The sequence below is a fragment of the Monodon monoceros genome, unplaced genomic scaffold, assembly GCF_005190385.1.
Source record: "Monodon monoceros isolate NGI ecotype Baffin Bay Population unplaced genomic scaffold, NGI_Narwhal_1 Super_Scaffold_15, whole genome shotgun sequence".
Lineage (NCBI taxonomy): Eukaryota > Metazoa > Chordata > Mammalia > Artiodactyla > Monodontidae > Monodon > Monodon monoceros.
The window spans coordinates 73,354,845-73,426,933 of NW_021703771.1; the positions used below are offsets into that span (position 1 = coordinate 73,354,845).

Here is a 72,089-nt window from a genome sequence, read left to right on the forward strand (position 1 = left end):
TTCCTATTCTTTTCCGTTATGTTTTATCCCAGGATATTGAATATAGTTCCCTGTGCTATACAGTAGAACTTCGTCTTTTATCCATTCTTTATATAATAGTTCGCATCTGCTAATCCCAAACTCCCAACCCAACCCTCCCCCCTGCCCTTGGCAACTGCAAGTCTGTTCTCTATGCCTGGGAGTCTGTTTCTGTTTCATAGAATAGTTCATTTGTGTCATATTTTAGATTCCACATATAAATGATATCGTGTGCTATTTGTCTTTCTCTTTCTGACTTACTTCGCTTAGTATGACCATCTCTAGGTCCATCCAGGCTGCTACAAATGGCATTATTTCATTCTCTTTTTATGGCTGAGTAATATTTTATCCATTCGTCTGTCAGTGGGCACTTAGGTTGTTTCCATGTCTTGGCGATTGTAAATAGTGCTGCTATGAACGTAGGGGTGCATGTATCTTTTCAAATTATAGTTTTGTCTGGATATATGCCCAGGAGTGGGGTTGCTGGGTCATATGGTAGTTCTATTTTTAGTTTTTTGAGGAACTTCCTTATTGTTCTCCATAGTGACTGCACCAATTTACATTCCCACCATCAGTGTATCTCCCAGGTTTTTCTATTGCATTTGCCGTCTCCTTGATCAAAGACCAGGAGACGTGGCAGCGGAGGTGGAAGCCCAGCACGGCCCCAGCACTGCTGCTGCGTCGAGGAGGAGGCCCGGCAGAGGTCCCACGCTGAGGCCTCAGCGGTCACCATCCCCTTCGTGTGACTGAATGAGGGGGCTTCTTTCTGTGCTGTCTGGGTCATCCCCGGGTTTATCAGGATGCATTTCACACTGCAGATTTAACTCTGTTCTTAAAAATATTTTCTTAATTGCATTTTTAAAATAAATTTATTTTTTAATTTATTTGTTTATTTTTGGCTGCGTTGGGTCTCTGTTGCTGTGTGCGGGCTTCCTCTAGTTGCGGCGAGCGGGGGCTACTCTTTGCTGCAGTGCAAGGGCTTCTCATTGCAGTGGCTTCTCTTGTTGCAGAGCATGGGCTCTAGGAGTGCAGGTTCCAGTAGTTGTGGCTCGCGGGCTCTAGAGCACAGACTCAGCAGTTGTGGTGCATGGGCTTAGTCGCTCCGCGGCATGTTCCTGGACCAGGGCTCGAACCCGTGTTCCCTGCATTGGCAGGCGGATTCCTAACCACTGCGCTACCAGGGAAGCCCCCTCTTAATTTCATTTTAAGAATTAGTAAAATAGTACCTATTTGTATTCCTCCCTCCCCCTGAGAGGAAACTATTGGTAAAAGAGTGTAAGTTCCTTCCCATCATCACTCCTGCTCTGTCTTCACCCTGTACGTGATTCTGTTGAAGATGAAAATATCATTATTTGAAACAAATCCATTCCGCGTCTGGAGCTGCCTCTTCTCCATTTCAGGTCACTGACATTGCGGATCTCCCCAGGAGCTGCTCAGGACCTGCTGTATGTTTATTTTCCTTCAAGCCTTTCAGAAGGACCAGAAGATGCCTGGCTCTGAGGAAGAACCGAGAATGTGGAGGTGACTGACCCAGGGATCCAGGTGACCCGTGGATCTGCCCCAGGGCCTGGCACTGCTTCTCAACTTCTCTAAGCTTCAGTTTCCTCATCTGTGAAATGGGGGTGATGAAGGTGCCCACCTCACGGGGTTATTGACCTCACACACACAGCACTAAGCCCAGAGTCTGGCATGTGAAATCTCCTTAAACATAATGGTACAAAGATAATGGTTAATCAACTCATTGATCTCAAACACAGACAAAGCAGAAAGCAGAGACTAAGAAACGCTAGTATATTAGCCGATGTAATGCTTTCTATGACTGCCTCTAAGCCTAAACCCAGCCACCATCACAGAACAACAGAGCAGGTAGCCTCCCCAGGCTGCCGTCAGCCAGGTTCCCTCTCACAGTGAACCTGAGCTTTCGTAGGCTCTAGGGTTCTGCTGATGCTTTATGTGCTGTCCTGAGGTCTTGGGTGTAATCGTCCCTTTGCATCATCTCCAGACCTCGGCTGTCTCTGGCCAGGGCTGCCTGGCGGAGAACCAGGCTGAATACAGTCAGCTCCACAATAAATCTCAAGCCAATGCATGACTAACAGTGAGAGTGGACCAGTCTCTTCCATATCTTGGGTTCCTTCAAATGGATCTCCTTTTACCCAGCCATGGGGACCCTCTGAATGTAAATGGGGAACGAGGCTTCTCGGTGATGTTCCTAACAGTGTGTAAGTTGTGTTCCCATGGGGAGCCATCTATATGGTACAATGAAGACACTCAAAACAAAAGGATCAGAGACAGACCGGAGGGAAGCATGCTGGCTGGTGAAAGGAGCGGGACAAAATGGGGAAGAGAGGAGCAGACAGGCCGGGAGCCCCTCAGAGCCACACTGAGCCCACCAGTCCGCCTGCTTCAGCTGCAGGCACAGCCTCTGCCCAAGCCCCGTGGCCTCACGATGGCGGATCTGCTGAGAGGACAAGCCAATGACGAGATGAAGGCCACACTCAGACTTTCCCATTAGCACCTGCATGATGCTTTGCTTGTTGGCTTTTCTCTGAGATTGCGCAGACTGGAAACACCCTGCCTTGCCCAGCCTCTGTTTTAAGGACACCCTCACTGCTAGATTATTTCTTTTCACATTTTAAGTGTCCAGAGGATCAGAGAGCCGCAGCCCCCTTTAACACACCTAACTTACTGCACATCATATAGCTTAGCCGCGCCCACCTTAAATGTGCTCAGAACACTTACATTAGCCTACAGTCGGGCAGAGCTATCTAACACAAAGCCTACTTCATAGTAAAGTGTTGATTCTCTCATGTAATTTGCTAAATACTCTATCAAAAGTGAAAAACAGGGCTTCCCTGGTGGCGCAGTGGTTGGGAGTCCGCCTGCCGATGCAGGGGACATGGGTTCGTGCCCCGGTCCGGGAAGATCCCACATGCCGCGGAGCGGCTGGGCCCGTGAGCCATGGCCGCTGAGCCTGCGCGTCCGGAGCCTGTGCTCCACAACGGGAGGGGCCACAACAGTGAGAGGCCCGCGTACCGCAAAAAAAAAAAAAAGTGAAAAACAAAATGGTTGTGTGGGTATAGAATGGATCTAAGCCAATTGGTTGTTGACCCTCGTGACGGCCTGGCTGACAGCTGTGGCTGCCACTGCCCAGCATCACGAGACAATCACTAGCCCGGGAAGAGACCCAAATTCAAAGTTCAAAGTACGGTTTCTACTGAATGCGTATCGCTTTTGCACTGTCATAAATTTGAAAAATCCTAAGTGGAAACATCGCAAGTCAGGGACCGTCTGTATAATAACTTCAGCCTGTATTTTTGTGTGGAGTCCAAGAGGAAAAAAAACAAAAAATCTTTGTGGCTTCCTCTGGTTTGTCTCCACCTGCCATATATGGAATTCAGATATTCAGATGACCCTGGAAGTTATTTTCTTGGAAGCTTGGATCAGGAGTTTGAACTTAAGGTAACTCAGGCATCCCGACCCGGTGAGCGGCCACTGGCAGCTGACGGGAAGTAGTTACTAAGTAGTTACTGGAGAAAAGCTGCAGTTGAACCAAAAGTCTTAGTTCAGCCCTGGTCTCGCCACTCATGGATGCCATGACCTCTGACAAGTCACTTCACAGTTTAGTTTTTGGAGCTGTGAAATGAGGCTAAGAGTGCAGTCGACCCTCATTACTCACAGACTCCATATTTATGAGTTTGCCTACTTGCTAAAATTTATTTGTATCCCTCAAATCATCACCTGTGGCGCTTTTGCAGTCACATAATGGCAGTGAAAAGTTTGAGCCCCTTGATGCACACATCGCTGAATGTTGTCAGGCAAGGCATGCTCTGCCTTCCTGTTCCTTCTCTCATGCTATGAAATATTTTCACAATATCTACTTAGCGCTAAGTGTTTTGAATTTGGGGAGTTTTTTGGTGATTTTGCCGTTTAAGATGGCCCCGAGCCTGGTGCTGAGTGCTGCCTGGTGTTTCTGAGTGCAAGAAGGCTGCAAGGTGCATGACGGTGAAAATACGTATCTTAGATAAGCTTCATCTGGGCATAAGTTATGGTGATGCTGGACATGAGTTCCATGTTAACAAATCAACAACACGCATTAAATAAGATGTCTTTAAGCAAAAGCAAACTTAAAACACGTTTATATAATGATTGGTAGATGAAAATGATGTGACCAGAGGCTCACGGGTATCTGAGCCAGTATTTCCTTTAAGAACAGGGGTTCAGTATCTGCTAATTTGGTGTCTGTGGCGACCTGATAGAACACAGCTCCCACAAATAACAAGAATCGACTATACTTGTTCTGCCCAACTCAGAAGATTGGTGTAAAGATCAAGTGAGATGTTAAAAGCAAAACTGCTTTCTCAACTACAAGTGCTAAATGCTGAGAGGTGGTCACACTTGTTCAGCAGCTGACATTGTACCGAGAACTTGGACGTTCACCATCTCACAACCCTGTGACGTAGGGTTTGCTGTGCTTGTTGCTGTTCATGCTCCAAATCTAAGGAAATAGAGCCCAGAGAAGTGAGGGTCCTACCAGCGGTGACGTGTTAAGTGCAGTAGCATTTATCTACTATGTGTGAGGCTCTGTGTGAGCCCCAATAAAATGATGAATATGTGTGTCTCCACCTGCACGCCATCTAACGCACTGGGAGGATTAGGCCTGTGAAGCAGGGAGCTTTCCATGTGTGTCTCCTGATTTCCCCTCTCTGAGCTCTGGCCAAGGTGAAAATAGTTTGGATGAGTTAAGGAGGCTGGGAAAGTCAGGTGATCTTGCCCTCTGACTCATCTGGGAGCCTGGGAGAGACTGACTTTCAGGTCACCCCTATACCCAGCAGGGGGAAGCCAAAGAGAGTTAGGTGTCGTCAGGGGGATGGTGGCTCCCAGAAATAATTTTACCAAGGTGGCCTGAGGTTCTGGTGACCTAGGCAAGATCCACACGTAGCTGAGAGTCACCTGTAGGTCCTGCCAGAGGAGGTTCTAAAGCTGGGGCAAGGGGACCAGTGTCAGGGCTGAGGAGTGGCCATAAACTGGGCCAAGCGGGAGTCTTGCTGGGTCCTGAGCGTCTGTTGTACTGTGATGTGGGATGAGGCCTGGTAGGACAGGGCCCCCTGTGAGAGACCTCATACCTGAAGATGCCCATGGCCGAATGCCCCCAGGGTAAAGGGAGAGAGGCAGGGGAGGGGACTACCTAAGAGGCCAGCATTTTTACCTAGGAGAGGCTGAACACTGTCCCCAGAAGGCCTATGTCAGTGTCTCTCAAAAGTGAACATGCTGAGGGTGTCCTGGGGATCTTATGGAATGCGGACTCTGCTTCTTTGGCCCTGGGTGGGACCTGCGACTGAATACGCTCTCAGCTGAGGCCAGTGTCCCTGGGCTCAGACCACACTCAGACCAAACTCTGAGTAGCAAGGCTCTGTGCCAATGCACCAGATTATACTTGGACTGAGCTGGAGTTTCAGTGGTTTCTTCCTCCAAGTAAATAGTTCTGGAGATCTGGAGAGCAATAGTCATGGGCTAAATACAGAAAACAGTAACATTTCCTTCTGTGTGTCTAAGTTGCGGGAGTAGATTTTCAGAATGAAAGCCAGGGAGGTACAGACACAGCCCCTGCCTCTGCCTGCACCCACGTCACACACCTAAGGAGCCCAGCGCAGGTCTTCTGACTGCCAAGTTCATAGGCTTCTCATTCCCCTAAGGCTCCCAGGGGCAGCTTCCAAAGCCTGGAGGGGACCCCCCACTCCAGTCAGTCCAGAAAGACACTGCTCCAAGGGATGGACCCAGGAGAGAAGTTGGATGGGTTGGACATGACCAAGTCAGGATTTTATGGCTACGACGTGGTCCCTCTTGATGATGAAGACCTCAGCTCAACAAGCATTTACCAAGTACCTTTCAGGGCAGGCAAAGTCATTTCAGTGCCATCGATGCCACTGGGGACACAAGGATGACAAGAGGTGGTCCTGCCTCGGGATTTCCTCTCTAGCTGGGAGGATAGGAGTACAATCACACTTCCAAGTTCATATTACACTTGATCTTGTGTAACACTTTGGGATAGGAACTGTCATTGTTTAGGTAGCATCTACTAAAACCATGTAGGGGTCAACTGTCTTCAAAGGAGGTTCTATAGTGGGAAATGAAAAGTGCGTTTCAGCATTTCGTGGAAGATTTGTGGCAGCCTTGCCTTGGTCCTGACTAGTCCCCTCGGCCCACTTAGTGGCTATTTACCTGAATTGCAGGATCAGTGCTTCTTGCGAACTGTATCTACAAATCTAAGGCCATCATGAAAAGTTACTAAAGGTCTCAGAGAATTATCTCTTCGCTGTCAAATGGAAAATCTTTCCCACTTTGGAACCCTGGCAACTTATTACTAGTATTATTTCCACAGCTGTTTTAGAATCTGTGGACAATATTACTGTTTGTCTTCAGAGGTTTTAGTGAGTTGATTTCTAAAGTGGAGAGGAGAGTCTTTTAGAAATGTTTTTCAGTCATGTTTTGGTACACCAGAATAATGGTAGAGGGAGGGAGATTAAACCTAATAAAATATGAACTGTCAAAAGATAACTATTTCTGAAAGCATGAAATCTGAAATGGCACAAAAGTAACATGTATGGCTCCAATATGCGTGAAAAAAGATGCATATAGACCCCATTGTGAAACCTTTGTATATTACTATATATCGTCACAATCAAGATATATTTCCTGAGCACCTTTGGTTTCCGGTGCTAGGCACTGTAGAGTGAGTTAAAGAGATTGTCTTAACTCTGAAGGTTCAAGGTAGCAATGGCATTATCAACAGTTACCGCTATTCTGGGAGGGTGGCGGGTAGCAGGACAGAAAAAAATCAGTAGTTTGTTTTCACGGATAAGTAGAGACAACAAGAAGTCAAAGCCCATTGGTGCCAAGAGCTGGGGAATGGGGGGGGGGCCGTAGCCGTCCCCGTCACATCCTCATCAACCCACTTCCCCGTTGTGCGATGTACACAGCTGATGAGCTGATGTTTTCAGTGCAAAAGCAGCATCAAGCCTTGTCTTCCAACTGGATTGCTTCCCCGAACTCTCTCCTGTATAAATTTTGGGGTCACCACCTCTCCTTTAAATATCCAGCCTAACATCACTTCTAGAAGTTATCCAAAGGTCTCTTAAATTCTAGTTCATTAATGTAATTTTGGTCTCTGAGAGGTATTGATGTTTATGGATCAGATAACTGGTTGGAGGACTGGAGAACTTCCTGATAGGTGGCTGCAGACAAGGTGCACATCAGCTGGGTGAGTGAACTAGTTCATTGCACTAGTGTGACTCCCAGGCTCGCCAGTCATTCAACCAAGCTGGTCATTCACTGTGTTTAACCTCCGGAGCTGCAAGACTCGATGCAAAAGTTAGTTTCCTTTAGCTGAAAATTGCATGCAATTCAGATTTCTCATTCCCATGACCCTTAAGGCTACAGGATAAAGCAAGGTCAAAAAGTATTCAAGATATTAGATGTGGATGCATAATTCACTCTTAAAATCAAAGCTTAAGAAAAGAAAAGAAGGAAATTATTTGAAAGGGGTTGGCTAACTGTAGCACCCATGAGTGAATGCAATAGTGAATCCAACATTTAGCAAGAAGCCCCTGAGCATGACCACTTTAGGGTAGCTAAGATGGGAAGCTTAAAGAAATGTGATATAGAAGGTTATAATACCACTTAGTGGAAAATATGTATCTCACTGATAGATGATAAAGATAAAAGCTAAATTGTACGGGTTCACAGAGAGAAGAGCAGAGACCTGAGGATAAAGGAGGCAGTATAGCTCGTTCATTCATTCATTCATTCAGTATTTATTTATTGATTTGATTTGTTGAATTCCTTCCTAAATTTACTTATTCATTCAGTTCAGCATTTATTTGAGTGCCAGATTCATTCAGTTCAGCATTTATTTGAGTGCCAGATTTGACTGCTAGGCAAGAGTGATACTAAAGCCAGATGGTCTCAGGGTTTATGGACCTTACAGCCTAGAGGGGGAAGTAGGTACATGATTATTAAGTATCAAGGACAATGACTTCCAGGAGGGGTACACTGTGCCATGAAAGACTTTAAAAAGGGACAAATAGGCCCAGAAAGGCTGCCGAGGAAGTGACACTCGCACTGAAAGGGATTAGTTACTAGAGAAGAGGTTAAGAGTCTTCCAGATAAAGTAAACAGCATGTGCAAAGGCCCTGTGGAACGAGCGGTCCAGTTAGTACAAAGGACAGTGGAAGGACCAGTGTGGCTGCAGTGCAAGGAGCGGGCAGGTGGTGCAGGCCTGTGGAGTGGGGTGGAAGCTGGAGGATGAGGGCTCTGCAGACCGTACTGAGGAGTGAATGGATAATACGCTATGCTCCTCTGCCCCCTTTCAAGTGACTAGATCTCTCCTCAGCCTTCAGGAGAGGAATGTGACAAGGCAGAAAGCAAAAAATAACAGGCAATATCCTAAAAAAGTGTTTTTAGAAAGTTAGTACGAGCCGATTGTTGTTACAATAACAGCATCTTTTGCAACATTGATTAGAATTTATTGCTTTACACACTTATATTGTACATGTTTTCTTACTCTTCTGAGTCAAAGAGGAAGTGCTTGTGTCTCAAGAATTCTATTGCATTTATAATTACCTGGAGAGCCTAGTCAGTGACAGGCAAGTAAGGCAGGTAACTGTTGGGCTAGTTCTCATGGCAACTCCCTTTGACACCTTATGTTATTGAGTGTGCCTGGAGAACGTAAGCGTTGATGACCCAAGAGGGAGTGGACAGATGTAAGAATAATTAAACTGACTTTCCTTAAAAAAAAAGAGAAAATAACAGACAAGTCTCCTTCTGGCTTTTGTTTCCCTAAAAATGTTTGAGGAATTCAAGGGACTCTGAGCTCAGGAAAAATGCTTGGAGAAATCTGTGACAAAGCAAGTCTCCTTCCCTCAAACTAGAAAAGAATTCCTTGGGGCCGAGGAAGGAAGAGGGAGATGAGGGAAGGGGACAGGATGGTGGGTGTTGAGGGTTCTGTCTAGAGGGATCTGATCTCCCTGCAGAACCCAGAGGTGGGAGAGAGAGACTGATCCAGGCAGGTAGGGCCTTGGACAGTCTCGCAGCGAGGCCGGGGAGCAGTAGAAACGGCCGCGGAGGCTGCAGATTACGTCGTCCCCTGTGAATAAGATGAGGGACAGCTCAGCGGTGACCTGGGTGGACCAACAGCTGGATCAGTGGTCCAGCGTCTGTCCGGACCCCTCCCCAAATGCACTGTGGGAGGCCCCCGGCCACTAGACCCAGTTCCAGGGAAGGCAGAGTGTGTGAAATCTGCAGATTAACTGGGAATCAGTTGCTGCAAATGCTACCAAAATAAAATAGAGGAAAAGAGGTGGGGGAGGGGGGAACTTTATATTTACATGCTTAGAGAATTATAGAATGCCTCTGGGACACTGGGCAGAACTGGTTGGCTATGGTTGTCTTGGAGGAGGGGACATTTTCACTTGACCCTTTTTCCTTTTGAATTTTGTGTCACATGCATCTTTCACCTATTTTCAAAAATGTGATGAATGTGTAAAACTCTACCTCTAGATAGAAACGACTTGGTATATTTTTGTAGGCTTTTCTACTTGGTTTAGCAGTTAAGAAAACTCACAAACCAGTATTTTTATCAAGGGGCACCGACTTGCCTCATTCTGGGAATTGCAAGTATTGAATATATATTACTTTAAGTACAATCTGCTTTTTTTCTGTGTTTAATATCTTGTTTCTCTGTACTTATATTGTTCTGGACATTGTCTCAAATTCTTTCAGCGGAGCGTGTGCTACAAATTTTAATGAATAAGAAGATTAATTTAAAAAAAAAGAAGATTAATTAAACTTTTTATTTAAAAAATTCAATAAGAAAGAGTTCCTGAATCATTCCAGATAAGTGAATACATTTATATTCCTGGTGATGCTGGGAAAGTTGGAGGATTTTATTAGCTTGCATATAATTCCTACTCCAGTTACAGTGGTGTTTTCTCATTCAATGTCAGAGTTTGCCTCAACTCAGAAAGCGGTAGAGAATTCTCATTTATATTTATTCTTTCTCATTTATGAATCAAAACCCCTATATCTATGGTGTATACAATATGTTTTATTTTTATTATCACTTAATTATACAGTTTTCAAATTTTCCATTTGAAGTAGAATTCAAGAAAGGGAACACTGGTGGAATGCCAATAAACATCTGTGGCATAAAGAGCAGAATTTTGTGACATTGACCTTTAAAGAGGGTTCTGGAACTTTGGAGCCACATTCTGAGAGGGACATTTTACTTGCTCGGGAATTAGCAACTGTGATGTTGGAATGGCCCAATAGGCAGTTACTGACTGACCGATGGATGACGCCTTATGATAAGGTTAGTAAGAATGACTGCTCTTGGGCTTCCCTGGTGGCGCAGTGGTTGAGAGTCCGTCTGCCGATGCAGGGGACGCGGGTTCGTGCCCCGGTGCGGGAAGATCCCACAAGCCGCGGAGCGGCTGGGCCCGTGAGTCATGGCCGCTGAGCCTGCGCGTCCGGAGCCTGTGCTCCGCAACGGGAGAGGCCGTGGCAGTGAGAGGCCTGCAAAAAAAAAAAAAAGACGACTGCCCTTGAATGGGGTCTCAGATGATTAAAAAAAAAAAAAAAATACAGTGGACCTTTATCTCAGATGTAACCTCCGGAGTTAAAATTATTTGCACGTGATCTGGAAAGCCTATGATATGTAGCAACTTTTAGATTGACTGAGGCTAGGACTCGAGGGTGCTTTAAAGCTGGCGTGTAGGAACAAACCTCTTAGTTACTGAGTGAGCTTAGCCGACTGCCAGCAGCTCCATTTCTACTGAACTCAACTCTTCTCTCTTTACGACCTCATTTGCAACAGCTGTCTGGAAGGGTCCAAAGAGATTATGTTGTTCTTTTCCATTAAATTAACATACTTTGTCAAGAAAATCATAGTCTGTAGTGGAATTTGGAATTTGTAATTCCTTTAAATGTCCAGGGTTGACTGCTGTGGCTTTGAGTGAGACATGGATAAGGGGCCCTGTAAATTCCCTTCCAGAAAAAAAGAGATTATTGCATAGCTCCTTGCAGTAAATAGCATAAGAATGTGTTTCAGCTTCCTACTCAGACACAAAAAATATACAAATATTTTCATCCATATTAAGAAGCTGTACCCAAGTCTCCTGGCTGCATTAGGAACCCATAGGAAAAACAGGGTTGCTTCTTGTTTAGATCAATACGTATTGCAGAATATTAGTAAAACTGGGCACAGGATGGCGCCCTTTTGCTTTTTGGTTTTTCTGACAATCACGTCCACTAACAAGCTCAACTAAATGAAATGACTTCAAGGAATGTTAAACAGAACATAGAATTTGTGCGTAATTATGTGGTAATTATTATGAGGGAATTTAGAGTCTAATTTGATGAAAATGTCTGAAGTATAAACAAAATAATATTATTCTTTGAACAAATCCAATTGACAATTTTTCCTTAAAATTAGGCGTCTCCTTATGGAGGAAATGTCAAAATATAAGAATAAAAATGTTAATGATTCTATCAATATAAAGTTCTATAGCTGTGGTTTTCTACCTGTTCTTGAGCTCCTGGGAAGGGCCTTGGAATTTCTGCAAGGAAATGAAAGAAGCTGAATCAGCTGTGCAAGATATTGGAGTTTCAACTAAAATTTTTAAAAATAAATGGTTTCACTACTACATTTTTTTCTCATTGATTTTTTTAATTTAAGTATAGTTGGTATAAAATATTAAATAAGTTATAGGTGTGTGATATAGTGATTCACAATTTTTAAAGGTTATACTCCATTTATAGTTATTATAGTTATTTATAGTTTTATAAAATATTGGCTATATTCTCCATGTTGTAAAATATACCCTTGTAGCTTATTTTATACCTAGTAGTTTGTATCTTTTACTCCCCTACCCTATATGGCCCCTCCCTCCTTCCCTCTGCCCACTGGTAACCACTAGTTTGTTCTCTATATCTGAGTCCACTTTTTTTTGTATTCACTAGTGTGCTGTATTTTTTAGATTCCACATATAAGTGATTTTATACAGTATTTGTCTTTCTCTTTCTAACTTATTTCACTTAGCATAATGCCCTCCAAGTCCATCATGTTGCTGCAAATGGCAAAATTTTATTCTTTTTTATGGCTAAGTAGTATTCCATTGTATAATATAACCACATCTTTTTTATCCATTCATCTGTTGATGGGCACTTAGGTTGCTTCCATATCTTGGCAATTGTAAATAATGCTGCTATGAACATTAGGGTGCATGTATTTTTCAAGTTAGTGTTTTTGTTTCTTTTGGATATATGCCCAGGAGTGGAATTGCTGGGTCATATGGTAGTTCCATTTTAAGTTTTTTGAGAAACCTCCTTACTGTTTTCCACAGTGGCTGTACTGATTTACATTTCCACCAACAGTGCAAGAGGGTCCCCTTTTCTCCACATCCTCGCCAACATTTGTTTATGTGTTCTTTTTGATGATGGCCATTCTGACAGGGATGAGGTGATAGCTCACTGTGGGTTTTTTTTTTTTTTTTTTTTTTTTTTTGCAGTACGCGGGCCTCTCACTATTGCGGCCTCTCCCGTTGAGGAGCACAGGCTCTGGACACGCAGGCTCAGCGGCCATGGCTCACGGGCCCAGCCGCTCCGCGGCATGTGGGATCTTCCCGGACCGGGGCACGAACCCGTGTCCCCTGCATCGGCAGGCAGACTCTCAACCACTGCACCACCAGGGAAGTCTCATTGTGGTTTTGATTTGCATTTCCCTGATGATTAGGGATGTTGAGCATCTTTTCATGTGCCTGTTGGCCATCTCTATTTCCTCTTTGGGAAAATGTCTATTCAGTTCTTCTGCCCATTTTTTAATTGGGTTGTTTGTTTTTTTGATGTTGAGGTGTATGAGCAGTTTATATATGTTGGATATTAACCCCTTATTGGTCATATATTTGCAAATATTTTCTCCCCTTCAGTAGGTTGTCTTTTCATTTTGTTGGTTTCCTTTGCTGTGCAAAAGCTTTTAAGTTTAATTAGGTCCCATTTGTTTATTTTGGCTTTTATTTCTTTTGCTTTAGGAGAGAGATCCAAAAAAATATTCCTATGATTCATGTCAAAGAGTGTTCTACCTGTGTTTTCCGTAGAAGTTTTATGGTATCTGGTCTCATATTTAGGTCTTTAATGCATTTTGAGTTTATTTTTGCTGTCATACTAAATATTTTAAAAGTCATAAATATTATCCATTCATTTATTCCTTCAATAAATATTTTTTGATTGCCTATTACGGTAGGCCTTGTGGTAGATGACCACCACACCCCCTACCCCCCGTTTTTAAGTACATTTAATCTTGACTCAGCCATTGGAGTAAAAGATGACACAAATAATAATGCTTCCTCATTATTTCACAACATGTTTTGAAAATGGAAACTACTATTGGAACTATTTTACAGAGAGGAAACTGAAATAGAAGGAAGGTAGTTAATATCTTACAGAACTGTCATTGCTCTTTCATTTTAGGTTAACATGCAAGTCTGGCTAAAAGAATAAGCAATGGGAATAATGGTGCAGGAGATGCTCTTATGTGCTCCTGGTACTTTCTCTTTTACCCTTTGGTAGGTGCTGGTGAGTGGTCGGGCCTGACCGGAAGAGCCCGGGGAGCTTGAAGGAAGTGGGAAAGGGGAAGTGGTGCCGTGTTTCTTTCCAGAGGGTTTGACAATAAATCTGCTGGAACTTATTCTGGTGCGTCTGCTCTCCTGGCAGTCTGATATTCCTAACCCATGTCAAACTCTGCACATTAAGTATTTAAAAAAATATTAAAGGCCCAAGGTTGTGGTATGTTTTTGTTAGCATCTTCCTGACAGGGACTCAAGGGCCCTGGGGGCTGCCATCCTGTCATTCATGTCAGCAGAAGAAGTCCCACCCACAGAGGGGAAGCCCTATAATATCTTCCCTTTGCAAATATGTCTGCCAATTAGGAGCACTTTTTTTTACATATTTCACTTGAGCTTCACAACCACCTGTGAGGCAGAAAGAAAATGGTTTGTGGTTCTCATTTGATAGATAAGGAAAAGGGGATTGGAGAGGTTTAAGTGACTTGTCCAAGGTCAAACACTCTGTAAGTGGTTGAGCAGGAATTTAACCCCAGGCTCATGGGGAGAACATTCAGGACATCTGGTTAATGTTTTAGATCTGCAGGTAACTAGTGGTGCAACCCTTGTGAGCCACGTGTTAATGGGAAAGCTAGAGGCTGGGGTTACCCAGGGGATCCCTGAGGTTTCGTGACTCTGGCTGGTGGGAAGTGGGGCTATCCACCTTTCCCTCCCACTGACCTCCATGAAGGCATTCTCCGACCTTCATGGAAATGAGGAATACAGGATAATACTTTCCAGGGAGATTTCATTTCTTTCCTATAAATACAGATAGGCTGAAAAATCGCTGGAGAATCAGCAAAATCTCTCAGTAGCTCCAAACCTCTTTAAGCAATTTGTGCTGTCTAAATGCAGAATTAAACTCCGGCTCAGCTGCGAGCTGCTGGCAAGCGGCCTAATTACAATACGGCCGGAAGCTCTGTTATATCCTGTGGAACCACGACTATTGACTCAACCTGTAATTCTGTCTTAGGAAACCTGTCATTTTAGAGTGTGAGCGGTGAGAGGGTGTCACAGAGTCCGAATTCCGGATGTTGCGGTTACTGTGGATTTTATGTTACTCTCTGAAGTCGTCTCCACGTTTTTCCTGCCAGTATTTTTGACCCTAAAAACACACCTTTCCCTGTCAGTAATGAGATTCAGCTTTCTGCACAGTGTCTTGAGTTCTGTGGTAACTATGGTAACACACCCCCCCCCCCCGCACGCCCCTCCCCCGTCCCCCACCAAGGAGAAAAGAGGAAATAAGTTCACATCATACCAGCTCCATCTCAAGTCCGTGTGAGGAAATGGCTTTGTTTGGGTGAGGCAGCCACCACCATCCCCCCCCACAGGAGCCCCTGGTACTACACTTCTGCTCAGCAATGCTCTCCTCCTCTCCTGGGGCCATCATGCTTTTAGCATCGCTCTGTTATTCCTTGTTTTACTGCAGAGCAGTGGTAATTGATGTCGATGCTCTATTAAACAGATGGAGGGATGAGCCGGAAGCGTCTTAGTTAAAAGACAGTTTGATTCTATCAGTCTTGTTGAAACACTTTACCCTCTGATTTAATTTTATTCCACTGGGATTGAGGGTTACGGCTTCTTGTTCTCATTCTGTTGTCATTCACAAGGATACACTCTCTGGAAAAGAGACAAGCCTTCTTTCCTGCCCTTCTTCCCACCCAGATTCAGGGTGTGAGGTGAAAACACAAGTAGCATCCACTGAGGGCCTTCTCTTGTGAGTTCTTTTGTGCCAACAGGCAGATGGGGTGGGCAGCCTCTCTGGCAGGCGACAAAGGAGAAGGGAGGAAATCATTACTGTCAAATGAAACTTGAAATGGTGAGGAAGCTTGGTCTGATGCTGTGAACGCAAACCCCTGAGATTTCTGGAGTTTTCTCTGAAATTTGATCTGAGTGTTTAACCTCTTCCTTTCTGGTCAGACACGTGAATGTGGAATGACATAAATGATACAGCAAATAAAGTATCCAGACTAAAAGGAAGATAAAGATTGGAATTAGAACATATTTTTCTTAGAATAGTGTCTTTTAAGTGATATTCTAGGTTACTGTGTCTCAAACCGTGGATGTCTTAGGCCTTCAGGTTGCCTTACATACATTGTGACCCTGGAGGGGTATATTCCTTTCTGAAAGGTACTGGTGGCTTAGCATTTAAGGAGATGCCTGGTGTACTAGTTTCTTAGGGCTGTTGTAACAAAGTACCACAAACTAGGTGGCTTAAGACAATGGAAATTTCTGGTCTGCAGTGAAAAGGCAAGAAATCTGAAATCAAGATGGGGGCAGAGCTGTGCTTCCTCTGAAACATATACGGGAGAGTCCCTCCTGTGTCTTCCAGTTTCTGGTGTTTGCTCCTTGGCTTGTAGACACATCACTCTAATCTCTGCCTGCATCATCACATGGCTGTCTCCCTGTGTATCTATGTTTCTAAGTCTCCCTCCCTTTCATAAGGACATCAGCCACATTGGATTTGGAGGCAACCCTACTCCAGAATGACTTCATCTGAATTTACTTAATTACATCTGCCATGATCCTATTTCAAAATCTGGTCACATCCTGAGGCACTGGGGTTAGGACTTCAGCAAACCTCTTGGGGGGGGGGGACACAATTTAACTCATACGAAGAGAGGATACAACATTTCCCCAACTTAAGTGTCCAGAGAACGTTTTGATTGAAGAGGATACTGTGGAATTCATCACCTGCGGAACATACTTGTGAAATGATGCCCTCAGCCCTGTGGAAGCCTGGCTCGTGGAGTTCTCCAGTTTATCTTGAGTATTGCCCTCAACACAGCTCTCGTGCCTTTCAGGCTCTGACACCATTGTTCCTCCATTTCAGTTGCCCGGAGACCATGGAAACTGCTGCCCAGGAGAGGAAGTGCTTCTGCATTTTGAGGAGGCTGCGTAGGGGGCGTAGCCCTGCCGAGCCCTGGCATTGCTGTCAGCTGAAGCTGAGACCCTCTCTAAGTGCATGCCTGCCATCTTGTGGTTGGTTCTGCCTTCCCCCAACAGCAGGGTTTTTATCAAGTAAAACAAGAACCTTTTGCCTCGGCTGTGATTGAAGCTGCCTCAAAGTCCAAACCCTCAGAGGCAGCCACGCCCTTAGCTGCTCTCTACCTCTGGGACCAAACTAGCCATGCTCTGGTCTTTATATGGTCACTATAGTGCTGTATGTCAGTTATATCTCAATAAAACTGGAAGGAAAAATATGCTTACTCTTGGGGTTTGAGTGTGATAATTAATCACCTCTCTCTCTGCTGCTTGGAGTTCAGAGATAGACTCAGGAGTTAGATAAATGGGAACAAAACTATTAGTTTTATTATTGGTAAAATTCAATTGGAGAATGTGGCACCCATGTTTTGATGATCTAGAGAGTCTATTAACATGTTTCATTCTTAATATCTTGACCAGAGTTTCCAGAACAAGAATGCTCTAGAGTGAGCTCTCTTTTTCCTTCTTTTTTTTTTAATGTTGATTTCTGATTTTAATGATATTGCCTCTGGTGTTTATTATTAGGAATATTGTTGATTCAGTTTAAGGTGGAATTTTTAGACCATGTTAAAGAAATATTTTAGGACATCTAAAGAAGTTCCTAAAAATCAGGTTGGGTATTAAGTAATATCAGATAGCTTTTGGAAATCTTGGAAGACTATTACATAATTTTGAAATTTGACCAATTTTTGTAATAGAACATATTTAGACATCTTCATATTTAATTATTCTGCATCACTTGGATAAATCTTATTTGACTGTATTTAGTGAAGATATATTTAAAATATATTGATTAATTTGATTGATTTTTTTTTTTGGTCTGCTATCTTTGTTGAGCTTTGTTAGTAGAATTATTACTACTTTTGCTCAATAAATTGAACAGATTTTCATGCTTACATATACTCTGAGACTTTTTATTTAGCCTGGGTAATATTGTTCTTTAAGTGTTTGAAAAGGTCACCATCTGAGGTAGGATACATCTTTTTTTAAACATAGCAGTCTTTGACAATGTTTTTAATTTTTTATCACAGTCACTGATATTTTTAGTCAGCTTTAGAATCTTGCTTGTTTTTTCCCCAGAAATTGACCATTTTCTCAAGTTTAAAAATGTATCCACACCGAATCATATAAAGCTTGAAGTAATATTTTTAAACATCTTTATGGGAGTATAATTGCTTTACAATGTTGGGTTAGTTTCCACTGTATAACAAAGTGAATCAACTATATGTATACATATATCCCCATATCCCCTCCCTCTTGCTTCTCCCTCCCACTGTCCCTATCCCACCCCTCTACATGGTCACAAAGCACAAAGCTTGAAGTAATTTTAAATGTCCTTTTGTAATTGTTTTAGATATGAACTTAGTTCTTATTTTGTTAAATTGTGTTTTTCTTATTCACATTTGCTAGTGTACGTTGTATTCTTTTTTCTGTAAAGAATCATTGCCACTATTTATTTAATAAATAAATTTATTTGTTTTTTAGAGAAACATTTAAAATGAAAATACAAGAATTTAAGAGTAATTGTAATGCTAACTAGGGGGAAAAAAAAACAAGTTTCAGAAAAATTAGCTACTTGTATTATACAATGTTTCATTAAAAAATCAGCCCCCGGGACTTCCCTGGTGGCACAGCAGTTAAGAATCTGCCTGTCAATGCAGGGAACATGGGTTTGAGCCCTGGTCTGGAAGATCCCTCATGCTGCAGAGCAACTAAGCCCGTGCGCCACAACTACTGAGCCTGCGAGCCACAGCTACTGAGCCCACGTGCCACAGCTACTGAAGCTCACGCGCCTAGAGCCCGTGCTCCGCAACAAGAGAAGCCACCGCAAGGAGAAGCCTGCGCACCGCAACAAAGAGTAGCCCCCGCTCGCCTCAACTAGAGGAAGCCTGCGTGCAGCAACAAAGACCCCACACAGCCAAAAATAAATAAATAAACAAATAAATAAATAAATTTATTTTTTTTAAATGTGAACGTCCTTAACAGCACTGAACTGTATGCTTCAAAATGGTTAAAATGGTAAATGTTGTGTATATTTTACCACAGTTTTTAAAAAAGAATATTATGCAGTCTGCTTTAGGCTTAGTTTAATTATTCATAAACCAAGAGTACCATAACTCTCTTAATCTATTAATGAGTAGAGAAACAGCCCACACTGAGGCTTAGCATGCAGAATTAAAGAGATTTTAAATCATTATTTTGCAGAAAAGCTTTGAATGCCTTTCTTTGCCTGCAGAAATATTCTTTTATGCTTGAAATATTAAAATAGGGTGATTATCCTGGATTATTGGGTGGATCCAATGTAATCAGAAGGAGAGATCCTGTCCTCTCTCCCCGTGGTTCTCCCAGTGGAAAAAGGGGTAGAGGTGGAAGTCAGAGTAATGTGATGGGAGAAAGAGTGGACCAGCAGCTGTTGGTAGTTACAGTAATTAACATTACTATCTAATAAAAAAATTAAATATAAGGAAAATTAAAATATATAACCTTTGGACCTCTGGCCTTTCCAGAGTCCAAGGTTAGATCTAGACATACAAAAAAAAAAAAAAAAAAAAAGGTTCTTGTCTTCCAACATCTGTATTGAGCAATCTCAGTGTCCCAGCTGGACAGGTGAGTCATTGACGAGCCTTCATCCCCAACAGGAAACTGATCACAGACGGAGTGGCTGAGGGAACACCTTTGCCTTCAAGGAGAGAGAGAAATGAATGCAGTTTCTCCTGCTCTGCCCACTTCACAATCAGAAAGACTAAAACCCTGGAGACTCACTGTGATTTGATTCATATATCACAGTTAACTGGTGATACTCACAGGAAACAGGTGAAAGTATCTTCACTTCCATTTTATCAGGTGTTATGGGTTGAACTGGGTCCCCAGAGATATGTTCACGTCCACCTGGAACGTGCAAATGTGACTTTATTTGGAAATACATAAATTTCGGGCCATTAGGGTGGGCCCACATCTAAAATGATTGGTGTCCTTTTAAGAAGAGGAGAAACACACAGACAGAGACCCTCGGGGGAGGAGGAGGTGAAGACACACAGAGAGAATGCCGTGTGTTGGCCTCTACCAGGAGTGAAGAGAAAGGCCTGGAACGGATTCTTCCTTAGAGCCTTCAGTGGGAGCCTGGCCCTGCTGACACCTTGCTTTCAGACTTCTGGCATCCAGAACTGTGAGACAATACAGTTTTGTTGTTTTAAGCCACCCAGTTTGTGGGACTTTGTTACAGCAGACCTTGAAAATGAACACACCAGGCATCCCCTTAAATGCCTTTCTTAAGAACCACCTTGTTTTGTCAAAATTCTGCCTTGTAATTTATTCTTAGAGGAAAAATAATACTGAGAAACCACCACTGGTTCAGATGATAATTTTTTTAAGGTGTGGAAAAGCAATAATGAATCTTATAGGAAGCAAATACAGTATTGATAAATGCTGAATAACGTTGCTCTGGAACATGGCATTTTTCTATTAAAAATGTTTCTGACTAATATCACCACAGTGTTTTTGTCTTCTTGTCTAGAATGGATGCCATTTTCTTTGTGGCTAAGCTCATTCATAAAAAGGCTTTATTTTCCAAAGATAATATAATACAGTCGTTGGAGAATTCCTGTAATTTTTCTTCTGTGGGCCCCAATCCATGACTGAGCAGTGCTGTTTGGATATTGCTTGGGTGAGGAAAAGAAACACTCAGGAAATCCCCCAGTCACAGGAGTCATGTTTTGATAGGGGCAGAGACAGTCTCACTTGATGAATCACGCTGCGGAACAATCCCCAGCTTTGTGAGACCCGTATTTTCTTTTCAGCTTTTTTCCTGAGAGCTCTTTCTAGAAGAGTCTCTCCCTCCAGTCTCTCCTCTTAAATGCTCATTGGGTTAAATAACACGAACCCCGTGAAATCCCAAACTCTTTTCCCCAGAGAAAGTAAAGAGTGAAACAAAATACAGATTGGAATATGCTTGGAGAAGGAGGGATGTAATTTTTGATTCCCGCTCTAGAAACCCCCATGCCTGGACCTTGTCACTTCCACCACCTCCAACCTTTATGCCACCATTTCCTCTTCCCAGTCCCACAGTTTTCTCCCCTGATGAGCCCTCAGTTAACTCTCATCTGAACGGCTGCAATGGTTCTTCTTCTTTTTTTTCAATTGAAGTATAGTTGATTTACAATGTTGTATTAGTTTCAGGTGTACAGCAAAATGATTCATATATATCACATATACACACATATATATATTTCTTTTTCAGATTCTTTTTCCATGTAGGTTATTGCAAAATATTGAGTACAGTTCCCTGTGCTATACAGTAGGTCCCTGTTGGTTATCTATTTTATGTAGAGTAGTGTGTGTATGTTACTCCCAAATTTCTAATTTATCCCACACTATCTTTCCCCTTTGTTAACCATAAGTTGGTTTTCTATGTCTGTGAGTCTGTTTTTTTTTTTTTATAAATAAGTTCATTTGTATCCTTTTTCTAGATTCCACATTTAAGTGATATCATATGGTATTTGTCTTTTTCTGTCTGACTTATTTCACTTAGTATGATAATCTCTAGGTCCATCCATGTTGCTGCAAATGGCATTATTTCATTCTTTTTATGGCTGAGTAATATTCCATTCTATATATATACCATATCTTCTTTGACTGAGCTTCCTGGTCACAGCCTTTATTGACAACTGAGTTTGTGACCAGATTAATCGTCCTTAATATAGTTTTTAAAACATCACCTCCATTCTTAAAACTTTGAATTTATATTTATTGGGAGTTTATTATATGCAGCATTCTGTGCTTTATTGAGACACCATGTAGGAAAACGTTTCAATAAACATTTGATGTTTACAATACTTTGCTCTTTTGGATGGGGAGAGGACTTGAGCGTAGAGAATCTAAATTTGGGGTAAAGTAGGGAGTGTGAAGAGAGAGCATTTCTTGAGGCCAGTGGTTCTCAGACTTCGGCAAGTGTCAGAGTCACCTGGAGAGTTTCTTGAAACACAGAGTGCTGGGCCCACCCCCAGAGTTTCTGATTCAGTGGGTCAGGGGTAGGGCCCGAGAATCTGCATTTCTAACAAATCACCCGGGGATGCTGATGGTGGGCATCCAGGACCACACTTTGAGGACCTTGTTCTAACTCACTCACTGTGCCTTAGCTACAGTCTATAAGCTGTTCATTTTCTTCAGGGCAGTGGAGGTTTTTTTAATTAAAACATTTTTTTGGGTAAAATATACACAATATAAAATTTACCGTCTTTGCTATTTTTAAGTGGGTTCAGTAGTGCTAAGTACATTCCCACTGTTGTGCCACCATCACCACCATCCATCACCGCCATCCATCTCCAGAACTCTTTTCATCTTGCAAAACTGAAAGTCTGCACCCATTAGACGATAACTCTCCTTTTCCCCCTCTCCCAGCCACAGTCAACAACCGTTTTACTTTCTGTCTTTACGAATTTGGCTACACTATATACCTCATATATGTGGATTGTACAAGTTTTATATCTTTGTGACTGGCTTTTTTCACTCAGCAAATGTCTTCAAAATTCATCTATGCTGCGTCATGTGTCAGAATTTCCCTCTTTTTTTAAGGCTGAATAATATTCCAGTGTCTCCATATACCGTAGTTTGTTAATTCATTCATCTGTCCATGGACACTTGGGTTGCTCCCATCTCTTGGCTATGGTGAAAAATGGTGCTATGAACATAAGTGTGTGAATATCTCTTTGAGACCCTGCTTTCAATTCTTTTGTATGTACACCCAGTAGTGGAATTGCTAGAGCAGTGGAATTTCTTTTAAAGTGCCTCATCCTGTGGATTAAATGGGATAAAGTAGATAAGGAATCAACACAGTGCTTACACATAGTAACATAAACTTTTGCATCACACAGCCCTCTGGGCATTAGATCTATATAAAATAAATACCCTTTGATGGTATTTATGTTATTAGTGAGTATGGATTGTGTACAGGTGAGGCCAATTAGGTTTAAAAATATTTTGAAAATTTCCCCCCAACTTCACACTTGCACTGAGATAAGATTTTGCTGCAGACATAGGCACATCCTATTTCAAGCCTTTAGCTTGAATACTTGATATAACACTTGCTAAATGAGCACTTGAGAGAAATGCTTGATGAAGGTTGCTCGTGTGAATCATTAGAAACTATGTTCCCTCACGCAACACCCCAGGAAGTCTCTTTCCTGGAAAGTTCTCTTTCACCTCATTTGACTTCCCCTGCAAATACACTTGTGGGATGTTATGAAAGCAAGGAGGACACAGGGACAGGGATAATCAGATTCACCATCAGCAATGGAAGTTAAAAGTCATGTGTGTCTTGGGAAAATGTGTTTTCTAGACTAACGTTATTCACCACGTGGCCTGCAGACCGGCGGTCCATCAACTCTTGTTAACCAGTCACAGTGAGGCACAGAGCACACACTAGGATGGAAATTCAGGCAAAGCAACCATGTCACTACAGTACATGCTGCCTAGGCCAGCTGACTTTTTCATTTGTATTTATTTATTTTTTTGGAGAGAGTTTGTCAAGGAAAGGAAGAATGCATTGATTAGATTTTGGCACAAGCCGCTTGAGTAGCACTGTCCCAGGTCACACTGGGTTTGTCAAGACAGTAAAAGCTTTCTGTCCTCTGTGGGGTCTTGTCCTGCCTCAGACAGAATGAGGGACCCAGAGTGCTCGTCTGTCATAGCACTCATGGCACTGCATTGTAACGATCTTTAAAAATATCACAAGGTATTTATTTAGTATCTATTTTTTTTTTTTTTTTTTTTGCGGCACGTGGGCCTCTCACTGTTGTGGCCTCTCCCGTTGCGGAGCACAGCCTCCGGACGCGCAGGCTCAGCGGCCATGGCTCACGGGCCCAGCCGCTCCACGGCATGTGGGAACTTCCCGGACCGGGGCACGAACCCGTGTCCCCTGCATCGGCAGGCGGACTCTCAACCACTGCGCCACCAGGGAAGCCCTAGTATCTATTTTTAATTAGAAAAATAAATAGCCCCTGCTAAGCCATGAAAATGAAGTTCTGATACCTGTTAAAACATAGATGAACCTTGAAGACCTTCTGTTAAGTGAAACAAGCCACTCACAAAAAGACAAATAGTCTATGATTGCACTTAGGGGTTCCTAGAATAGTCAGAATCATAGCGACAGGAAGTGGGTTAGAGGTTACCAGGGCCTGTGGGAAAAGGAAGGGGGTAGTTACTGCGTAATGATTAGAGGGTTTCCGTTTGGGACGATGAAGCAGTTTGGGGAAGAGTGGTGATGGGTGTACAACATTGTGAATGTACTTAGTGCCATTGAACCGGACCCTTAAAAAGGGCTAAGATGGTAAATTTTATATTGATATTATTATATTTTATCACAATAAAAATGTAGAAAACAATAGTTCATGCTGGTTGAAAAAAATTCAAATAATGTAGATACATATAAGGCAAAATGTGAGTGAGAGGCCTGAGATAGGCAATCCTTCCCCGTCTCCAAAACCTCAGGACAAGATCCCAGGAGATTTGGTAATCGCTCAAAAGGGGCATGGAGATTGGTTGAGAAGGGGCCAACTCCAGGTGATTCCTAGCTTCGGGTCAGTTGAAGACTCACTGCTCTCAGAGAGAATCCACAGGAGGAGGAGTAAACACTTTCCACCACTGCTGGTAAGATCTAGTGCATTAAAGTGTTTCCTCAAATCCTGGCAATTACTGTCTAAGAATATACTGATGGAGCACACAGTTTAAAAAAGTTCACGCACCAGTGCATTCCCAGAGCCACACGGCTGTGATCTTTTCTCCTTTGCAAAGTCCTTGCAGAGTCAGCGAGTTCACTCTGTTCCTTCCCCCGGCCCCCCTCTCCTTCCTTCACTCCGTCTCCCGGCATTCCCCACTGCTGTCCCCGTTTGTTTAAATACCGGCCTCGGAAGTATTGGCCCCATTCAGAATCAGCCTCAGCGCCATGTTTCTTCTGACTTCAGTCTTGGTAGCAGTTGTCTGCCTTTTGATGGTGTGGATCTTTCAAAATGCTGATGGAGGCACCCAGAGGAGGAAGGGGGAGCCTAGAGCCAGGGCGGAGGCTCGCCCCTGGGTGGATGAAGACTTGAAAGACAGCACTGACGTCCACCAGCTGGAAGAAGGTAAAGACACTGGCCATGTTGCTTGGTTTCCAACTTCTGTATTCTTGTGATGAGGGCAAGTGGATGGTGGGGCTTCGGGAGAGGAGGAAACATAGGCAGGTCAGCTTCATTATCAGCCTCTGCCATGTAAACAAATCAGTGTGTGACAGAGACATCATTTCTCTCTGGTGGTCAGCTTGTCACCTGCTGGCGCCAAGCTCCCTTTACTCCTGGGTCCTCAGTAAAAAGCTGTTGAGGGGGCGACATCTTCCCTGGCTCCAGTCCTCTGAGGCTGCTAAAATCTTTCTGAAGGGGCACATCACAGGCTGGGGGCGGGGGGGCTGCGGGTTAAGTGGTCAGGTTTTGATCAAGAACTTTGGAATAAAAAAGGGGCATCTACGTAGGGGCTCGCTACCCTTCATTGCACCAGCCCTGTGGGTCACAGATAAGAGTGGCTGCTGTCCTCCAATCTGAGTGTCCAATTCAGTAGACAAGGCCATAAACAGGCAAACGACAAGAGAGTAAAACAGAGACGAACTGGGTGGAACTGATGGTAAGGTGTTTTGAGAAGGCTTGGGGGTTTGGTGGGGCAGCTAGAAAAAGGCTGAACCAGGTCTGGGGGATTACTAGGATATGAATACAAAGGTTAGGAGGCTAAGAGGAACAGGAAGCGCCTGAGTCCGGAAACCCAGGGAAAGATGGCAAGAAGATGGAAGGACTGTACTGACCAGGGGAGGGGTGAAAATGAAGTGGGGTATTGAGGGCGGGCCGGGGCATGGCTGACCTGAGAAAGAAGGGGTGATGAACGAGGCAGGCAGGAAGGGAGACGTTCTGGAGGAGCTTTGAGTAATCTGTGTTTGAGGTTTATCTGAGGTGGTTTTGTGGGATGGATTCGACTTGGAAGAGGCTCAGTGACTCTCAGCTGGGGTAGTAATGCCTCCACCCTCCCTCCCTCCAACAGAGGCCACCTGGAAGTATGTGTGTGTGTGTGTGTGTGTGTGTGTGTGTGCGTGTGTGTGTGTGCGTGTGTGTGTGTGTTCTAAGTTGTCCTAACCTCAGGATTGGGGGGTGGGGTATAGAGTTGGCACTCAGTGCTGAGAGCCAGCAATGCTGAATGTACTGCCCAGGAGGATGCAAATCCAGGCAGCCTCCTAGCAGGGCAGCCTCTTACTCTCCCCCACTAACCCCGAATGCCAATTATGCCAGTTGAGAACCACTTCCGTTGAATGAGCACGAGACCCACCGTGAAGCTGAGTAAGGATCTGTTCCAGTAGTGATGGGCTGGGCGGTGGTGCCAGTGCGAGGCAGAGGAAGGGGTGAATTAGAGGGACGGTCAAGGAAGAACAGTAGGGTCTAGTAATAAATTAGACATGAACAGAGGGAGAAGTGGGCACGATTTGGAGACTGGAGGAATCAGAATAACAACTGTCATCAGTGGGAGCGGGAAGGGGATCCGGCTTAAAGGGGAAGCTGTTGAATGTAGTGCAGGACGTGTTGGATTCGAGAGGCTAGTGACCCATTGAAGCAGAAAGGCAGGGAGGTTTCTAGGTGAGGGATCCAGGCCATAGACACTGACTGGAGAGTCAGCAGCATAGGGGTGATGCTTGGAACTTGGAAAACTAATGAATTCATTGGGGGGTATTGCTAGAGAGAAGGCTGAGGTTAGAACTTGGCGGTGGGGGGGGCACCTTCAGATAAGAGGAACTGCTGGAAGGAATGGACTCAGAAAACAAGGCGTGGGAAAGGAGGGCCAGGGTAGTAATAACAAGCCCTCACATAGCGCTTCCGGTATCCAATGTCACTTTTACATATGGTGAATCATTTAGTCTTCATGACAATACAGTGAGGCGGGCACTATTATCATATCCATATTACAGATAAGGAAACTGAGGCTCAAATCGGCTAAGTCACCTGCCCAAGCAATTAGTGGTAGAGTCAGGACCCAGGCAGGCCGGCTCCAGAGTCCAGGCCTACAGGCAATTCACTAGGCTGCTTTTCCAAAAGAATGACCCAGAACAGAGGGGGCAGGAGATGGCCAGCAGGGTTAAACATTCCCTGAGAGATCAGAGGTAGTGTGTATCGAGGAAAGGCCGCTGGATTTGAAGACCCAAGAGTTTGAGGGATACAGAGGGGGTGATAAGGCTGGTGGGGAACCAGGGACCTGGGGCTGAGCCTGAAGGTTGGGAACAGAGAGCAAAGCTGTATGGCCCCCTTCTGCCTCTCCACCTAATGATTCACTTTTAATCCTCTGCCTCTCCACTCTCGCTTCCTCACACAGAGAAATGAATTGAACACATAGTGGCTGCTCGGCAGCCGTGAGCAAACCTTCCCTGAGTGCAGAGTTCATAGTCTCTTGTTGGGATTTTTGTTGTTTACATAAGTGATTCTTACTGAGGTCACACAGGCGCACAGGTGGTAGGTAAGGACTGATGTTTAAACTCAGCCTCCTCTGCCACCCAAGTCCCTGCTCTTAACCATTGGGTGGGTGGACACAGTCTCAGAGAGGATGTATAATTGGAGAAGAGAAGGGATTCCATTACCAAGGTAACATGAGATGGTGTTGATAACAGCAAATAGATACCAGATTCAAACCATTTTGAAAATTAACCATCAGGGACAAAACAGTACAATAAGTATTGTGGGCCATTCTAGTGTGAGTTAAGGAATATATGGGTGCCACTCTAGCCTCCGCCATCTCTGATTCACAAAGAATTCCTATTCGACATTCATAGATCAAGGAATCAGCCTGTGTGGGGGGACGGGGTGGGGGGAAGGGTCGGGGGTACAGAGAAGACATGCGGATTAGAAGTCAGACACAGACTTCCTCTGGGGACCAGTCACACATGGCATCCTGTTAACGCATTTCAGTTCCCTGTTTATCTGTAGCAGAGGTCTGAGAAGGAGAGATGACTGGTATTTAATCTCGAAGTGGAAACCTCAGATCGTTTCCCTAAAATGAATGGGAGATACTGAACAAAAATTCTCTAGTCAGGGCCAGATTCATGGAAGCTCATGAAACTGGAAATAGGAGAAAAAGATACAGGAAACACATCTTATTAAGATGTGTCCATTTTAATGTTAGTGGGGATTTTCTTCACTCAGCTTCACTAGCCATCCAGAAGCTATTATTCTAACTGAAATTTTGATTGTCCCAGTGACCACTAAAAAAGCCTTTGTTAAAATTTTTATCTGGTGTGGGCAACACCTGAGAATAAAAATGTTCCCTCGGACTTGGGCAAGGACAGATTTTTATATACCCATAGGCAGCTGTTTCGAACCTGTTCATTGGATCAATGACAACACATCTCAGTAAAAGCTTAACAAGTCAACCAATCAGAGATGGACTCACTCCAGGACCAGCCCCTCTGAGGGCCAACCAGTCAACAACAGTCTCAACCAAGTAACGCTGTTCCTGCAGAGGATATCAACCCTCTTACATGCCTGGAAGTCTGCAAATGACTGAACTCCATGCTTCCCGACCAAGTGGTGTGCAAGAGCTAGCCTATGGGGCTAGCGAGAGCCAACTGATAAATGTTCAGGAAATTTGTGGGCCATTTGTTCAATTGCCAATAGCTTGAGATCGGGCCATCATGGGAGTGTTTACTCTATGGAAATTGGCAAGTGCTATAAACCAGGGCTCTTTTTTCCCTCTTCTCAGAGAGCTGGTTTACCAGCACACCACTGACAAAAACACTACGTAAGGGCAGCACTCATGACCAGCACAGTTTTCCTTTGCCCCAGGAAGCAAAAAATTCAGCTTCATCTTTGCATTTCATCATTCTTTGGCACACCTACGTGTGCATACTTCTGCATGGCTAATTTTCAAAGGCTGGTCTACCAGGGCTCCTGTAAGACATTATGGTTCTAGGACAAAGGACAGGTAAATTCAAATTCAGATGAGAGGAGGTTAGGGAAAGGAAAGGACTTGAATGGAGATGTTGTCCTTGGGATCAAGTCTGGGTGGGTTCTGCTGGGGAGAGTGAAGCTCAGTACAGAACACTGGGGACACCGGGGACACCACGAGAGGTAAAGGGGCTCAGAAAACAAGTTCTGTCAACTTCACCTGGGATAGCGTTGCTTTCTTCAAGGCCTTTCCATCTGGACATCCGCAGACTCCCCAGCCCCCAAGCCCCCCTGCTGCTGCTAGTGAGGTAGTGGGTCTATATTGCAGTCAGGGAGTTGAATGGCTGAGAGGCCCACGTAGGAAGCAGAACGATGGCCGAGACAGTGGGAAGGAGGAGTTCTCTGAGCCAGTGTTGAGCCTTGAAGCTGCTCTCATTGCCACCTTCAGAATCTGTCTACTGTGAGAGCCGTGTCACCCTGAGCCTTATTAATACTGGTGCTCAAGCCTCCCCAAAAATTGCAGGGAGGGAACAAGGGTGACATGACACAAACTGGCCTTGTAGTTTCATAGCTGGAAAACATCTGGCCCGTTTGCAAAGATTTTGAAGTAGAACTGCAAAAACACAAAAGCAATGCCCGTAGAGATGCAGCCAGAAAAAATGCCTCTAAGCTAAACATTAAAGGATAGCCGTGGCCTAGAATTACTTGGTCATTAAACCTAATTACGGAGCAATTTAGGATTCCTTGGCATTAAAGCAGTGATAAAAGGCGTGTTGGTCTTGGTGTCAATAGCAAACCCCATGTGTGGCGGCACAGCACTTACATTAAAAGCAGACCACAGTAGCGTGCGTTTATTTTAGGATATGTGGGCTCCACAGCTTGAATGAATCCCCCAGCGTTGCTTGGCTGGTCTAGGGTGGAGGCGGGACAGCTGCGGAACAGAGGCTGTTCTCTTCCCTCTGGTGAGGGCTTATGCCTTGGGAGCAGTCAGGAGTTCAAGAGGAAGGAGAGAGCTGTGCCTTTTTTATCGGTTCACTGCCCTGAGATCCCCTGGAGCTTCTTTCCCAGCTGGCTCAGCCTGTCCCCTTTCCCCAGGCCAAGTGTAGACTTTCTGCTCTGGGAGAGGCTCCAGGAAGAGCAGCGCCCCTGTGCTCTGCTTAGATAGCCCTTCTGGACAATCCAGCCCAGTGGTGGTTGGGACCATTTGTCTGCTGTGCTCAGAGATAAGGCTGTGCTGATAAAGCTCAGGGAGCAGCCCCTTCATTCCGCTAGAGTAGGAGCGCCTTCCCTGGACTTCAGCTGCTGCAGAAACGGCCGTCATGCCGCTCGGCTGCCTTTAGTTTACACAGATGCCGAAGGGACCCGAAGTTAAAGAGACCTTGCGTGCATTGGCTCCTTTTCCACTTACTGACTGCGGAGGTTGCCGGACTTCATGACAAATGGCGTGGGAGTATCACTGGTGCTGAAGTCTTTGCTGACACGTTTAATAAGGTTCGGGGTTGATACTGATGACATCTGGGTTCGGTTCAGAGTGGATTGCTAGAAAGCTGATAGCTGTTGCCACTCTCCCATCACACTTACTTCCTCAAGCCATTAGGGACCTGCTGTGTGGCATGGGGAGCTCTGCTCAACGTTACATGGCAACCTGGATGGGAAGAGCATTTGAAGGGGGGGTGGATACACGTGTGTATGGCTGAGTCACTTTGCTGTGCACCTGGAACTAGCACAACATTGTTAATTGGCTGTACTCCAATATAAAATAAAAGTTAAAAAAAATGTATACAGTGTGGGTCCCCACTGCCCCGGCTAGTAAAGCATAAAAAAAGAAGTTTCTCAGTACTAGCTATGAGCTAACTGTGGTCCCTGTTGGTATTGAGGCTGGGTTCTCAGTGTCTTTGAAGTCCCCTTTTCACGAGCGTTCCCTCTTGTCTTCTGGACATTTACTGCAGTCCTCCCTTATCCTCAGGGAATACGTTCCAAGACCCCAAGTGGATGCCTGAAACCCTAAGTTTTTTCCTGTACGTATGTACCTATGATAAACTTTAATTTAAATCAGACACAGTAAGAGAATATCCAAATTGCCAGCATCACTACTCATGTGCTTTGGGGTCATTATTAAGTAAAATCAGGGTTACTTGAACACAAGCAGTATCCTGACAGTCGACAACCGAGAGGCTACTACGTGACTAATTGGGTGGATATGACTAATTGGGTGGATACGTGGACAAAAGGATGATTCACGTGGTGGGGGGATGGAGCAGGACAGCCGTGAGATTTCATCATCTTACTCAGAATGGTGCACAATTTAAAACTTATGAATTGTTTGTTTCTTGAATTTTCGTTTCATATATTCAGAACACAGCTGGACATGGGACACTGAAACCTGAGAAAGAAAAACCTCTGATAAGGGGGGATTACGGATTACTGTATTGGGGGAAAAACCACTGATTAAGGAGTTAAGAAACCTAGGCTATAGTTCTGGCTCCATGAAGGATTGCTGCGTGGTCAGGGGAAGTTAATTGTGCCCATTCATTCCTATTTCTACTTTTGTCCCACCTTCCCCAGATGGTTCATCTCTCATCCTCTTATCTCATTAAGAAAGCGTCAGGCTTCCCTGGTGGCGCAGTGGTTGAGAGTCTGCCTGCCGATGCAGGGGACATGGGTTCGTGCCCCGGTGCGGGAAGATCCCGCATGCTGCAGAGCGGCTGGGCCGCTGAGCCTGCGCAACCGGAGCCTGCGCAACCGGAGCCTGTGCTCTGCAACTGGAGAGGCTGCAACAGTGAGAGGCCCGTGTACCGCAAAAAAAAAAAAGAAAAGTGTCAAGTGTCTTTTCTTTTTTTTTTCAGATGTCCTTAAATCAATATAACAGTTGTAGTCAGTTGAACTACCCTTGTGGGTGTTTTTGGTAATGTGCTTCTATGGCCTTCTCATTAAAAAAAAAAAACCCTTAATTGTGAAATGTAATATGCTTACTAGAAAAGTGTATAAAAGATAGATGAATGGCTTAACAAATAATTTTAAAGTAAAAATCTATATAGTTATCACTTAGATCAAGAAATATAAATTTCCAGTACTCCATAAACCCCTATATGTTCCTTCCCAGTAACAACCTCTTCCATACCCTATAGAAGTAACTATTATTTTGAATTTTATGGGAATTACTTCTTTGCTGGTCATTCTATTGGAAAATTACATATAAATTTTTTTGAGGTCTAGGATACTGTTACTTATTCCAGGGAATATTCATATTTTCACCTATCAGAAGAGCAACATTCTAACATTCTGGGGCAACTTTAATCTGAGCTCAAGGCTTACGGTTCCCTGGATCACTCACAGGATATTACCTTAGGCTCTAAGGCACCAGGGCTGGATTACTTACATTTTACTCTTACTATTGTAACATAAATCTTCAGGCCCTGGATGGCCCTGGGGGTTTGACTTTGGTCACCATCCTTTTATCTCAGCTCAGCCTCATGGCGGTTTCTAGGTAATTGGAAAATATTCTCTGGACATTTGAGTGCCAATCTACCCCTGTGGGTACTAACCTTCACCCAGATTTTGACTGTCATGTTCTACAGTCACAGATTAGCTCTTCAGTACTTAGAAGAAAATGTTCTAAATGTATTTTACTAAGGATTTTAGCTTTCTTTACTTTGGAGGTTTGGTGTAAATTACGTAAATAGCCATTACTGGAAGTGAAAATCCTTTAGTAAATGTCACAAGAATCAGAATCATAACCAAAGCATCAGTTAATCTATGGCATCAAAGTGGATTTGTACCTACTCAAAGAAGGAAGTAACAACTAATTATTTTCTATCACACAGTGGAAGGCATGGGATATACATTATATCAGGCAAATATTCATTGGCTTTTGGGTGGTTGTGAATGATGAAGATATGTGATAGCATTACATTCAGTTTTCTAAAGACACAGTTTAGGTGGTACAATAATAATTCAGGTAAGGCATACACATGCACACAAATAAACCTTAATGGTTTAAAACAATCTAAATTTGTTACTTTAATGAAAGTTAAGTGCTGGGCATTTTCAGCAGTTTTATCATCGCGGACTCTGATGATCTGTTCTTATCTAAGTAGGAGTTGCCTCCTCCTGGTGATATGGCTTCTCTGCACCGGTCCCCGTCAGGCTGAAAAACATCAGAGCAGATTTAGGAAAGTCTTCAGCCTCTGTGTAGAAGAACCATCTACTCATTAGACTCCACTGATATTTTCAGTGTCTATTTCTTGGGCAGACTTCTTGGTGAAACCTTATTTATGTGATTAAAATTCCCTGAAAAGTCCAACTCACCTCAACTCATTCTGGTTTGATGTACCGAGGTCCACTTTCTGTAGTAGCCTCTTTGGTATCTTTTGCCTCCTAGATTCTGGGAGTTGATGAAGTCCAACAACATTCAGAAATCCAAGGCTAATTCAAGATAAGCAAGGAGTATATATATATATATATACACACACACACTCCATTCAAAGCATTCCTATTTTTAATACTTTTTAACTTTTTGAATACAGCATCTCAGAATTTCTTTCAGTTGAAACCTTTGTAGTTCACATTTAAATCTTTGTAGTTCAGATCGAAAGTATTGTCTGCTCATGGGATTGAAAGGAATGAAGAAACATGCATATTCAGAGGTAGAGCTTCAGCTTCACCTATTGAATCCTCCATTGCATCTTCATCTTCTGTAAGATCTTGAGCTACAGATGATGGGTTTCCACAGCTCTCTGAACAGGAAGGAAATGGGGGAAACCAGAAGTGGCAAAAGCAGGCAGGTGTAAAGATAACTTTGCTGTAGGTAAATTGAACAGATTTTTTTCTTATGGTTAATATTTTTGTATCTTGTTTAAGAAATCCTTCTTCTCTACAGGGTCATGAATATAGTCTCCTATATTCTTTTCTAAAAGCTTCAAAAATTAGTCTTTCATAATTAGAACTGTGGTGAGAACAGGCAATATTCATTAATTTTCAATATCTGATGGAAGAGTTTCAATGTTTCACCACTAACTATGTAGTTGGTTCTGGATTGTTTTGGTGTTTTCCCCCATAGTTAGACTTTATCAGGTTAAGAAAGTTCCTTTCTACCCCAATTTACTAAGAGATGAATGCCAAATTTTATCAGACACCTTGTCTGCATTACAGCGATTATTAGCTTGTGAATGTAACAAACAACATTGCTTTTCTCATGTTGAGTTAACCTTGTATTCCTGGGGTAATCCCAACTTGGCCGAAGTGTATTGTTTTTTTATATATTGTTGAATTCTGTTTACTAATATTTTAGTTAGGACTTTCTGCATCTATATTTATGAGAAAGTTGAGCCTGTAGCTTTTCTTTCTTTTAATGTCCTAGTCAGGCTTGGTAGCAAGTGTGCGCTAGTCTTATAGAATGAGTGGGCGGCCGATGTGTCCCCTATTTCTATTCTTGGGAAGAGTTGGAGAAAAGTTAGCAATAATTGTTCTGTGAGTGTTTGGTGGAACTCCCTCATGAAGCCATCCGGGCCTCTTCCTAAGGGAATCTTTCTTTTTCCTCTGGCTGATTTTAAGATTTTATATTTGATTATAAAAGGCGCGGGCTTCTTTTCTGTTATACTGCGTGGGATTTACTGGGCCTCTTGAAGCTGTAGATCTGGCATTTTTCATCAGGTTTTCGTATCAGATATTCTCTTTCAAATATGGTCTCTGCCCCATCCTCTTTCCCATCTCCTGCTGTCACTATCATGACGTATATTAGAACATTCTCGCTCTGCTTTATTTTTTCTTGATCGTTCTTTTATGTTTTCTGTCTTTTGGTCTTTCCTTGCTCTAGTCTAGATATTTTCTTCTGAGTTGTCTTCAGTTCATTAATTCTTTCTTTAGGTATGTCTAACCTGCTATTAAACCCACCCACCAAGTTCTTAATTCTATTATTTTATTTTTCAGTTCTAAAAGTTCTATTTTAAAATATGCTCTGTGTCACTTTTCATCTTTTCCTGTACCCTACAGATTTATATACGTTTGTCTTTTCTTTTTCCCCTCTAAACCTAGTAATCATTGTTGTTTTATCTTTTGAGTCTGATAATTCCAATATTTGGAGAATTTGGCGTCTGACTCTATTTTTAAAAACCTATTCTGCTGTTTCTTGCTCAAGATATTCTTTTTTTGTGTCTGGTTGTCTTTTATGTGTTGCTGGTAATTGTACTTAAAATTATTTATATGTTGGCATTTGCTTCTGCTGGGTAATGGGGGTATTTTCAGGCAGGACCACACTATTCCAAGTTCAAGTTTGAGGCAGGACCCATCAAAATGTTATAAACTCTTGGGGGCTGATTGATTTATTTATGGCCGTGCCATGCAGCATGAGTGATCATTAGTTCCCTGACCAGGGATGGAACCCATGTCCCCTGAAATGTAAGTGCAGTCTTAACCACTGGACCACCAGGAAAGTCCCTGATTTATTTATGATTCTTAGTTTTTCTAAGGATGTAGTCTTGGGGTCCCAGCTTGTTAGACTTCTTATCATATATGGACCTGGGCTTTGATTTCTGTCCCTCTGGATCCCTGAAAATATAAAAATAAAAATTCAAATATATTGGGATTGGCAGATGTTATCAGGGCAAATGCAGCTTCTGTGCTTATTTACCTCTGCAGGATCATATTTTCCCTTCACTTTTGGCCTGGGAATTTCTTACTATGCTGTCAGTAACTTAATGATTTTAAAACGGCTTTATAAAAAATTATTTATTTCAAGATCTTAGTGGTTTTCAGGGGACTTCCCTGGTGGTCCAGTGGTTAAGACTCCATGTTTCCACTGCAGGGGGCATGAGTTCGGGGAACTAAGATCTGGCCAAAAAAAAAAAAAAGATCTTAGCGGTTTTCAGCCAACGGAGATTGTTTCAAATAAGTTAGTTCACCATTAACAGAAATTTACATTTTTCATCTTTATGTACGTAAAAGTTTTCTTTTTCTTGATTTATAACCAGTCTGGGCTTTGAAGGACAGTCAAGATCAGAGTTTAAGGATTCTGTAGACCTATTTTTCTCATTTTTTCTTGATGTTTTTGAGCTTATAACCTTACAGATATTTTGAGAACTTTATTTCCTTCTCCCCAGTGACCACCTTATGACTATAAGGGAGTAAAAAAATTTTCTCTGGCTGAGATCACCACTCCCCCATAATAAAAACAGATTAACAAGAGAAAAACAAACAGAAGTTTAATAACATGTATATCTCTTGTGTACATGGGAGAGACCCAGGAAAACTGAGTAAGTCCCCCAAACAGCCTTAGCCACCACCTTAATCCATCTTCAGATAAAGACAGAAGAAAGGCATTGGGGACTGGGGAGACCCAGTTAGGGGAGGTTGTCAGGAAAAGCAGAGCAAACAAGGGTAAGATTGTTACAGAGATTTAAGTCCACACCTCTGTTGACAAGAGTTTCTTGTGATTTAGAATCATCCTTCTCTTCCTGGTACAGAGGGAGAAACACTTCCAAATAGAGATTTCCTTAATGTAAATGTCTCTTACAAAAGGGTGACTTCTACTCGGGTTTTCAGAACTTCTCCTGTGTCTGTGTTTCCTAAAAATAGTCAACTCAAAACAATTCTTATGCTAAAGACACATATTTTGGGGGAGGGGCATATTGCACTCCCCTTCACGACCAAGAGAGATCCTCTAATTTGCTGTCTACCTTGTTCTTACTGGCAGACGCTGACGGCTGGCAAGTGTCAGAGGAAGAGGTGGATCACATCCCATTCTCCCACACCCGGTATCCTGAGAAGGAAATGCTTAAGAGATCCCAGGAATTTTATGAACTTCTCAATAAGAGACGGTCTGTTAGATTCATAAGTAATGAGCAAGTCCCAATGGAAGTGATTGATAATGTCATCAAAGCAGCAGGTCTGTAAGTGCACAGTGGGTCTTTGAGAACATCCGCTGCAAGTGACAATAGTGGAGCAATGTTGAAGTTCAAACACAGGGAATAAAGCCTGGAATGATACGTTTACCTGTAAAGTCTTACCCAGGTGTTGACTGACTGCCAGGCACAAGACGATTTCCACTTTCTACAAACTTTTTTTTTTTTTTCTGCGGTACGCAGGCCTCTCACTGTTGTGGCCTCTCCCGTTGCGGAGCACAGGCTCCGGACGCGCAGGCTCAGTGGCCATGGCCCACGGGCCCAGCCGCTCTGTGGCACGTGGGATCCTCCCGGACCGGGGCACGAACCCGTGTCCCCTGCATCGGCAGGCGGACTCTCAACCACTGTGCCACCAAGGAAGCCCTCTACAAATTTTTAACTATTACAGACTTCTCGGGAGCAGATGTGACAACAGTTCAAAACTTCTGAAATTATTCAACATTATAAAATTTTTGAAGAATGAAAATTTCTGAACACATTATTATACATCAGAAAAGAAACATCCTTACTTTCACCTCCTCTTAAAACACACACACACACACACACACACACTCACTCACTCACATTTATACATTTCTCTTTTGGGAACCGAATTTCTTATATTACACACCATGATGCTCTAGTACTGTATTGTAATGAACTAGCAAAATTTATTCATGTGAATTCGCAAAGTAAATCAAAGCAAGGCAAACATTTTCCCCCCTCTTTTGCTTTTTATTTATTTACTTATTTGTCTGCTTTGGGTCTTAGTTGCAGCTCATGGGATCTTCATTGCAGGGTGCAAAATATTTTGTTGCCGTGAGTGGGCTCAGTTGTGGCACTGGGGCTCAGTAGTTGCAGCACGTGGGCTTAGTTGCCCCACAGCATATGGGATCTTAGTTCCATGACCAGGGATCAAACCCACATCCCCTGCATTGGAAGGCGGATTCTTAACCCCTGGACCACCAGGGAAGTCCCTCAAATGCATTTTCAATATAAATTAATATCTATTCCCAGAGGAATAGATAAGAATTATAGAAAAAGGGAGAGGAGATATGAGAAAGCCCCCTATTTGAGAGTCTCCTCTGATTGGATTCTAATTCCTATATAAATCACATTTAAGTTCATTTGCAGAAATTATTGCATGACTATTATAAACCCATTGCCCAAATTAAAAGGAAGTAAGAATAATACAGTTCATTTCAGTTAAGAACACAAATACACTAGATTGGAGAGTCCTTTATCTAACTAATAGCAGTTACTAAATTTCTTCTGTGTATACATCTGTATCTAAATATGTGGGTGTGTGCATATGACATTCAGAGAGGTTTGGCATAATTGAAAACATTAAGGGGCAATTTATTTCTTGTGTTTGGTGACACCAATATTTAGTGAACAGATGACATGTACAAAGTGAACTGGAATCCCTCTGTTCAGAAATTTGGGCTTTATGTTTAGATTTGACTTGTATTTCACAGTTCAATCATACCCTCTCTACCACGGGGACTGGTGGATGAAAAACTCATCAAGGCTGGCAGGCCTGAGACCCCTCCTGTAGAGTTTATGCCATTGAACTACTCACTAGGAAGAAAGAAATACTTGCTTCTGAAATATACCACCAGTGGGTCACCGTGGTCTACTTCTAGAAACAGCCATTTCTAGGACAGAGGGGTGACACCCAGATCAGGAGCTGGGCCAGCCCATGACTGGAATCTTTTTTTAAAAAATATTTATTTATTTATTTATTTTGGCTGTGCCAGGTCTTAGTTGTGGCATGTGGGATCTTTAGTTGTGGCATGTGAACTCTTAGTTGCAGCATGCATGTCGGATCTAGTTCCCCTACTAGGGATCGAACCCACCTGCATTGGGAGCACAGGGTCTTACCCACGGGACCACCAGGGAACTGCTGCTGGCTGGAATCTTAAAGGGAACTTAAGCTCCTTGGGTTCCATGATGCACTATGAAGCTTTGTCCGGGATATTGGGACTGATCCAAGGGTGGGCTGAGGTTTCCCAAAACCTGTGAGAGCTGGAAGACACTCTGCTGTGTGTCTGAGTGCCCAGGGCCAAGAGTTCTCATGTGTTCACAACAGGGCCACAAACCCCACAGTGCCACACTCAGAGCTTTGATATAGGCACTAAACAATTTATAGTTCAATTGCCTTTTGGAGATCCTTTTGAAACCATTTGCCATTTAAATTTTGCCATTTCCAATAAACTTCCTGACTTGATCATTTTTCAAGAATATCAAAACAAACAGCATTTTGGAGGCTTTTGGCTATCAGAGCTTCCCATCTGTGTTCCCTTATTGGTCACAGAGTAGTGCCTAGGGATGTTTTCTCTCATATGATTAGAGAAGCAGTGATAAATTCCCCAAACTTAGGAACTACTGGCTTTGATCTCAGTTAGTTGGTTTGGAGACCCTGACAGAGATGCTGAACAAAATGGGCCTGGCAGCAACATCCCAGAGGCTACCGCCAGGCATTTTGTGTGTCAGGTGATCTAACTTCATTTTGAGCAACTATGAGTTACGTTTATTCTTAATTAACAGACTCAGATTTTTCTTGCAGTTTTAATTTCTGATTTTAATTTAATGGGTGATAGGAACAGCCCCAAGTGGGGCCCACACAGAGCCCTGGACCTTTGTGGTTGTGAAGGACCCAGACGTGAAGCATAAGATTCGGGAGATCGTTGAGGAGGAAGAGGAAATAAACTACTTGAAGAGGATGGGACCTCAATGGGTTTCAGACCTGAAGAAACTGAGGTACAAAAGTGGGTAGAATTAGGCTTGTTTGGTTTGGCTTCCTAAAATGAAATAACTATGACTTCAGTTTTCTGGTTTTGTTTTAGGTGTTAAAAAGTTTCATTTTACCTGTGGAAGAAATAATGGAAATTAACTCAGGCCTCACCGCTGAATTGCCTTGAGCACACGTATTGCACAGGGGTGAGGGATGCCGACTGGAAACCCATCTGGGTTCACATCTTAGCTCTGGTTTTCCAGTTGCAAGACCTTAGGCATTTGCTTACTCCCTCTAAGTGCACTAGTCTGGTTTCTCCAGAGAAACAGAATCAATGAAGAGAGAGAGACACACAGAGAGATAGAGAGAAACATAGAGAGAAAGAGATTTATTATAAATCATGGGCTCAAGTGATTATGGAGGCTGAGAAGTCCCAAGACCCAGCAGAGTCAATGGAATAGTTCCAATCTGAGTCCAAAGGCCTAGGAACCAGGAAAACCAATGTGTAAGTTGCAGTCCAAGTCTGAGTCCAAAGGCAGGAGAAGACTGATGTCCCAGCTTAAAGACAGTCAGGTAGACGGAGAAAATTCTCCCTTACTCCACCTGTTTTGTTCTATTCAGGGCTTCAACGGTTTAGATGAGGCCCACCTACGTTGAGGAGGGCAATTTGCTTTACTCAGTCTGCCAATTCACATGTTAATCTCATCCAGAAACATCCTCACAGACACACCCAGAATAATGTTTAACCAGTTATCTGGGTGCCTTGTGGCCCAGTCAAGTTGACACATAAAATCAACCATCACACTTCTGTTTTCTCACCCAAAACGATAATGTTAAAAACTTGGTATCAGGATTAAATAAGATAGAGGCTAAGAGTAGGGCCTTAGAAGCTAGAGTGCTTGGGTTCAAATATGAGGTCTACCACTTATTAACCTATCTGTGCCTCAGTTTCCTCATCTGTAAAATGGGAATAAGTCTAGTATCTACTTCATTATGAAAATTAGATGAATTTGTAAGCACTTAGAACAGTGATGGCACATAGTAAGGGCCATATGAATCCGGTAAATAAATAGGCTATGACCCAAATAATTATTAGTAAATTGTGAAATACTTCTCAGGATCTTGAGTGACGTAAATTACATTTTCCTATAAATAGTCTTGTGCATGATCTCACTCAGCAGGCTTTCATCTTAGTACATGTTTAGTAAAAGTACAAATTTAGTAGAGGCATAATATTCATTAGGCATTAGTAACTTTGCAGGCTTCCTTATCTCCAGGGAAGAAGCGGATTGGAATTCAGTGTAACTGGCTTTACCATGAAACTTCAGCATATTTCGGTAGACATGTGCGAGGTTTCATTTTTTTCCTGGAAACTACAACTAACTATGCTTGTTAATCCCACTTTTCCCATTGAGGACCAGTCACCCTACATAATATCTAGGATGGATTCCATAATTTCTCAGTCATTTTTGTAGTTAACACAGTCACTTTCAATTTTTTCAGGCTCAGCCTTGTCATTTTAAAACGCTGGTCACAGAGTCCTCTTTACAAATACTGCCCTCCCCACAGAGGCATCTCCTTTCCCTTCTAACCCCTTCTCAGGCTGAGCGTGAGGAGGGATGGGGCACAGATATTTGTCCTGACCTCTCAGAAGGCCCTGAGGGGAAGCCAGCTCGAGTTCTTGGCACGTAGAATGTAGAGGTACGCGTGCCTCTGGCTCTCAGCTCTGGGCCTTTAGCGGCCAGTTCCAGCACCAGCCATCCAATACCCACTGTGACACAAGCCTAAGAAAATGCAGTGGGATCTCCGTCTTGTGGGGTAAAGTGGGACTTCTTCTCCGGTAGCCAGGGCTGGGTGGTGAGAAGGATGGCCTCTTAGTCCTACTCCTGTCTCATTTATTTGCCCCAGAGGACAATTTTTTTCCTGAGATATTTAAACCCTATTGAAATTGATGTCTATTGGCGTTGTAACTTATGGCTGTGTTGTGGAATAAGTGCAGGATATTAATGATGAATATATAAATCTCATTGCATATTCATGAGAAAAAACGGATGGGTAAAGTTGAGTCTTTCTTCTTGGAGAGATGCTGTGCTCTGTGTGTGCATGCTGCCAGCCCCGTCACTCCCCAAAGAAGGCGGCATCAGTTGCTCTCTTGTCTCTGTGCTCAAAGCACCTAATACACACCTTCCGCGTATTTAAAATAGCCATTATGACAGAGTTATTTAATTATTGGCCTACTTTTCTTCTCATTTTATAGGCCATATTTTAGAAACCTTTGTGGTATACCAAGATACTCTTGAGAATCCAATTAACATTATAGACTTTCTCTGCAGACAATATGCGTGCACACACACACACACAGAGATATACATATACATACATATACATATACATATATATATAGTGTCTCTAGGGTCCAGGGACCTCCAGTTTAAAAAAGTCTTATATTGTGGCACCTAGCACAGCGCTGTTGCATAGTAGGTAATTAAATAACTGTTTGTTAAATTGCATCACAAATGAACATATGTCCTGATAGCCAGTTTGAGTCAACTCTGAAACTCATAGCTGTCATTAAAGGCTTGATATACAATCTGGTCCAACCTCCCCGTCAAGCCTTCTTCTCCTGCTGCTGGCGTGAGACCCTTCACCCCAGGTGGAAGGTGCTAATTATCCTTTCTTAACAGGCCTCGGCACGTTGCTATCTTTTTATGAGCTCTAATATGATGTCACGATACATTCTTGTAAAATTGAACAAGCCCAAAATACTAGCTACCAATGTATGCCTAGGCAAAATAAGTACAAAGATTAGTAAAAATTACTAACCTGCCTCTGACCTAGTAAATTGCTTATTCTTCACCTCATATTTAACAATTGTTTTGAATTATGCACTGTAAAATAATACGTAGTAATAATAATAATATTAGCTAACACATACATGGTACTATGTACTAGGTACTATTCTAAGCACTTGATCTATTTGGACTGATTTTACTGTCACAATAACCATTTGAGGTGAGTGTACAATAGTACATTTTACATTTGAGGGCACTGAGCTGTGAGAAGGTGAGTGGTTGCCCAACGTGGCAAAGCTAGTTGACTCCAGATTTTTTTTTGTAAACTATTAACATTCCCCCACTTTGTAAAGAGAAAAAGAATTGATACGAGTCAAATGTGAATAAGCTGGTTGAAGTATGGTAAAGCAGCTTTGAGAATGTAATGTATAGAAATTAGCAGTGTACAAGGAACTGTAGAAAATACACACGTGGGTTTAATGTGTTTTAAAACAAGGAAGCATAACTAAGCTAAGAATGAAATGAGTGGTGACTATCTCTTGCTTATTGAAAAATTCCAATATATAGCATTGTATGAGTATCTTTCCTTTGAATATCTGTGCTAGAGTGAAGCGTTTGCCAAAATGTACGGGCAGGGTAATGAAACAGAGAAAGATATGCTCTTATCTGGAAAATAAAAATGGAAACTCAACATTTATACCTCCTGTGAGTTATCTCCCACTCCCACAAAAGTTTCCTTCCTTTTCTCCATAACTAGGCTAAGAACGTTACCATCTGCCCACCTGGAATTTCGGTTCAAACTCACCATCACCGTTTTCTCCTCCCTTGTGCACTCCTGTACCGATCTGTCAGCTCCTGCCTCTACAACTCCCCAAGTTCTCCTGGGCCATTGCCCTTGTCTCCTATCTGGTCCCGTGTGAGCTGGTCCTTTGCCCACACCAATCCGTCTCTTTCTGAAACAGATCCCATTGCGTGATGCTTCTGCTCAGAAGCTTGTGATAACTTTCCATCACCCGCTGAACAAAGTCCAGGACCCTGCAAAATCTGTATGAAAACTGCGAGCCTCCCAACCCGTGCCCCACCACGCACACCATCCTCCAGCCTACCAGGCTTCTGAAATTCCCTGTCCGGCCAAGCATTCTCCTTCTGACTCTGCCCTTTGCTCATCTCTTCCCTGGGCTGCCCTTCCCAATGCCCCTTCTCTAGCTGGTCTTCGGTGCCCAGCCTCAAGAGAAACTTTGGAAATATTCTGACAATCTTATTCAAAACTACCATTTTATTTTTGGGCTCCTAAGGCCCTTGTCTTATATTTCTTTAACAACACTTACCAGGTTTTAGTTTGCTAAATTTGGCTTACTGCCCTCTGGTTATAGGATCTATCTTTGTATCTTTCAGCATTTCATGTGTCTTGCTATATTAGGCCCTTATTAATACCTGTTGGGATAGATAGACTTGGGATAGAAAAAGGTAAACAAGACGTGAACAAAAATCCTACTCTTTTTCAATTTAAACATAAAAGACAAGGAAATGTTTCTATTTTTAATGTATATAAGGTGGTAAACAGGGAATAAAAAAACCATTAAGAGAAAATATTCTGAATATCTTTTTTTCCCCCTTTAGGACCAAATGGATTAAGGAGTACTTGGACACAGCGCCTGTTTTGATTCTCATTTTCAAACGAGTACACGGTTTTGCTGCAAATGGCAAGAAAAAGATCCACTACTATAACGAGATCAGTGTTTCCATCGCGTGTGGCATCCTCCTAGCTGCCCTGCAGGTATGTCACCCTCCCACTGGGCCCAAGAGAGAGACTTAATATTTGGGGGCCAACTGTGGTTTTATTTGCAAATTTCAGCTGAGTTTCTAGTTCAGGGACAGGGATTCCTCAGTAAGGGAACTCTGATGTAAAAACTGCCTCTGGAAACCTGGACTGGTGAGGATGATGTTTCACAAGCTGGCATCCTTCCTGGAAATTTACTTATAACATTATTTAAGGGTCAAAAAACGGTCGTTGTGTTTGCCTTCATCTGTAACGACATGAAGCTTTAAGGGCTTTAGTAAATACACATGAAGAGCTTCAGAGCCTGAAAGTTCCAGGGCCCGGCTCCTCAGCTGTGTTTACTGTTGCCTGAGCCAGTGGGATGATTCAGTAGCTATAAGGGGAACTCTATCATAGAGCTCCTGTCCTCAGAAGTTGAGTTTACATCGTATTGCATTAGAAAGATGTCCCTGTGCTTAAAAAAATTCCATCTACATAGTAGCTACAGCCATGCTAAGTGTGAAACAGAGCAGGATTGAGGTCTGCCTTTCACATGATTCAAGTCATTCGCTCAACAGATATTTTCTGAGCTCCTTCTATGTGGCAGATCCCAGGAGTCACCAGGAATAGTCACCTTGTGAACTATACGTTCTGGTGGGGACTGCGGTCCTGGGAGAGGGTGGAGAGTGACAATAAACACGTGAAATAAATAAAACAAACAGGATTATAAGAGCAAATGAGCCTACTTTCAAGGGACAGTGGATTCCGAAAAACTATGTGCTTCTTCGTTACCTCAAAGAAAAATGTGTTTGCTGAAAACTTGCAAAATAGTCATTGTGACATAAAAGAGGAATATGTTTTTAGATGACTTGAAAAACTGTTCCAAAGGAGCTGGCATCCTATTTACCTCCCGACTCTGTAACAGATAAAGGAATTGCTGTGCTACGTCAGACCGCAGGGCACCGTCCCCGTCATAGATAGGGTTCCTGAAGAAGCAGTTTAGGCTTGCCGTGGGTTCCCTTCACCTGTGGCTTCTGTGCATTCCAATCAGCAACTTTTCCCACTATACTGTGGAGTTTGCTGCCCTCTAGCTTTCTGTAAGGCATAAGTCTGAGTGTAGGTCTTGATTTGTGAAGGAGGAAGGAATCTTCTGGAAGCCCTTGTCTGGGCAGATTGCACAGAGACTGGAGGCGTGCTTGACTCCCAAAGGTAGTTCCAGAACCTCCTTCTGGTCCAGGCTTAGCAATGAGCATCTGACGGGAAAAGCAGGGGGGATAGAGAGGGCCAACTGGGAAAGTGTCTTGAAGCTACACATGATTTTTATTGGATGTTTATTATTCAAGGGGGCTGGGAAGAGGTTGGTGGAGTATTTCCTCTACCTCTTACATACCTCTGGGCCACTAGGTCCTCCCTCACTCGACATAGGTATTTTCAGCTAGGGATGACGCTCTGCTTCCACTGTTGGTTATATAACCACAGGAACTGCCTTTTGTTTTTCCATTTCTTTGGTGTAGTTGGATTCCCCAAATTTCTTTCCATGAAATAACCATTCCCATTTCTTAAGCATCAGTGAAAAATGACTGGTATTTTCTTCTCTGAGAAGCTTCCCACTGTTTGGTTAAGAGAAGGTGGGGTCTGGGGAGGTCCAGGAGGGCAGGTAAGATTCAAGACACCATGGCCCAAGCTGGTCGTCTCTTTGCCGCCCAACTTCAGGGAAGTGATGGGACAAGCAAATCTTATAGGGACTAGAACATGCCCAGGCTGGGATTTTGCCTGCTGACTTTAAAACGTTTTCTTTTCCTCTCCTGTTACAGAACGCGGGACTGGTGACTGTCACGACCACTCCTCTCAACTGTGGCCCCCGTCTGAGGGTGCTCCTGAACCGCCCTGCAAATGAAAAGCTGCTAATACTGCTCCCTGTGGGGTACCCCAGCGAAGAGGCCACGGTGCCTGACTTCGCACGGAAACCTCTGGATCAGATCATGGTGACTGTGTAGGCAGGACACAGGCAGGGACGTGCTGGAAGGTGATGCCCCCACTCCTTTCTCCTGTTCCTTTTGGGAGTAGAGGCTGCTCTCTCCCTGGGTGTTCCTGGCACTCCACTCCACAGGGCTGGCCTCTGTGTGTGTGAAGAAACCTTTGCACTTCCTACAGCACTTGTCTGAGAAGCCCTGCTTCCGATACTGTGATTAGCTGAACCATACAAAGTAAGAGATGAATAGGTATGTTCTCTTCCATTTCTTATCCACTTTGGAGATGCATTAAATTTTTGCTAAGAACATGCCCTTGGTTTTTAAAGTTTTTTAATTGTTCCAGAAAAATCACGGGTGATTTTTTCTTTCACTCTTTAAAAACTCAAAGAGGAAAGAGTCATCAGAAAATTTAATATAGTCCCAAGAATTCAGCTATGTGATGATTTTTAAATTTAAATTTAGACTGATCAAACAGTTTTCTGCCCCCTGCTTTCTGGTGGCTTTTAGGCAAGGATGTACTTTTTTTTTTGTTTTTTTTTTGTTTTGCGGTACGCGGGCCTCTCACTGTTGTGGCCTTTCCCGTTGCGGAGCACAGGCTCCGGACGCGCAGGCTCAGCGGCCATGGCTCACGGGCCCAGCCGCTCCGCGGCATGTGGGATCTTCCCGGACCGGGGCACGAACCCACGAACCCGCGTCCCCTGCATCGGCAGGCGGACTCTCAACCACTGCGCCACCAGGGAAGCCCCTATTCTGCCAGTTTTTAATGAGTAACCTTCAAAATAATTAAAACATCACAAGCACAGAACAGAACAGCGCGTGCTTGTGTAGACTGGCCGCCATCTGGACACATAGATGGTCAGTCGCATAGTCCAGAGTGCGTGTCGCAGCTGCCTCGCAGCAGCTCGTTGAAGCTGATGGTTAAATAGTCAGGAATTTTGTGAGCCAGTTGTTAAACCATCTGCAGCTTGAAATCGCCCACGGTGGGAGTATTTACACCATGGCAACTGGCAGGAACACACAAATCAGGGCTTGCTTTCTTTTTCTTAAAGGGAACTGTCTTCCAGACACTAGGGAGTTCTAACTGTGTTCCCTTTCTTTTCTACTCTCCCCCATGAAACACACTTATCCTTTTGCTCCCGTTGGCAGTCACACTGTATGGAGCCGATGGGGTCACAGGGTGCCGGGCGGGGACTGCCAGCTCTAGCCCTTCACCTGTCACCCTCTGTCTTCCCTTCCAGGGGCGCTGCTCACACAGGTACACTCAGAGCTCAGATTATTGCTCATCAAAAGCAACTCTACTCACCTCTCTATCCCCTTCCACTGTCTTTTTTCTCTTCTACTTTTGTTTTAAACTCAGATCCCTCCAGAAAAACTCTCCTGTCTCTTTTCTCTTCATTTGTGTGTCACACAGTGCATTGATAAGATCATCAATAGTATCATTGATAAGAGTCAGAGCTGGTGACAAATCTGTATCAGAGAAAAGGAAGAATTTTTTTCTCTTTAAAATATGATTAGAGGGAATTCCCTGGTGGTTCAGTGGTTGGGACTCGCCCTTTTCACTGCTGAGGGCCCGGGTTCAGTCCCTAGTTGGGGAACTAAGATCCTGCAAGCCACGTGGTGTGGCCAAAAAAAAGAAAAAAAAAAAAAGAAATAAAACTCTTAAAAATATGTACATATAATTAGATATTACAAGAACCTGTGTTGTCGGCCTCTGAAGTACCCAGAGTCTCTTTTAGAATCTCCAAAATCTTCCATCGTAAATCTTCTTTTCTCTAAACGTGCTTTTCCCCAAGTCTACACATTTTACTAAATACAAACTTTCTTATATCTTGTTTCTATTCTTTTTAAAAAACTTATTAGTATTGTGATAGTTATTTGTCCTGAACTCTTTATGGTAAACGAGCATTGTTTTGACAACATTGTGGCCTTGTTAGATTTATGTGGACTGCACTGGGAACCTAATCACTGTGCTTCAAGTTGCCTTTAATAGGAAAAAGATACTCTGAGTTCCAATAGCAGAACAATAAACACTTTGGCATCACGGTGCAAAGAAATTGAAGTTATATTTATGAACTTCTATTTCTAATGTTTTGAAGCTGTTTGAGCCCATGGAGCTCTTTGCTAGTTTTAGGGCACCCTGCTGAGGAGCTGCGGGTGCGGGAGAACCTTGCCCCCCGGTGTGGGGTGGAGAAGGAATCCGGACACTGGTCGGGGTCTGAGTGCAGTTGTTCAAGTACAGAACCACTTGAGAGGAAAGTGGAAGTCCTATCACATGGGTTAGGGCCCTTGAGCAAAGGGTTGATCTGGTCACCTTCTAATCATGCCACCCAGAAACACAGCCCTGATTTCTCATGGATGCTGAACACATTTGCAAAGGTACAGATTTGGGGGATGCTCCAGCCAGCTTTCTCTTTGAGGGATGGAATGATTAGTAATTTTTTTTTTTTTTTTGCGGTACGCGGGCCTCTCACTGTTGTGGCCTCTCCCGTTGCGGAGCACAGGCTCCGGACGCGCAGGCCCAGTGGCCATGGCTCACGGGCCCAGCTGCTCCACGGCATGTGGGATCTTCCCGGACCGGGGCACGAACCCACGAACCCGCGTCCCCTGCATCGGCAGGCGGACTCTCAACCACTGCGCCACCAGGGAAGCCCAGTAATTCTTAATCTGGACAGCACAGCATAGATGGGCCTGGATTCAAGTTTCCCTTCTGCTGCTCCCCAGCTGGGTGGCTGTGGAGAACTGAGTCTGTCTCAGCCTCATTTTCTTCAGCTGTAAAGTGAGGATAAATGCAGTGCTTACCTCAGGGCTTCTGTGGAGATTGAGTGCGATGATTCACATGTAGTTCCCGGCATAGGGCAGGTGACACATGGTGTTAATTTTGGGCTCTTGATATTATTATTAGTGTTATTATCACTATCATTAATACTATGTGCTATGCACATTTGACCCCAAAAATTAAAAAATAAAACGACACCCTTTAAGAGTCTTGTCCTTAATGCACAAATCATCTTAAAATGTAAAAGAAAGGCGTTCTGTCATCTCAGCTTGAGCCTGAGCTGTTTTGAGGATTTAGGTTGACTTGGCTGTTTCTGGTGGGTTCTGGGAGCCTCTGGATGGGACCTCGGAGTCTATTTAATAGGAAGGTCTAGAAACAGAGATCTATTTAATAGTAAGGAAAAGGCTCCTTGGAAAACTGATTTTCAGGGAAGAGAGACTGGAGACGTATAGTAAGATCCAATGATGGCAATCAGTGTCAGAAAAAAGGGGCAAATCTAAATGTGGTTTAGAGTCTGCCCCTCAGATACCAAGTCCTAGACTCTCACTAAGCTTCCGGGGCAGAGGGAGCTGGAGCCAGCAAAACAACTGCTCCCTGAAGATCTCTCAGTGATGGGGGTACAGCCCAGCCCTTTGACCCACTTATGCGTAGGGTTGCATTCAAAGAAACATCAGATGGTTCTTGTTTGTCCAATAATCATAGATCAGCAATTAATATCTTTACTGCCTTCTTTTGAGAACGCAGCAAAGGAAGATTCCAAAACCGAAAACCCTCTTTCCCATCTGTCTCTCTCTCTAAATATATATCTAACCGACATACGACAGCTGCTCCCAAGGTATATATTGTCCCCATTTGTAAATCATCTCAACATTTTGTCACAAACTCGCCCTATGAAGGCTCTCTTATAGCCCTTGCTCCTCTCAGGCCTCTGTATCTATTTTATTTTATTTTTTGGAGATTTTTGAGCTAACTTTTTTTCTTTTTTTTAACATCTTTATTGGAGTATAATGGCCAGAGCTAAGTCACATGGCCTCATCAGAAGGTCAGGAAATGTTATCCTCCTGTGTCTGGAAAAAGAGGGGACTGAGATGGGAGTAAGCATCAAAAGTCTCTTTCCCCCAAACAAGTAACTTGGATACAACAAAAAATGTGCCGAGAGGAAGGAAGGCTGAAGAAATGGATGAAATTAGAATTAGGATGATGAAAGGCATAAAGATCCTCTTCTGAAAGGGAAACGTTAAGATTGCTTGATATTTGTCTGATACAGCTTTTAAATAGAGCAACCATTTGGGCCAAGAAAATCAATATAAATATATAGAGAAGGAAACTAAAATTCCCTTCTTCCTAAACATTCCTGCCTCTGCCTACAAAGTGGAAACTTCTCTCTCAGAAGTACTGAAGGAAAGTCCCTATTTCCACGTTATTTGCTTATCTCTATGGAGGAAGAGGGGCTTCTCTGGTTGGCGAAATTGGAGGAAAAAAGACTTATTGCTCAAGTTCAAACCCAACAAAGTATACTCCATTTTAAGCCAAATGTACAAATTACAAGTGATTATTCACCTTAGAAAGATGATTAACAGTGAATTTCTCTAAATATTGGAGTTTTAAAGAGTATTTGAACTGATATGATACTAAAAAAATTTTTTTGTAAACATTTTTAGGAGTATCTGTAACCTAAGGAAAATATAGCTATCAATGAATATTTCTCTTTAGAGGCACGAGGACTATAACTTCTTTTGCCGGATATCAGCAGAGTACTCCCTTAGGATTTGGTGAAATGGGAACAATTGTGATGTTTTAATCCACACATATCTATAAATAATGAAAAATCTAAAATAAACGTTGCTCCAGCTCTGCTGTGGTGGCCTCACTTTCACACACACAAAAGACCAGACCTTCAAAAAAGGGGGAACTTCTCTACCTTTTAGAGAGAAGCGAATGAAGAGAACAGGAGGTGGGGATGGTAAGGAGACCCACTGTGCTGCAGTGGGCTGAATGCGCTGATGCATCTGAGGTTGGGACCAGATCAGCGTCCCCTTTGGGTGGCCTCAGCTAACATCCAGCAAGTACAGGCTCCAGGACGAACAGTACCTGCCGCAGAGATCCTGTGAGTTAAATACAGTAGTTCTAATGAACTGTGAGATGCTATAATCTCATTTTGGGAATTCCTGAAAAGTCACAAGGAAGGGGAATGGTTTGTGTTATTCTCATGACTTCAGAATCATGGTTCAGAGCCAAACGTTCAGGATTAAATTCAACAGCATTAAAATGTCTTTAGAGCAACACGGAAATATGTCAGCAATGTCTGCAGAGGACCAAGTGAACATAGAAGCCAATAAAGTAATAGAGGAAGTTAGCTAACCTGGGTGGAGGTGGAGTTGCCAACTTCTTTCTACTCTAATCACGAAAAATAAAGAATAATAACTGAGAGGTAACTGGAATGAAGCTTCTAAAATCAAATGCCTCTGAAGGTGTCCCCTGTTGTCACAGCAACTACAGAAAGGGTCGGTGCCTCGTTTTCCTTCTGATTTTCGCTCTTTGGTGCCCTCGGCTTATCTGAGGTTCCACCACGCTGTGGTCACGAGTAACTTGGACTCCCTTGAGGTCGGAAATCTGTTCCTTTGTTGAATAAGTGACTTCCCAAGTCTGAGAATGTTTAGAATCGAATATGGAGGTGATGAAATAAATCAAACCCATAATATTGATACTCTCATGTCAAGAATAATCTTGCATATGTTTCTTATTTAAGTAATTTAAATGTGTTTTTTTAAAGCGTATGATTCCAATTTAAAATGTGAAATTGATTTAGACTTCTAATTTTATGTTGAAAGGTGTAACAAAATTTGACTTAGCTCATTAACAGTATTAAAATAGATTTACTGTATTTATAAATTTAACTTATTACGTTTAGAAGAGCAGTTTGAGTATATGAGAACATTTTGGCTTAATTGGCGGTAAACTTGCCAGGTCAGTTATATGAAGTGCTAAAACAGAAAATTAACTATGATTAGGTCCATACAAGGAGTTTAAAATGTTTAAGAGATTTTAATAAATGTTGCTTGTCAAGGAGGCTGATGGTTTAAGGGAGTTTGGTTATTCAGTTTGAGTTAATCAAGCATTAATCAAAGCCCCCCTTCCCTGAAGTGATTAGTTTTATTTTATTTAAATGTACTAGACTTATAAATATAATAATACAACATGTGTATCAGGTTAGAATGCTTTTGGCAGAAAGTAAGAAACAAAAAACCCCAACCATAGTGGCTTAAATAAACAGGGGGGTATTTTTCCCTCGTAATGTTAAGTTTGGAAGCACGTCCAGGGTTCATGAAATTAGTGCCAAAATCTCAGTGGTTCTCCTGGCCTTTCTTTATGACCACAGGACAATGATATAGCTTCCCTCATCACAACCAAGCACAGTACTTGAAATAATAGACACACAATAAATATTGGGAAAAGATTGAATTTATGCAAAAAATATATCTACATTATTAAAAAAGCTTACATGCAAGATCTGAATGGGACTCGGAAATCTGTGTTTTTAATAAGTGTTCCAAGTGGTTCTGCTGGTAAACATGAACAGCATTCTCTAACAAGCTCCTCTATCCCAGGGCTCTAAGTACCTGCCCTCTGCCAGTGCCTCTCAGGTCTCTACCTCCAGCTTTGACCTCTTCCCTAAACTCCAGACACTTACACTCAGCTGCTTCCTCTACACCTCCTCTTGGATGTCTATTAAGCATCTATTAAGATGTCTACTAGGCATCTCATCTTTGATGTCTATTAAACATCTTAGGTGCTTCCATGCTCAAAGTAATTATTCTGAATCTTTCTCACCCCTTGCTAGGATCCTCAATTCATTCTCCTTTAGATGCAGCCCCAAATCTAGAAAGCTTCCTAAATTTCTGTCCTTCTCCTATCCCCCGCATCCAAAGTCATCAGCAAGTCTTACCCACTCTACCTCTGAGTCGCCTGCAGGCAGTTAGCACGGAGAACCCGTGTGAACATGAATGTCACTCTGCCTGCTGTCGAGAATAGTAAAATCTCTTGGTCTGACCCAGATGCCTCGGGTCTTTGACCAGCACCCACAAAACTGGCAGGCTACCTTGTTAGCATGCAAGAAGGGTACCCACTCAGACCCTTCACGGTTCTTGACACTTTCCACTAAATGTTCTCTCGACCTCAAATGCTGCAGGCATCATCGCGGCTGGCTTCTCCATGCCAGTCACATTTTCAGCTCAACTCTTACCTCTCTGAGCAGCTTTCTTTGACCAACCAATCCAAATACCACCACGTTGGTCGTTCTTTATTCTCTTCATAACACTTGTCATTATCTAATAAGTTTTAAAAATTAAGGCAACATTTAAAAGATACGCACATGATCTAAAGAATATTATAAGAAATAACTACGTAACCACAACTTTGGGTTAAGATACAGAACATCACCAACACAGTCGATACCCACTACTTCCCCCTCCCCAACTCCATCCTCTTCTCTCCTTCCACAGAAGAAAGCACTAACCTCCCTGTGTAATGAAGTTGATGTTATTCATTCCCATGCATTAAAAAATGCTTTGTCTCTCAATAATATGTAATATTATTTTGCATATTTTAACTTCGCATAGATGGTATTACACATTACATATTTTTCTGTGGCATGCTTTTTAAAAAATAATTAATTAATTAATTAATTTTTGGCTGTGTTGGGTCTTCGTTTCTGTGCGCGGGCTTTCTCTAGTTACAGCAAGCAGGGGCCACTCTTCATCACGGTGCGCGGGCCTCTCACTATCGCGGCCTCTCTTGTTGTGGAGCACAAACTCCAGACGCGCAGGCTCACTAGTTGTGGCTCACGGGACTAGTTGCTCCGCGGCATGTGGGATCTTCCCAGACCAGGGCTCAAACCTGTGTCCCCTGCATTGGCAGGCAGATTCTCAACCACTGTGCCACCAGGGTAGCCCTGTGGCATGCTTTTTTAAGCCAACGGTATGTCTGTGAGACAGTCAACCTTGATATGTGCAACTCCTGTTCATTTCTTTCCACTACTCTGCACCATCCGTAGGAATAAGTCCCACATTATTCATTCTCTTGCAAATTGACATTTAAATTCTTTCATATTCATTCTTTCTCCTTGTGTAAATGTCTTAAGAATTTTTCGAGGGTATATACCTAGGCAGAGAATTGCTGGGTCAAAGGGCATTCATATTTCAACTAGATATTTCAACTCAGTTGTTCTCCTAAGGTTCCCCTGCCCCGGATTTTTAAAACTCATTTATTGATCATCTCCCATGATCAGACTTAAATTCTAAGATGTCTTATCTCTCATGCTCACCTCTATATCCACAGTGCCCAGAACAGTGGCAGTAACATGAATATTTGTTGACTAGCTGAAGATATGGTGACCCAGAGGGGTGCAGTAACTTGTCCAGGGTTACAAAATGTCTTAAGGACAAAGCTGGGATTTGAGCTCAGGCTGCTACTCCCTAACGCCAAAGAGGAAGCAGTTATTGGAAGCACAGTCCCTCGAGCTATGGGTCCAAAGTTCTGTACCCAGGAAGAAAGTCTGGAGTGAACTCACACTGACAGCCAGTGGGCTCTCCACGTGCCTGAGCTGGGGCGAGCCGGACACACGTGCCCAGTGGAGGTAGGAGGTGTGGTTCCTGAAGATTCTTCAGAAGGCTAGCATCTGCCCCAAGAGCTGCTGGAGGCAGCGGGGGCTGTGGTGACAGAGGGGACGGGGTGGGGGGGAACAGGACACTGCATTGGCAGAGAGAATGCTGACCCAGCAGAGGCTCCCTGTGTAAGTCCTGAGATGACACCAGCCTTTCAAAGGTGAAGAAGGAACGCCCAGACACCTTCCCTCCAGCTCCCCATGCGTCCTCGTGAGGCAGACCTCGTGAGGCAGAGATGGGCTTTGGGCTGAGCCTCAGAGCCCTGGAGGATGGCTCAGACCCAGACTCAGCTTTGAAAACTGTTAGCTTGAAGTCTTGAAGTTTGTGTTTATTCTGGCCTTTCTTTCTAGTCGATTTGCATTTGGTTTTCATCGCACTCTGCCTTGGATTCAGTCTGGAACTGGATATATCACTTAGCAAGCAAGCAGACAGCAGGGCCACTGAAGGAATAGAAAATGAAACCCCCAAAGTGGGGTTGAAGACGGGCAGTTGGAGAAAGGGAGCGGGAAGCACGGGATGGGGGCAGAGAGGGGCTGGGGATGTGAGTCACAGAGGCAGTAACAGTGTCTTCTACTCCCCGAGGAACAGCTCTGCCAGACTCAGATGCCTGGAGAGAGAGAGAGAGAGAGACAGAGAGAGAGAATGCTTTCCTGAGCCTTTGTTCAGAGTATATGAAAGAGAACTAGGCCAAGAATCCAGCACTGGGGTGTCCCACCATTGCTGCTTAGTCAAATTGGACCATTTTCTGGGCCCTCAATCCCCCATGGTTGCCCTCCCTGCTCAGACCCAGACAACCTTCCCATTTCCTTCTCCCAGCTTTATCCTCCCATCCTTTAAGGTCCAACTTTCCATCACTTTGCTGAAGAAGTCCCCCCAGATTCTCCAATCAGACTCCCATAAGCAAAGACCAAGGGCTGGGCTCATCCCTCTCTTTCGAGCATCCATGGTGTCCCTTCCTATGGCACTTGCCATCTTCCTCCTCAGGTCAAGGCCTCCATTAGACTCTTAGCTCCCAGAGAGCAGGAACCAAGCCTAGTTCAGCTTGGTGTCCCCTGGGCACCTGGCACTTGGCCTGGCCTATGGTAGTTGCTTGGTAATTATTGTCTGATAGGATTCACATTGCAGGGAAGCCCTGCAATTTGATGCTATCATTGGATGATTGGGAGACTTCACCAAAATATCTTCTGCACTCTTGGAATAAAAAGAAGAGCCTGGGTCTCTCAGATTTAGTGGTGAGATAAATAAGCTACAACAAAACCCACATAGTTATGGGCAGAGTAGGGGTAGGTATTTGGAGGGCAGGTGGCAGGATGGGATTAAACTAAGTGTAACCTCTTCACTCTTTGGCACTCTGAGCTTATAATTTAATTTCTGTTCACAAATTGGGAACCAGGGCTTACTAAACACCACGTTTAATATAGATTTTTGGACTGAAAAAGGAATTGAAAGGCTATTTCTACACCCATTCCCTGCTCTTGGAAGGGTTGGATGCCACCCATGCTGCTGCACTCCAAGAAAGGTATTACAGGGTGTATTAGACAGGTCCAGCCAGGTAAACAGAGACCATTTGTTTCCATAAAGGGATTTAAAAAAAGAAATTGGTTGCAAAGTTGATGGGAGCACTGACAAACCAAAAGAGACATTGAGGCAATGGTGGATGAGCCATTACCCTCCCTTTCCCAATAGTTGGGGGACTAGGGAGGGGTCTCCACAGAGGGGCCACCTGGAGGAAGCTGGGAACATAGACGGCCTGCCAGGTAGGGACCACAGGGCTTTGCAGCCACAGCCAGGACACCATCTGAGACAAAGGGAGAGAAGTCCTCTGACTTTGCCTTTCCTCTGACCCAATCCTTCTCATTGGCTGAGACTTCCTTCCTTTCTACCTTCCTCTCTCCTTCCTTTCTTCCCTATTTTTGTTTTAAGAAGAATAAAAAAAATTTTTTTCAAACAGGGAAAAAATTTTTTTTCTGGTGCCTACTAATATTTCTAGAAAAGAAAATAGCACATTTAAAATTAAAAGTAAAAACTAGAATATCCTTGGTAGCCCTGAAAGCAATGAGGAGCCAATGCTTTTCACTTCCTGCCCTCAAAATTTCCATGGAAACTGCCGATGAACTTCCCCATCTTACTGAAGAAGCAGTGGGTCTGGCTGGCAGGAGTGTAGGACCCAGAGGCCGGCAACCTGGGTCCAAGTTCCAGGTCCACTTCCTAACCACGAGCTCCTGTAGACCTCTCCATCGAGTGTTTCATTTGTGGAAAGGATCATAGAATCCCTACCACAGAGGATTATTATAAGGAGGAGTTAACACACTTGAGGACCATGGAACAGAGCCTGGTGAACAACACAAGGACTCTTGTCCTGAGAAGATTCCTAAGCATCCTTGTAGTCCTCAGCTATCTCCCAACAAAGCTCCAGAAAATGGAGCAGAAGCAAGAAGGACTATAATCTTGCAGCCTATGGAACGAAAACCACATTCACAGAAAGATAGACAAAATGAAAAGGCAGAGGACTATGTTCCAGTTGAAGGAACAAGATAAAACCCCAGAAAAACAACTGAATGAAGTGGAGATAGGCAACATTCCAGAAAAAGAATTCAGAACAATGATAGTGAAGATGATCCAGGACCTCAGAAAAAGAATGGAGGCAAAGATCAAGAAGATGCAAGGAATGTTTAACAAAGACCTAGAAGAATTAAAGAACAAACAAACAGAGATGAACAATACAATAACTGAAAGAAAAGTACACTAGAAAGAATCAATACCAGAATAACTGAGGCAGAAGAACGGATAAGTGACCTGGAAGACAGATGGTGGAAATCACTGCCGCAGAACAGAATAAAGAAAAAAGAAGAAAAAGAAATGAATACAGCCTAAGAAACCTCTGGGATAACATTAAAAACACCAACATTCACATTATAGGGGTCCCAGAAGGAGAAGAGAGAGAGAAAGGGCCCAAGAAAATATTTGAAGAGATTATAGTTGAAAACTTCCCTAACATGGGAAAGGAAATAGCCACCCAAGTCCAGGAAGCATAGAGAGTCCCAGGCAGGATAAACCAGAGGAGAAACATGCCGAGACACATAGTAATCAAACTGGCAAAAAAAAAAAAAAAAGACAAAGAAAAATTATTAAAAGCAACAAGGGAAAAACAACAAATAACATACAAGGGAACTCCCATGAGATTAACAGCTGATTTGTCAGCAGAAACTCTACAAGCCAGAAGGGAGTGGCACAATATATTTAAAGTGATAAAAGGGAAGAACCTACAACCAAGATTACTCTACCTGGCAAGGATCTCATTCAGATTCGACAGAGAAGCAAAAGCTAAGAGAATTCAGCACCACCAAACCAGCTCTACAACAGATGCTAAAGGAACTTCTCTAAGTGGAAAACACAAGATAAGAAAAGGACCTACAAAAACAAAACAATTAAGAAAATAGTAATAAGAACATACATATCGACAATTACCTTAAATGTGAATGGATTAAATGCTCCAACCAAAAGACAAGGCTTGCTGAATGGATATAAAAACAAGACCCATATATATGCTGTCTGCAAGAGACCCACTTCAGACCTAGGGACACATACAGACTGAAAGTGAGGGGATGGAAAAAGATATTCCATGCAAATGGAAATCAAAAGAAAGCTGGAGTAGCAATACTCATATCAGATAAAATAGACTTTAAAATAAAGAATGTCACAAGAGGCAAGGAAGGGCACTACATAATGATCAAGGGATCCATCCAAGAAGAAGATATAATATAAATATATATGTACCCAACATAGGAGCACCTCAATGCATAAGGCAAATGTTAACAGCTATAAAAGGGGAAATCAACAGCAACACAATAATAGTGGGGGACTTTAACAGCTTACTTACACCAATGGACAGATCATCCAGACAGAAAATAAATAAGGAAACAAAAGTTTTAAATGACACAATAAATCAGATAGATTTAATTGATATTTATAGGACATTCCATCTGAAAACAGCAGATTATACTTTCAAGTGAACACGGAACATTCATCAGGATAGATCACATCTTGGGTCACTAATCAAGCCTTGGTAAATTTAAGGAAATTGAAATCATATCAAGCATCTTTTCCAACCGCAATGCTATGAGACTAGAAATCAATTACAGGAAAAAAAGCATAAAAAACACAAACACATGGAGGCTAAACAATACGTTACTAAATAACCAAGAGATCACTGAAGATATCAAAGAGGAAATCAAAAAATATCTAGAGACAAATGACAATGAAAACATGACAATCCAAAACTTATGGGATGTAGCAAAAGCAGTTCTAAGAGGGAAGTTTATAGCAATACAATCCTACCTCAAGAAACAAGAAAAATCTCAAATAAACAATCCAACCTTACACCTAAAGGAACTAGAGAAAGAAGAACAAACAAAACCCAGTGTTAGTAGAAGGAAAGAAATCATAAAGATCAGAGCAGAAATAAATGAAATAGAAACAAAGAAAACAAGAGTTAAGATCAATAAAACTGAAAGCTGGTTCTTTGAGAAGATAAACGAAATTGGGAAACCTTTAGCCAGACTTATCAAGAGAAAGAGGGAGAGGACTCAAATCAATAAAATTAGAAATGAAAAAGGAGAAGTTATGATGGACACTGCAGAAATACAAAGCATCATAAGAGACTAGTACAAGGAACTCTATGCCAATAAAATGGACAACCTGGAAGAAATGGACACATTCTTAGAAAGCTATAACCTTCCAAGACTGAACCAGGATGAAACAGAAAATATGAACAGACTGATCAAAAGCAATGATATTGAAACCATGATTAAAAATCTTCCAACAAACAAAAGTCCAGGACCAGATAGCTTCATAGGTGAATTCTATCAAACATTTAGAGAAGAGCTAACACGCATCCTTCTCAAACTCTTCCAAAATATAGCTGAGGGAGGAACACTCCCAAACTCATTCTACGAGACCACCATCACCCTGATACCAAAACCGGACAAAGATACTACAAAAAAAGAAAATCACAGACCGATATCACTGATGAATATAGAAGCAAAAATCCTTAATAAAATACTAACAAACAGAAATCCAACAACACATTAAAAGGATCATATACCATGATCAATTGGGATTTATCTCAGGGATGCAAGGATTCTTCAATATAGGCAAATCAATCAGTGTGGTACACCATATTAACAGACTGAAGAATAAAAACCATATGATCATCTCAATAGATGCAGAAAAAACTTTTAACAAAATTCAACACCCATTTATGATAAAAACTCTCCAGAAAGTGGGCATAGAGGGAAACTACCTCAACATAATAAAGGCCATATATGACAAACCCACAGCAAACATCATTCTCAATGGTGAAAAACTGAAAACATTTCCTCTAAGATCAGGAACAAGACAAGGATGTCCACTCTCACCATTATTATTCAACATAGTTTTGGAAGTCCTAGCCATGGCTATCAGAGAAGAAAAAGGAATAAAAGGAATGTGAATTGGAAAAGAAGAAGTATAACTGTCACTGTTTGCAGATGACATGATACTATACATATAAAATCCTAAAGATGCTACCAGAAAACTACTAGAGCTAATCAATGAATTTAGTCACATTGCAGGATCCAAAATTAATGTAGAGAAATCTCTTGCATTCCTATACACCAAAAACAAAAAATCAGAAAGAGAAATTAAGGAAACAATCCCATTCACCACTGCAACAAAAATAATAAAATACCTAGGAATAAAACCTACCTAAGGAGGTAAAATACCAGTACTCAGAAAACTATAAGACACTGATGAAAGAAATCAAAGATGACACAAACAGATGGAGAGATATACAATGTTCTTGGATTGGAAGAATCAATATTGTGAAAATGACTATACTACCCAAAGCAATCCACAGATTCAATGCAATCCCTATCAAATTACCAATGGCATTTTTTACAGAACTAGAACAAAAAACCTAAAAACTTGTATGGAGACACAGAAGACCTCAAAAAGCCAAAGCAATCTTCAGGGGAAAAAAATGGAGGTGGAGGAATCAGACTCCCTGACTTCAGACTATACTACAAAGCTACAGTAATCAAGACAATATGGTACTGGCACAAAAACAGAAATACAGATCAATATGGTACTGGCACAAAAACAGAGATACAGGATAGAAAAGCCAGAGATAAACCCAAGACCTATGGTCAACTAATCTATGACAAAGGAGGCAAGGATACACAATGGAGAAAAGACAGTCTCTTCAATAAGTGGTGCTGGGAAAGCTGGACAGCTACATGTAAAAGAATGAAATTAGAACACTCCCTAACACCATACACAGAAATAAACTCAAAATGGATTAAAGACCTAAATGTAAGACTGGACACTATAAAACTCTTAGAGGAAATCATAGGAAGAACACTCTTTGACATAATTCACAGCAAGATATTTTGACCCACTTCCTAAAGAAATGGAAATAAAAACAAAAATAAACAAATGGGACCTAATGAAACTTAGAAGCTTTTGTACAGCAAAAGAAACCATAAACAAGACGAAAAGACAACCCTCAGAATGGGAGAAAATATTTGCAAACAAATCAATGGACAAAGGATTAATCTCCAAAATATATAAACAGTTATTCAACTCAATATTAAAAAAACAACCCAAACCAAAAATGGGCAGAAGACTTAAATAGACATCTCTCCAAAGAAGACATACAGATGGTCAAGAGGCACATGAAAAGTTGCTCTCAACATCACTAATTATTAGAGAAATGCAAATCAAAACTACAATGAGGTATCACCTCACACTGGTTAGAATGGGCATCATCAGAAAATCTACAAACAACAAATGCTGGAGAGGGTGTGGAGAAAAGGGAACACTCTTGCACTGTTGGTGGGAATGTAAATTGATACAGCCAGTATGGAGAGCAGTATGGAGGTTCCTTAAAAAATTAAAAATAGAAATCCATATGACCCAGCAATCCCACTCCTGGACATATATCCAGAGAAAACCATAATTCAGAAAGACACTCGCACCCCAATGTTCATTGCAGCACTGTTTACAATAGCCAGGTCATGGAAGCAACCTAAATGCCCATCGACAGATGAATGGATAAAGAAGATGTGGTACATATATACAATGGAATATTACTCAGCCATAAAAAGGAATGAAATTGGGTCATTTGTAGAGACGTGGATGGACCTAGAGACTCATACAGAGTGAAGTAAGTCAGAAAGAGAAAAACACATATCATATATTAACGCATACATGTGGAATCTAGAAAAATGGTACAGATGAACCAGTTTGCAAGGCAGAAATAGAGACACAGATGTAGAGAACAAACGTATGGATACCAAGTGGGGAAAGTGGTGGGGGTGGGGGTGGTGGGATGAACTGGACAATTGGGATTGACATGTATACACTGATTATATATAATAGATAACTAATAAGAACTTGCTATATAAAAAAAATAAATAAAATTCAAATAAATAAATAAAAGTTGTATCTATATTCCAAAGTTAATGGAAAGGGAAGGGGGAAGGGGTAGAAATAGTTTAATTTAGCCAAAATGTTTTACTTTAAAAGAATTGGTTGATTTAAGTCCTATCACCAGTGTCTAAGCACTAGTTTTCAATTAACCAGTTGTTTGAATGAAATGGTGAATTTTCTCTTTCCCTCAAGCCAGGCTCATATGGCTACCACCTAAAATCAATGATTAAAAAAAATGTTTAATAGGGCTTCCCTGGTGGCGCTGTGGTTGAGAGTCCGCCTGCCGATGCAGGGGACACGGGTTCGTGCCCCGGTCCGGGAGGATCCCACATGCCGTGGAGCGGCTGGGCCCGTGAGCCATGGCCACTGAGCCTGCGCGTCTGGAGCCTGTGCTCCACAACGGGAGAGGCCACAACAGTGAGAGGCCCGCGTACCACAAAAGAGAAAAAAAAAAAAAAAAGTTTAATAGTACTTGCCCATCCTTAAATTATTATCATGAATTAAAAGTTTAAAAAGAAAAAAAAATAAAGTGCTTGCAACTTCAATAGTGTTTAAGAGTATCACTGTGTTAGAGCATATAAACTTCTAGATGAATATTAAAACAGTGGAAGACAAAAGAGGATATATTAAAATAATTTTTTTTTCTGTAGAAAATTTGGAACATGTATAAAGAGTAGGAAAAGAAATCTCCCGTTGATCTTGTAACTTAGAAATAATCTTTGTGAACCATTTGCTTTATTTCTTCCTAGTTGCCAACATGTGCAGTAAATTTGCAGCACTAAGAATTTGTATGAGTTCATTTCCTAAGGGCCTAGCTCTTCAAACAGAAGCTTTTTATTGAGGCTCCTGTGAGGAGTCCACACAGCCAAGGGGATTCTAGGTATTCCCTCTCTCCTCTAGTGCTGGAAGGTGAATTGCTCTCCTAGAAGAAACTATGAACATTATGGTAACCATTCTGAAGTGTTTTTTTAATTATGTTTTTACTGATGTATGTTAACTTTGTTGTGATAAAATATGAAATCTGTGACCCGCCTCCTTTAGCCATGTCAAAAGGAACTGTGGCATCAGTGGTTTCACATGTATCAACATGTCCAAACATCTATGGATTTGTTTTTTGAAATATTATTTTGGTCATTTGAAAAATGTAGGCAAGTACTGAGAACATAAAAACGCACATGAATCCAGCACTTTGTATTAGTGAGTATTTACATGTTATAATTTTGCATCCTTTTTTTTGAATACAAGAAAAAAAGCATTAGAAATGCATGCGTAAGACCTCACAAGACGCTCCTTGGTCCCAGCTCATTTGCTCCTTTCTCCGAGACAATTATTGCCTTGTGAGTCACTTTTGAAGGGAAGGTATTAATCACCAGCAGAAATCTGTGGATGCCAATAAGGAAATGGATGTTCTCAGTGGCACGTTACAATACCATTTCATCTCTTTTCTACTTGAAAGTCATGACTTCATAAAGCGCATGGCGACTGGCTTTCTGGCTCCAGATTAGACTTGACTTTACATATATATATATGTATGCATGTATACACTCAAGGGCATTGAAAACATATGTTTCTATAAAAATGTGGACACGAATGTTCATAGCAGCATTCTTCATAATAAAGCCCAAAGTAGAAACAACCCAAGTGTCCATTAACTACTGAATGTATAATAAATGATGCGTTACATAGTCATACAATGGACTATCTATCATTCAACCATAAAAGGAATTAAGGACTATAACGCTACAAGGTGAATGAACTTTAAACGTGTTAAGTGCAAGAAGCCAAACATCAAAGACCACATACTGTATGTTACCATTTATATAAGATATATAGAATAGGCAAATCCGTAGAGCTAAAAAGTAGATTATTGGTTGCCAGAGGCTGGCGTGGGAAGAGGGACAGGGAGTGAGGGAGGTATGGGGTATGGGGTTTCTCTGGGGAATAATGAAAATCTTCTAAAATTAGTCTGAGGTGATGGTTGGCCAACTCTGTGAATGACCAAATGCTTTAAAATGGTCAGTTTTACATTATGTGAATTGTATCTCAACCACAACAGCAACAACAAAAACAGTAAATAAACCGATAAATGTTATCAACTATTTGAAATATTCTAGTTTCAAGAGTAGATTATGTTTTAAAAATTGGACACATTTCAATTTTACCAATGTTTCCAAAGGATGCAGACGCTTTTGCCCCAGCCTCACTTCCTTCTCATCTCAGCTAGTTTACCATTCTGTCCACTCATATGTTTTTACAGATCTGTATGAAATGCGTAATCATTCCACAGCAACTTGTAAAATGAACTCTGGAAGTTTTCGCTTTTTTCTTCCTTGAGTTTCTTCTGACTCTTTCACCGCGGTTGGCACAGAACCTCCCAGTTGAGAGTGTAAATGGATGATCCGAGAACCGCAGAACTGGGGAAATCTGAGGGCTGGGGACAACTTTAGGCGGGTACTGATGACCTCCATAACACAGGTCAGGGAGCAGGAGACTCCAGGTAAAGAGAGAGCCAGAGCTGGTGTGGCGAGGCTTCACATTTTGAGCAAAAATTAGCAACCATCATCACCACTTCAGAGCAAGAGATTCAGCAGGCCAATGTTGTTGCTTTGTGAAGAACAGCCTTTGGTTATTCAAAGGATGGCTATTGAGTTTGGGGATCCTTCTGTATGTTTATTAGTTGCTACTAGTACTATCACTACTTCTTAGTACCTTATAAACAGAAGGAAAGAGAAGTCTGTAGCTCCTCTACTCAGCAGTTAAACTGGAGGGCAGGGACCGTCTACAGAGCTGGTTGGTGTCTTTGGTGTCCAGACACAATACACACTTTGACATTTGAGTGAATGCTTTTAAATGATGAAATCAGGAATTTGTGTAAAGTTCATGAGCTCTCACTCCATAATCGGCTTACGTAATTTGGAAATAGCTACATGTGGATGCCATAGAAATACTCTTTCAACCCCCTTTCTTTGTAGTTGATGGGAAATTCAAAGCACCTTTCTGAACTGGATCTATTGACATTTCCAGCTCAAGGCAGTTACTGTGAATCCACTAGATGGCACACGCATGCTGGATCAAGACCTGCTTATAGGTGAGGACAGTGAATCTCACCAGATAACTTCATCAGATACTTAAAGAGCTATAGTTTACTTCTCCCACCCCCTCCCCCCAGAATTTTCCTGTGTGTTAGTAATTTATGCCTTCCAGATCATGTAAATACAGATGTGCTAGAGCTAGTCGTCCAAATCAACTGTTCAGCGTCTAAGGCAGGGCTGTAAAAATGGTCACTCTCCTTTGTTTTCAGTTCAAGTATTTTGACTATTCCTTTGCCACACATTCCTTTATTTTTCATACAGTTACATCAGTGGCCTGAGTCTCTTCTCTTCTGTACACATACTGATGGAGAGGAAAGCTACTATCTTTAATGTACTGAAATTTTTCTTTTATAGTTTAGCAATTCCCTAACCCTCTTAAAATTGCCACTCATTTTATTTTGCATGTGTTAAGGGGCTCAGCTTTTGGAAAGGTGTTAAAGAAATGTCTTAAGACACAAAGCAAATGTTTACTCTCTTTACTCAGCTTTATTTGTCTTTGTCTTTTGAAAAAAAAGAGAGAGAGAGAGAGAGAGGCGGGAAACATTTATTCACAGCCAGAATCTGAAGCAGCAAGACCAGCCATGTTAGTGAGCCTGTCCTGTGGTCATTGAGATACGCCATTTCCCAGTCTACGCCCCACCCCAGCCAGCAACCCCCCCAGAGCCAGACAGAGTCAGGCCTCCTGAGGAAAAGTTTGGTAGGACATCATTTGGAGCAAGTTCAGAGCCAATAAAGGGAACTAATGGAAGAGACTTAGAGGCAAGAAGAGAGAAATGAGATTTATTTAGCCTGAGGTCACAGTGCCACAAATGTGGCCAGAAAGAGGCTATCTGGGTGGCAGTGGGAAGCCAGGACAGCCTGGGGGCTGGGAGGTCCACCTCTTGGCTGGGGCCCTGCTGCTGTCCCAAGAAGGGTTTGAGTTTGGGATCTCATGGAATCTGAAAGAGACACCCCCTGAGGTGGTGGCGGCCTCAGGAGTGGGTGGTATGAAGGGACAGCAGACCCGACCCCAGAGGATGGAAGATGAGTGGGATAAAGTGGACACACTGACCATGCTTTCCTCGATTCTCTTATGGTCCTCACTCTCCACAAGGAGAAGACAAAAAGCAATAGTCTAAGTCACAAAAAAAGGGTGTGATCTAGCTTTTTATAGAAAAGGATTGAGAAACAGTTCTTGATTATGCCAACAACACTTTGCAAACTATTTATAAGTCTGTTATTGAAGTCTCCAGAGATGACCTTTAATTCTAGAAGTATATGGTTAAAGAATTTTTTTGTTGTTGGTTCAGTCCTTGGGATAAAAAAGAACCCTGTGGTCCTTTGACATTTATGAAGAGGTAGAGTTCTTTTAAGTTTTGAGTACACTGAATCAATTTTTATATAGTATTGCATTTTTTTTTTTTTTTTTTGTGGTACGCGGGCCTCTCACTGTTCTGGCCTCTCCCGTTGCGGAGCACAGGCTCCGGACGCGCAGGCTCAGTGGCCATGGCTCACGGGCCCAGCCGCTCCGCGGCATGTGGGATCTTGCCGGACCGGGGCACGAACCCGTGTCCCCTGCATTGGCAGGCGGACTCTCAACCACTGCACTGCATTTTTAATAATTCCTTATTTACTTTTATTTTTAAACCTTACCTTCCTGTTTTTTTGGCCCAGGTGTCGTGTAATAAGTTGTGACATTATGCGTTTGCACCTTAGCACCATGTTCTGGTGCTTTTGTGCTCTTATTATTTAAAAAATGATATGTCCTATGAGAAAACACAAATATGAAAGAACGTAGACATGGATTCAGTATTGTAAAAATTACATTCAATTCTAGGATGGCAAAGATTTACATAGGATTTGTGCTTGGCATTTGTCACAACAAGAAATGCTGGCTGCAGTAACAAAATCCTGAATGTACAGTGGTTTAACACAATAAAGTTTTATTTCTCATTCTGCTCGCAGCTCAGTGGGTCTCTCAGGAGACAGGGAGGGAGCCCTGCTCCATACAGCCATTCGGGGATCCAGTCTTTTTCATAAAAATACTGCCACTTCAACCAGGTTGAGTTCATTAACGCATAAATAACCTTAACTAGATTGATTTTCTTTTTGAGAAGAAGAGATCAGTTAGTTAAGTAGACTATCATTCATGTAAATCTTCACAAGAATCTTATACTGGAGATTATTGCCATGTTTACAGATGAAAAAATATACTCTTGGAGAGTTTAAGCAGCTTGATCGTGTTCTAAATGGCAGAGTCCAGTATTTGGGATTAGGTTGGTACAATTCCAGAAGCTGGATATCTCAATCATTCTGGCTGTTATGCTTATCTGAAGTCAACCACACTTCTCTATTAAGAGTTGAGCCCCAAGGGAGGAGCAGGGGCAATGTTGGAGCATGGTAGAGGCTGGGCAGTGAGGGCTTGGGTTTGGCCTAAAGTCACTTGAGTGCAGTTCAACAACTGTGTACTTAGCACCAACTTGGCACATTGTCCCCGTGGGTCCTACTGGCCTGCAGATTCTTGATGGCCATCATCTAATCTGACTGGTGTCCTCATAAGGAGAGACATTTTGAATACACAAAGAGATGTCAGGGGCACATGTGCACAGAGGAAAGACCATGTAAGGACACGACCAGCAGGTGGCCATCTATAAACCAAGGAGAGAGGCCTCAAAAGGAACCAAACTTGCTGACCCTTTGATCTTGGACTTCCAGCCTCCAGAACTACGAGGAAATAAATACCTGCTGTTGAAACCACTCAGTCTGTGGTACTTGTTATGTCAGGCTTAGCACACTAAAACTCTCCCTTCCTCCACCATCCCCTTCCCTTCCATCCCCTCTCCTCCATGCCTTCTTGTGTCCTGCCCTCCACTTCAGCTGCTGTTCAGCCACTGCCCACATCTGCTCAGCTCACCTGTATTGAGGCCCTGTGGTCTGCAGTGCTTTTTATGTCCATGTGATGGCCTGAGCTGTCTGTGACTCTGGAAACACTTGGAGTGTGTTTGCTCCCTGCTACAGCTACATCGGCTCTAGACTACTGTTTTCCCTAATTTCCCTGTAATGCACTGAATGTTTGTGTCCCCCCAAGATTCATATATTGAAATCCTACCCCACAATGTGATGGTGTTAGGAGGTGGGGCCTTTGGGAGGTAATTAGGTTTAAATGAGGTCATGAGGGTGGAGCCCTCATGAATGGGATTAGTGCCATAGCTTGCTTCCCCTCTCTGCTCTCCACCATGTGAGGATACTGTGAGAAGTTGACCATCTGCAACACAGAAGAGGACCTCACCAGAACCTGGCCATGCTGGTTCCCTGATCTTGGACGTCTATCCTCCAGACTGTGAGAAATAAATTCTCGATCTTTAGAAGCCACCCGGTTTATAGCATTTTGTTATAGCAGCTGGGACTAAGACACTCCCCAACTTGGATGCAGCCTGAATCAGTCTTCAGAGGCAGCCAGATAATCTGTGCTTAAGCAGGACAACATGGTCCACTAGCTGCAATGTGTAGAAGAATCCCCTGGGGGATGGGTGTGCTGTTTAAAATGCAGATCCCCTAGCTTCCCTGGCCATTCTGAGCTGTAGGCTTGGGGTGAGGCTGGTGATTCTGAGGCAGAAGGATACCTCCGGCCCTTAGAAGAGCTGTGTAGCAGGGAAATGCCCTCCCCTTCACATGCCCCACCTTTCAAGGGTCCGTTCTTTCCAGAGCTCTCATATGTTCCAAGTACCTTGCACATTTTTCCCATAATCACTGCTTCCTTCTCTCCAGATCAGGTAACAGTCTGGTCCACAGTGTAGTCCACATGCCCCTTTCTTATTTACAGTGGTCTGTTTCCCTGCAGGGCCCAAGCAAATCAGGGGAGATGGTTCAGACGCCACCCCAGAATGCCCAGCTCCACTCAGTGGCCTCTCAAAGACTGAGCCCTGACCCAGCTGGGAGTACCAGGCTGGGCCCTGGAGCCCAGGAGGAGGGAGGCTCCATCCCTGCCCCAGGGGACTGAGTTGCTAGTAGCAAGTCAGGCACAGAAGCAGGTCATTTCAAAATGCTATGGGAAGAGCTGAAAAAAATATGAACTGGGTCCCATGGGAGCACAGATGAAGGATTTTTTTGTCAAACATGCCCAACGTTCAGAGAAGTTTCTCGAAGGAGATGCCATCTGACATGGCTGTGAAGAGCTAATCTAGTCTAGGTCAGGAATTGGCAAACTTCATCCTGGGAGCCAAATCCAGGCAGCTCCTGGTTTTTATACAACCCATAGTGGAGAATAGTCTTCGCATTTTTAAATGATTGGGGAAAAAAATCAAGAGAAGGTGAATATTTCACAACATATGAAAATGATATGAAAGTTCAATTTTCTGTGTCTCTAAATCAAGTTTTGCTAGAACCCAGCATGCTTATTTATGTCTGTGGCTGCTTGCATGTTGTATTGCTGCCACAGAGACTGTGTGGCCGGCAAATCCTCAAATATTTACTCTCTGGCCCTTGAGGGAGACTGCGTGCTGACCTCCAGCTCAGGCAGAAAGGACACTGAGGGCAGAGGCTGGAGGTGAGAAAACCCGCAGTGTGTACGGAGAGCTGTGTGCTCACTGTGGGCAGTGCTATCAGAGCTCGGAGGTGAGGCAGAGAGAGGAGGGAGATGAGGCCGGGACCACGTCATCTGGGTGGTCAAAGGCCTCGCTTGGACATGAGAGATGTGCCCTGCGTGGGATGAGAGATGTTCTGTAAACAGGGAGACTCAGCAGCGCGAACCAAGCGCTAAGGTCCAGGTGGGGAGGGGTGGGAAGTCAGCCACTGAACAGACTGAGGGGCTGGAACCGGAACGTGGAAGAACAGTACAGAAAACAGGGGGAAGCAGCCAAGAGGATGGAGGAAACCCCAGTCATTAGGCAACTTTGCCGAAGAGGAGCGACCACAGTAATGCAGGTATTACTGTCAAGCTGTCACTGCCTCTTCAGACACTTTGTTTATATGAAGAAAGCTCTTATCTTCTTTATAAATTTTCCAAGTCTGTAATGAGTCTCTCCAGTGGGAAGTCACCCTTTTGCATTTTCTCAGATCAGGGACTTGAAGATAGGATAATGTACCGAAAGGCACCTTATAATCAGTAGGGAACCGCATAAATGTCAGCTGCTAGTGCTCTGCTGAGCCCATATTAGGGCCAGGTCATGGTGGGACAGTTTAGAGGGTTAAATATTGTCTTTTGTTCGCTATTTCTCACCATTGGCAGTTTATCCTAGAAGTGCTTATTCTCCATTCGTTTTGTGTCACTCTTTGAAGTGACTTTCAGAAGGTAACTGTGCCCACGAGTTACCAGTTTGGCCAACAGGTTAATTGCCTCTTGCCGTTTGTCTCTGCTGAGGAAGAGCCAGCATCACCGTCATCCATGAGATGAACTGTCTTGATAATTATACTCAATATTTGGTGGGGGGAAGGCTAACGATCCGGGACTAATCCAGTTTCTCTTTGGTGATTCATCATTCAGATGGTCTTCCAGTAAAAGGTGAAGGACGGGAACTGTGGGAGGAGGGCAAGGAAGGGTAGAGCACTTCAGAGAATCCTTTTAACCTCAAGTGTACCCGAGGAGTATTGAGACTCGGGCATTAAAACAAGCAAAATGATTAGGAAGCCATGTGAGATGCTTTCTCAGCACTATTTTGCCTTCACTTACCTTTTTTGGGGGGAATGAAGTCAGAATTATTTTTAACTAAGAAAGATGATAAACTCTAACCCATTAAAAGGCACAAATTAAATATTCATATGCACAGTCCCACATCCTTAACGGGCACTCTTCCACAGGGAGGTGAGCTGTCTCTCTCTTCTTCAGGGGAGGGACATCAATCTCCCTTGGAGCCGCCCATCTCCTGTCCCACCTCCATACCCCATGTTGCGAGTCAACTGTCCTTTGAGGCTCTGCACTGTCTACCATGTTCTTTTTTTTTTTTTTTTACCTTTTGGGTTTCCTTTTTAAACCATTGCCACAAATGCAAATGAATTTAAGTTGGCTGAACTGGCCATTTTCCCCCAAAGAGCAAATTCTCACCGTTTATTTCTGGGAAGCAGGCAAGCAGCAGAAATCAGGCTTGGGACAAACATAAACTGAAGGGTGTGTTTTGAATTGAGGAGGGAATATGATATTCCCGCTGGCCATGAAAACCAGTGACATCAGGCCCACTCCCATGACCATTCCTGCCACAATTAAAAGAGGTGAAAGATGGTTTCTAAAAGCTCAGTATACTGCGGAAGAGGGTTTCAGTCACCAAAGCAGATGCCAAGAATTCATGTAAATTAACAAATGATTTAGACAGAGAACAAGAGTACTAAAGGACTATTTAGAACCTCTTTCTTCTTATAAGGACCTGAAAGCAGGGCCAGCCGCAGTATTTGGGAGGCCCAGTGCAAGCTGAAAAATGCAGGCCCCTGTTCCAAAATTATTAAGAATTCCAAGACTCCTAGAGCAGAGCATTAAACCAGGAGCAGCCTCTTTCAGAGTGTGGGCCCTGGGCAACTGTACAGGTGGCACACCCATGAGAGTTTAAGGCAGTTTCCAAAATGTGTCTCATTTACTCCAAGAGAGTTAATTCACCCACTAAGAATCTGTCTTGGAGAGCAAGATTAAACTGTCCTGGAATAATTTTTCTTTAAGCCTGCAAAGGAATGAATTTGCCTTTGACATATATATTGAATTGGTGTAAATGGGCTTTTGTCTGTGAGATGCTTATGCTGGGGAAGAGTTGTCCAGGCCTGCCTGAGTACCACACATGTGTCTGCAAATGTCTGTACATTGGCAGGATTTAACACACTTTGGAATTGTATCACTTTTGTATTTAAAAAAAAACAAAAACCTTTGCTATAATGGGTTTTGAAATTACACTGATATATACTTAGAAATCCTATTTCCTTTGTTGCTTTCTCCTTTAATAGAAATGTATTCACTGCTCGCTGCTATTATACACAAAGGTGCGGTCTATTTAAGTGCTTTATTGGAAAGCTGTCTCACTGATGCTATTTGACAAGTCTGTATAAGGAGCAATTAGTGATTTGAGCTATAAGACAAAGGGTCAATTGATGACACAAATCTTTCAAGTTTTGAGAACTCAAGGGGAGCAGGTTAAAGGAAGCAGCAACCCTAGAAGTGGCAGAGGAACCCGCAGAGGCATCTTCCACAAAAGAGAGAAAAACCAAGGAGCTCTTGGTAGAAGCCAGAGCGGGAGGGTCCCAGAGCGGCCGACCAGGGGACAAGCGGAGGTACTAGGTGGGCAACGAGGCTGCCACGCCCAGCCCCGTCCCCTGGGCTCCCACACGTACCTCGACCCCGGGGAGAGCACACTCTGCCCCAACGAATCCACTACACAGTCATGTGGCAACAGGAGTGAAGAA

The 72,089-nt window shown here is 42.9% G+C and overlaps 1 protein-coding gene across 1 annotated transcript; it reads left to right on the forward strand.

Moving 5' to 3' along the window:
- The first annotated feature begins 24,586 nt into the window (after positions 1 to 24,586).
- Positions 24,587 to 45,893, forward strand: IYD (iodotyrosine deiodinase). The gene is made up of 5 exons (XM_029224097.1): positions 24,587 to 24,772; positions 36,285 to 36,476; positions 39,075 to 39,234; positions 43,621 to 43,777; positions 45,574 to 45,893. The coding sequence occupies exons 1-5, from the start codon at positions 24,595 to 24,597 to the stop codon at positions 45,754 to 45,756; spliced, it is 870 nt and encodes a 289-aa protein (XP_029079930.1). The 5' UTR covers positions 24,587 to 24,594; the 3' UTR covers positions 45,757 to 45,893.
- Positions 45,894 to 72,089: the final 26,196 nt, after the last annotated feature.

What these genes read in the sequence shown, in the direction of transcription:
- IYD (XM_029224097.1), top strand. Translation starts at nt 24,595, where the DNA reads ATGTTTCTTCTGACTTCAGTCTTGGTAGCAGTTGTCTGCCTTTTGATG. An exon ending in CGTCCACCAGCTGGAAGAAG is followed by an intron (nt 24,773 to 36,284) that starts GTAAAGACACTG and finishes TCTTACTGGCAG; the next exon opens with ACGCTGACGGCTGGCAAGTG. An exon ending in TAATGTCATCAAAGCAGCAG is followed by an intron (nt 36,477 to 39,074) that starts GTCTGTAAGTGC and finishes AATGGGTGATAG; the next exon opens with GAACAGCCCCAAGTGGGGCC.